This window comes from Ceratotherium simum, chromosome 14 (assembly GCF_057802395.1).
Source record: "Ceratotherium simum simum isolate JZ-2026a chromosome 14, ASM5780239v1, whole genome shotgun sequence".
NCBI lineage: Eukaryota > Metazoa > Chordata > Mammalia > Perissodactyla > Rhinocerotidae > Ceratotherium > Ceratotherium simum.
In genome coordinates, this window is record NC_141913.1 from 22976740 (window position 1) to 23048828 (window position 72089).

At 39.4% G+C, this 72089-nt stretch overlaps 1 protein-coding gene and 1 pseudogene across 1 annotated transcript; both read left to right on the top strand.

Annotated features, from left to right (window-relative positions):
* The first annotated feature begins 21529 nt into the window (after positions 1–21529).
* MEP1B (meprin A subunit beta) lies at positions 21530–47214 on the top strand. Its single transcript, XM_087439404.1, has 15 exons — positions 21530–21592; positions 23280–23298; positions 24157–24207; positions 24289–24332; positions 26721–26799; positions 32682–32799; positions 33535–33713; positions 35471–35689; positions 36355–36507; positions 38356–38571; positions 40640–41083; positions 42596–42775; positions 43985–44111; positions 44760–44964; positions 47200–47214. The coding sequence occupies exons 1-15, from the start codon at positions 21530–21532 to the stop codon at positions 47212–47214; spliced, it is 2112 nt and encodes a 703-aa protein (XP_087295530.1).
* Positions 47215–49502: 2288 nt separating this feature from the next.
* LOC101403378 (magnesium transporter NIPA2 pseudogene) lies at positions 49503–50732 on the top strand (annotated as a pseudogene).
* The last annotated feature ends 21357 nt before the right edge of the window (positions 50733–72089 follow it).

Consider the following 72089-nt stretch of genomic DNA (forward strand, 5'->3'; position numbering starts at 1 on the left):
TGCCTATATTTTTTTCCGGGAGTTTTATAGTTTCAAGTCTTACCTTCAAGTCTTTAATCCATTTTGAGTTAATTTTTGTGTATGGCAAAAGGTAATGGTCTACTTTCATTCTTTTGCATGTGGCTGTCCAGTTTTCCCAGCACCGTTTATTGAAGAGACTTTCCTCTCTCCATTGTATGTTCTTATCTTCTTTGTCGAAGATTAGCTGTCCGTAGATGTGTGGTTTTATTTCTGAGCTTTCAATTCTGTTCCATTGATCTGTGTGTCTGTTTTTGTACCAGTACCATGCTGTTTTAATTATTATAGCTTGTAAAATATTTTGAAGTAAGGGATTGTGATGCCTCCAGCTTTGTTCTTTTTTCTTAGGATTGCTTTAGCTATTTGGGGTCTTTTGTTGCCCCATATGAATTTTAGTATTCCTTGTTCTATTTCCGGGAAGAATGTCACTGGGATTCTGATTGGGATTGCATTAAATCTGTAAATTGCTTTAGGTAATATGGACATTTTAACTACGTTTAGTCTTCCAATCAGTGTGCATGGGATATCTTTCCATTTCTTTATGTCATTATCAATTTCTTTCAATAATGTCTTATAGTTCTCATTGTATAGGTCTTTCACCTCCTTGGTTAAATATATTCCTAGATATTTTATTCTTTTTGTTGCGATTGTAGATGGGATTGTCTTCTTGAGTTCTCTTTCTGTCAGTTTGTTATTAGAGTATAGAAATGCAACTGATTTTTGTAAGTTGATTTTGTACCCTGCTACTTTGCTGTAGTTGTTGATTATTTCTAACAGTTCTCCAATGGATTCTTTAGGGCTTTCTATATATAAAATCATCTGCAACTCATCTGCAAACAGTGAGAGTTTCACTTCTTCATTGCCTATTTGGATTCCTTTTTTTCCTTTTTCTTGCCTAATTGCTCTGGCCAAAATCTCCAGCACTGTGTTGAATAAGAGTGGCAAGAGTGGGCATCCTTGTCTTGTTCCTGTTCTCAGAGGAATGGCTTTCAGTTTTTCCCCATTGAGTATGATGTTGGCTGTGGGTTTGTCATATATGGCCTTTATTATGTTTTTTTTTTTAATTAATTAATTTATTTTTCCCCCCAAAGCCCCAGTAGATAGTTGTAGGTCATAGCTGCACATCCTTCTGGTTGCTGTATGTGGGATGTGGCCTCAGCATGGCCGGAGAAGCAGTGCGTCTGTGCACGCCCAGGATCCGAACCCGGGCTGACAGCAGCGGAGCTCGCGCACATAACCGCTAAGCCACAGGGCCGGCCCTGGCCCTTATTATGTTGAGGTACTTTCCTTCTATACCCATTCTGTTGAGAGTTTTTATCGTAAATTGATGTTTGATCTTGTCAAATGCCTTCTCTGCCTCTATTGAGATGATCATGTGTTTTTTATTCCTCATTTTGTTAATGTGGTGTATCACATTGATTGATTTGCGGATGTTGAACCATCCCTGTATCCCTGGTATACATCCCACTTGACCATGGTGTATGGTCTTTTTAATGTATTGCTGTATTCGGTTTGCCAATATTTTGTTGAGGTTTTTTGCATCTATGTTCATCAGCGATATTGGCCTGTAATTTTCCTTCTTTGTATTGTCCTTGTCTGGCTTAGGTATTAGGGTGTGTGTGGGATCATAGAATGTGTTGGGAACTGTTTCATCTTCCTCTATTTTTTGGACTAGTTTGAGAAGGATAGGTATTAAATCTTCTTTGAATGTTTGGTAAAATTCTCCAGAGAAGCCATCTGGTCCTGTTCTTTCATTTTGGGGGAGGTTTTTGATTACTGTTTCAATCTCTTTACTTGTGATTGGTCTATTCAGATTCTCTATTTCTTCTTGATTCAGTTTTGGGAGGTTGTATGAGTCTAAGAATTTATCCATTTCTTCTAGATTGTCCAATGTGTTGGCATATAGTTTTTCACAGTATTCTCTTATAATCCTTTGTATTTCTGTGGTATCCATTGTGATTTCTCCTCTTTCATTTCTAATTTTATTTATTTGAGCCTTCTCTCTTTTTTTCTTGCTGAGTCTGGCTAAGGGTTTGTAAATTTTGTTTATCTTCTCAAAGAACCAGCTTTTTGTTTCATTGATCCTTTCTACTGTTTTTTTTGGTTTCAATTTCATTTATTTCTGCTCTAATTTTTATTATTTCCCTCCTTCTGTTGACTTTGAGCTTTGTTTGTTCTTCTTTTTCTAATTCCGTTAGGTTCAGTTTAAGATTGCTTATTTGGGACTTTTCTTGTTTGCTAAGGTGGGCCTGTATTGCTATGAGCTTCCCTCTCAGGACCACTTTTGCTGCATCCCATATGAGTTGGTATGGTGTATTTTCATTTTCATTTGTCTCCAGATATTTTTGATTTCTCCTTTAATTTCTTCAATGATCCATTGGTTGTTCAGTAGCATGTTGTTTAGCCTCCACATCTTTGTCACTTTCCCAGTTTTTTTCTTGTAGTTTATTTCTATTTTCATAGCATTATGGTTAGAAAAGATGCTTGTTATGATTTCAATCTTCTTAAATTTATAGAGGTTTTCCTTGTTTCCCAACATATGGTCTATCCTTGAGAATGTTCCAGGTGTGCTTGAGAAGCATGTGTAATCTGCTGTGTTTGGATGGAGTGCTCTATATGTATATCTATCAAGTCCATCTTGTTTAGTTTTTCAAGTCCACTATTTCCTTATTGACTTTCTGTCTCGATGATCTATCCATCGATGTATGTTCGGTGTTAAGATCCCCTGCTATTATTGTGTTGTTGTTAATATCTCCTTTTAGGTTTATTAATAGTTGCTTTATGTACTTTGATGTTCCTGTGTTGGGTGCATATATACTTATAAATGATATGTCTTTTTGGTGGAGTGTCCCTTTTATCATTCTATATTGCTCCTCTTTGTCTCTCATTACCTGTTTTATCTTGAAGTCTACTTTGTCTGATATAAGGGTGGCAACACCTGCTTTCTTTTGTTTGCCATTTGCTTGGAGTATTGTCTTCCATCCTTTACTCTGAGCCTGTGCTTGTCTTTAGAGCTGAGATGTGTTTCCTGGAGGCAGCATATTGTTGGATCTTGTTTTTTAATCCACCCCACCACTCTGTGTCTTTTGATTGGAGAATTCAATCCATTTACATTTAGAGTGATTGTTGATATATGAGGGCTTAATGTTGCTATTTTATTGCTCATTTTCTGGTTCTTTTGCATTTCCTTTGTTTCTCGTCCTATGTGTTTCAGACTACCAATTCAGTTTGGTAGTTCTGTATGATGATTTCCTTAGTTTTCTCTTTATTTATTGTATGTGTCTCTGTTCTGATTATTTGTTTAGTGGTTGCCATGAGGTTTGTATAAAAAATCTCATATATGAAATAGTCCATTTTCTTTTCTTCTTCTTCTTTTTTTTTTTTTTGTGAGGAAGATCAGCCTGTGCTAACATCCATGCCAATCCTCCTCTTTTTTGCTGAGGAAGACTGGCCCTGAGCTAACATCTATTGCCAATCCTCCTCCATTTTTTCCCTTTTTCTCCCCAAGGCCCCAGTAGATAGTTGTGTGTCATAGTTGCACATCCTTCCAGTTGCCGTATGTGGGATGCCGCCCCAGCATGGCCGGACAAGTGGTGCGTCGGTGTGTGCCCAGGATCCGAACCCGGGCCGCCAGCAGTGGAGCGCGTGCACTCAACCACTAAGCCACGGGGCCGGCCCCAGTAGTCCATTTTCTGATGGCCTCTTATTTCCTTAGACTAAGTCGATTCCATCCGTTTCCTCTTCCTCTTCTAAGTTATTATCGTCACAACTTTTATTCCATATTGTCTTGCGAGTTTATGTTTAAAGTGATGAGGCTACATTTATTTTTGGTGTTTTCCTTCCCTTAATCTTTGATGTTATAATTAAGTGTTTGCTAACCTATTCTGATAGAGAGATGCAATTTTTCTGATTTTGTCTACCTATTTTTCTCCTTGCTCAAAGCTTTGTATCCCCTTTCTCCTTTTTTTTCAGGCATGAGGGCCTTCTTGAGCATTTCTTTTTGTGGGGTCTTGTGGTAATGAACTCCTTTAGCTTTTGTTTATCTGGGATAGTTATTATTTCTCCATCATATCTGAAACATATTTGTGCTGGATAGAGTGTTCTTGGCTGAAAATTTTTGTCTTTCAGAATTTTGAATATATCTTTACACTCTCTCCTCGCCTGTAAAGTTTCTGCCGAGAAATTGGCTGAAAGCCTGATAGAAATTCCTTGGTAAGTTATTTATTTATTTTTTTTGTCTCGCTGCCCTTAATACTTTTTCTTCGTCATTGATTTTTGCCAGCTTTACTACTATATGCCTTGGAGAGAGTCTTCTCATGTTGATATATTTAGGAGGTCTATTTACTTTATTCACTTGTATTTCGAGCTCCTTCCCTAGGTTTGGCAAGTTCTCAGCTATTATTTCTTTGAACAAGCTCTCTGTTCCTTTTTCCCGCTCTTCTCCCTCTGGAATGTCTATAATCTTTATGTTGCATTTCCTAATTGAGTTGGATGTTTCTCAGAGAATTTCTTCATTTCTTTTTAGTCTTACTTCTCTCTCCTCCTCCATCTGGAGCATTTCTGCATTCCTAACCTCAATATTGCTAATTCTTTCCTCCACATTGTCAGCTCTGTTATTTAAAGATTCCAGATTTTTCTTTATCTTCTCCATTGTGTTTTTCTTCTCCAACATTTCTTTTTTTTTTTTTTCTTTTTGTGAGGAAGATCAGCCCTGAGCTAACATCCATGCTAATCCTCCTCTTTTTGTGAGGAAGATCAGCCCTGAGCTAACATCCATGCTAATCCTCCTCTTTTTGCTGAGGAAGACCGTCTCTGAGCTAACATCTATTGCCAATCCTCCTCCTTTTATTTTTTCCCCAAAGCCCCAGTAGATAGTTGTATGTCATAGTTGCACAACCTTCTAGTTGCTGTATGTGGGATGAGGCCTCAGCATGGCCAGAGAAGCAGTGCATTGGTGCGTGCCTGGGATCCGAAGCCGGGCCGCCAGTAGCGGAGCACACACTTAATCGCTAGGCCACAGGGCCAGCCCTCTCCAACATTTCTGATCGGTTTTTCTTTAGAGTTTTAATCTCTTTTGTGAAGAAGTTCCTGATTTCATCGAATTGTCTATCTGTATTTTCTTGTAATTCTTTGAGCTTTTTTATGATAGCTATTTTGAATTCTCTGTCGCTTAGGTTATAAATTTCTGTGCCTTCAAGATTGACTTCTAGGTGCTTGTCATTTTCCTTCTGGTCTGGAGACTAAGATATTTTTGCATACTTCTTGAGGGTGTGGGCTTGTTTTTCCTCATGCTGAAAATATCTGGTTACAGCTTCCACCTGCCACCACTTGGTGGGGGTCAAGAGCTGTGTATTCTGAGCTCGCCATGGTCTGTGGGTGTGCTGGCTGACCAGCTGTGCTTGTGTGCCAGGCAGCGGGGAAGGGCTCTTTCTTTCACCCATCCCATCCTGGGGGCTTCTCACTCTTCCCTCACTATCTGCTCTTCTGGAGTGCTAGCTTGATGAAGACAACCCAGCAACAAACAATTCAGTCCCCTCCATATGGGAATTTCCCACCAGCTGTGAGAGAACTTGGAGAGTGACAGTTTTCCTGTGGAGGACCACCCCTCCCCCCTCTCTCTCTGAAAGCTGCATGGTCCCGGTCCCAGGATCACTGTTGTTGGGGAAGGAGAGGAGTTCTCCTCACCTCCTTCCACTTCCTGTGGGGGTTCCAGCACCTCCACCTTCACATGTAAGGCTGTGTGGGTTTCTAGACATCTTTTCTGTTGTGTGAATGTCCTCTGTTGGTATATGAATGTCCTTTTTGTTGTGTCTTAGAGGTGGAGAGTCTAGGGGGGAAAGCTCACTCCACCATGATGCTGACATCACTCTGCATCCTTCTTTTTGTCACTTGCTTTGGAGGCTACCAGCTCTCTTAGTTCTTCCCTTACCTCTCTGATCACTCCCTAGTTTCTTTTGCTTATTCCTCCTTGTATCCCTGAGGTTTTACTGGGTAAGGTCTCAAGGTGCAGTCCTTGAAGCTCTTCTCTTTTCTCTTTTACACCTTGGTGGTCTCATCCAATCTCATGGTGTTAACACTCTCTGTATACTGTTAATCCCAAATTTGTACCTTTAACCTACACCTGCCCCCTAAACTTCCTATTCATAGATCTGACTTCAAATCTTCAATTTGATGTTGAAAGGAAAACTTGATTTGTCCAAACTGAACTCCTCATCTTCCCCTCCCCATCCAAGCTTGGTTGTCCTTCAGTTTTTCCAATTTTAGTTAATAGCAACTCTATCGTTCTAGTCGCTCAGCTCACAAACCTGTATTCATCCTTGAATCCTCCTTTTCTCCCCAACCTCTTATCCAGTCCAAATTCTGTTGACTCTACCTTCAAAACATGTCCAGGATCCAAACTCTTTGTACCATTCCCATTGCTAGTCTCCTTGTCTAAGCTGTCATCAGCTTCTCTGTGGATTTTTGCAATAACTTTGTAATCTGCATTTGATGACCTTTCAGTCTATTCCCAATATAGCAGCCAGAATGAGCCTGCTAAGATGGTTTGACCTTGTTATTTCCCTGCTCAAAATCATCCAGTGGATGCTTTTCCCACACAGAGTAGAAGCCAAGGTCTTCTACTTGTTAAAGTCCTACAAGCTCCCCCCCCTACACACACCCACAATCTGGCCATTACCTCTTTGACCCCCTCTTGATACTCTCTCCTTCACTTACTCACTCCAGCCACAGTGTCATCCCTGCTGTTCTTTTAACATATCAGGTGTGCCTTCAACTCAGGGTCTTTCATTTGCTACCTCCTCAGCTTGGAACTCTCTTCCCATAAAAATAACCAAAGTTTTACTCCCGCATTTCCTTCAGATTATTATTCAAATGTCACCTTCTTAGTAAGTCCTTCTCTGAAAACCGTATTGAAAATCACTACCAACACTCCTTATTCCCTTTCCTAATCATGGTGGATTTGTATTGTCAGCTTAGCTGAGCTGGAACTGTGTTTCCCAGGTTCTCTTCCCCACAGAGTTCCCAGGTCATGTGGGCCAAAGAAACATTTTGCACGAGATTTGGAAGGCAGAAGTGAAGGAACAGCCATATTGTTTTTACACTTAGAGGACTGGTACAGCATGCAAGGTGCTGCTGCTGCAGCCAAGTATGGTGTTGCTTACTGCCTGGCTCACCTGTTGGCTCACCTGGTTGTCATGGGGCAGTGGCTGGACCCACAACTCCTCTAGCTCTAGCTGGATCATCCTTTCGTTTCTGAGACTCTTAGGTTAGGGATGTGTTTAGCTCCTTGAGGAAGAGTGCCAACTTCTCCTGTAGGACGTCCCCACCCCACCCTCCACATCACTGAAGTTGGAGGCTTAGAGATGATGAGATATCAATGAGAGTTCCAGTCCATCCTATTGGTTTCCAGCTCAGCTGCATAGGTTCTATCTTGCTTCCCTTATTTCACATCTGTCTTCCCTTCTGGCTACCTGCCCTGTTGACTTCAGTCACCAGCACCAGACACAGAAGCAATAGTGCCCTATAGACTGTTTAACCAGCTCCCCCAATTACATAAAGTCAAATCCTCATAATAAATCCCTATGTGTGGGTGTTATGCTGTGAAATGTTGAACAACTACCTTTCCAGAAAAAAAAAAAAAAGCCCTGATTTGTAGCATTTGCCAATTTCCGTGGTATAAATATTCCCACCATGGCCATTTTAAACTACTGATGTGACATCACTAAATGGGGAGTGGGGAAGAGATGCTAACAATTAGATCTCTCAGGCCAGTACTAACCAGCTCCCACACACCACTGGGAGTATCTCCTAGTGGTCTTACTTCTCTGACTGCACTTCAGATCTCTTTAATTTTTCCCATAGCTCCTAGCACCTTCTACCATACTGTGTATTTTAGCTATCTGTCTCCTACCTTAGAATGAAAATTCTATCAAGGCAGGGAGTTTTACTTGTTTTGTTCACTGCTATATCCCTGCCTCTCAGAACAGGTCCCAGCACTTAACAGCTCTCCATATACGTTTATTGAATGGATGAATGAATAAAGGAAGGAATGTAGTGTGGGAGGAGGAATGGGGTGAGAATAGAACCCTGGGTGTGGCAGGGGAAGAACCTGAGTAAGAACTTTGTCAAGGTGTCACCTAATTTGGTTCAGTCCAACAAGTATTTGTTGAGTACCTGTCACCTGCCAGATATTTTGCTAGCTGCTGGGGCAGATAAAAAGAATAACGTGGGGGGCCGGCGCCGTGGCTTAGTGGTTAAGTGAGCGCGTTCTGCTGCTGGCGGCCCGGGTTCGGATCCCGGGCGCGCACCGACGCACCGCTTCTCCGGCCATGCTGAGGCCGCGCCCCACATACAGCAACTAGAAGGATGTGCAGCTATGACATACAACTATCTACTGGGGCTTTGGGGGAAAAATAAATTAAAAAAAAATTTTTTTTTTAAATTAAAAAAAAAAAAAAAAGAATAACGTGGGGGCCAGCCCCATGGCCTAGTGGTTCAGTTCAGCCCACTCTGCCACAGCAGCCTAGGTTCAGTTCCCTGGTGCAGACCTACACCACTTGTTGGCAGCCATGCTGTGGCGGCAACCCACGTACAAAATAGAGGAAGATTGGCACAGATGTTAGCTCAGGGTGACTCTTCCTCAGCAAAAAAAAAAGAATAAGGCATAGTTGCTAATGTGCTGGAATTCAGAGAGGTTGTAAAAGAAGGGAAAGAAATGAGTACCAGGCTATCCAGGAACATAGAGAGTTTAGAAAATGAGGAAATATTCAGTAGTGCCAAAGGCAGCATAATGGACTAGTAAGAAAGTGATTGAAAAGTATCATCTGAATAGGGTAATTAGGAAAGTTATAGGGGATTTTCTCTGAGAAGACCCCTGGTATCTCCTTTCTTTGGATGTTATATTCCCAAAGCACTTTGGCCATGTTCTGTTGTAACCATGCCATGTAATTAATTTGTTTCCAGTCACCCATTCCTTTTGGCAGTGGAATTTTAGAAGACAAGGCTATTGTTCAAAATCTGGACCTTTAGTTCCCAGACCAGTGCTTAGCACTTGTAGGCGCACAGCCCATTTGATGAATAATTAAAATACAAGAAGATTTTAAAAATTATAGACATCCCATCTATTTTTCTCAGGCTTTTCTTAGTCATTTTCTCTTAGCATTTTCCATGGAAACTTAACAGAAATTGGATTATTATAGTACTAATTTTATCCTTCAGTTCTCCCAAACTCAGGCTTGTTTTTGGGATCAGAAATAAATATTAAGTGGTATTTTATAATGAGTCAAGTCACATTTGGAAGTAATAGAAAATTGATTTGCAGCCCAAATTTTTAGTTGGGAAACACACTGTCTGTATAACTGATAACTGATAACTAGATCAGGCTAATTTGTTCATTTTCCTAAAAGGTGTTATTTTACAGGATCACTAATCCTGACACCTTGCCTTCGTACCCACCATTCACTAAATTCTGTCCTTCTGGTCTCAAAAACGTCATCTGATGAGAGAGTCCTCCCTTGACTACCTCATGTAAATAGTGGCCCCTCCATCACTCCTGACCTCCTAGCCTTGAGTTATATATATTTCTTCAGGACACGTATCATTTCTCACATGGTGTTCTGTGGTAACGTATCTGACAACTGTCTCCTCTCCTATGAGAATGTAAGCTCTGTGAGGGCAGGACTTCATCTGCTTAGTTCAGTGCTTTATCCCCAGCACTGAGAACAATACCAGCATAAAATAAGGACAGGAAATCTGTTCATTGCATGGTTATGAGCCTTTTAGAGCGGTAAGTGGATTTGTCCTTTTTACCAGGCATATTTTCCTTTTAGAAAGAGTTTCCAGAAACTGATAAAGATGAGAACAGGAAAGCTGATGCTAGGGCTGTGTGGTACATAGCATCCACCTGTTCTATGAGGTACATGGCACCTCCTCCTTTTCTATATAGATGGATAGATGGCACTTCCACGGCTCCTCTGACCCTTTCCTTCCCACTCTTCCCAGGCGCCCGCTCCAACTCTCCTCTCCCCCACCTCCCCTGGCTCCAGCTTTGCTGCCAACATGCCCCAGTCTTTCTCTTTCTGTACAACCTTTGTTAGAACCTGCTGCTCCCTTAAGTTGCCATCCTACCTTTCTTTGCTTGTGTGTGTGTCTGTGTGTGTATGTGTGAGGAAAATTAACCCTGAGCTAACATCAGATGCCAATCCTCCTCTTTTTGCTGAGGAAGATTGGCCCTAGGCTAACATCCATGCCCATCTTCCTCTCCTTTATATGGGACACCACCACAGCTGGCTTGACAAGCGGTGCGTTGGTGCGCGCCTGGGATCCGAACCTGCGATTCCCAGGCTGCAGTGAAGCGTGCGCACTTATTGGCTACACCACCAGGCCGGTCCCACCATCCTACCTTTCTTTCTCTCAGCACCCAAATTCTCAAATGTGAGGACTGTGCTGACAATTTCCATCTCTTTTCCATCTATTCCTCCCTTAAACTTTTATAATCTGGCTCCCATTCCTAAATGTTTGTGGAACACTCTCCTTATGCAACTGTATCCGAAATGGTCTCTTTTAACCTTTCAAATCTATCCTCTGAATCTGTCGAAACAGACAGCAGAGTAATCTATCTAAAATGAAAATGTGATCATGACAATTTCCTGCTTAAAAACTTTCAAGCCTTCCTATTCTCTTTAGGATCAAGTTCAAGCCTGTTTGGCATGGCACCCTAGGCCTGATGTGGCTGGTTCCTGATCAGTCTTCTCTGCTCAGCTCACCATTCTCTCTTGGGCACTAGGCTTTCCATCTGGACCCACTGTTTTATCCTTGCTTGCACCATGTTCTTTCTTTACTGTAATTCCTTTGCCTTCTGTCTAAAATATCCGAACTCCATTCCTGACTCCCATCCAGCTAATTCCAGCTGATACCTTCTAAAAATTTTTAAACAACTAACTATGTATCTAGTTGTATCAGTATCATCTATTGATAACCCATCACTTGTCTACTGGTTTTAAACGTCACCTCTAGCATATAGTAGATTCTTATATTTGGATCTGGTTTGGGTCTTTATATTGTTTTATTAATCTATCTATTCCTGTTTTTATTATTATAAATTTCAAGTGACTTTTAATATCTAATACTAGGGAAGGCAAGTCTCTCCACTTTCTTTCTACAAAGCTACTGACACTCATCTCCTTCTCCTAATTCTTTTCAAAAAATTTCTTGACTATTTTTCAGATGTTTATTTTTCCAGGTGAGCTCTGGAATCACTTTTTCAAGTTTTCTCCTTTTTCAAAAAAATGAGATTTAGATTGAAAATGTGCTATAATTATAAATAATTTTAGAAAGTATTATTTTGGTGTTATTATTAAGTCAAAAAGAAGAAAGCAGTGAGCCAGCAAGTGTTCAACTATAATTTTCATAGTCCCCACTCACCACTAATTTGTTCTATTCTTTGGTTTTTGATATGGTACCGTTGTTGATAAAATGGTTTGTTGTCAGGAAAAATTGTCCAAGACTTGGAAATTGGCTGAAGAGATTATTGGGTTATCTTTCGATGGAGTGCTGAGCACGGTCAAAAGAACACTATCTCACTTTATAGGGATGTAAACCTTTGGTTGTCTCCAGTTGACTAGGGCGAAACTGAAGTTGCAGAAAACTGGTAGTCATGCAAATGATTTTTGTAAATAGAAATGCAAATGCTATTGTGCAGTAGAGACACAATTGACTTCTGCCCTATAGAAAGATAACCTCATTTTTCTAATATAATATTAATCAGTTTTGCAAGTATTAGCACATTTATTTTGGCACTCCTGATTGCCTATATATATGACTGTTCATCCAATTCTTTTTGAAACTGGTTTTTGCGTCTTACTGGTTCTTTATTAATTAATTGAATAAAATCTTTGACATGTGTACATTTTATATTTGCATGAGAGTCGTAATTTTACTTCTTTGAAAATTATACTTTAGCAGTACTGTGCCTTAACAGAATATGTGGGAAATGTGATTAAAGCAGAATTCCTTTGCCTACAGTCTTTCAAGGAATTAACCTTATAAGTAATATATGCTTAGAAAGTAATTCAACTGTTCAGAAGCCAGCAGGCTTAGAGGTCTTTTTTTCTTTTACATTTTTTTTTCTTTTGTTTTTTTAATTTATTTTTTGGTGAGGAAGGTCAGCACTGAGCTAACATCGGGTGCCAATCCTCCTTGTTTTGCTGAGGAAGATTGGCCCTGGGCTAACATCCATGCCCATTTTCCTCTGCTGTATATGGGACCCCGCCACAGCATGACTTGACAAGCGGTACGTCGGTGCGTGCCCAGGATCCAAACCTGGGAACCGCAGGCCACGGCAGCGGAGCACGCACACCTAACTGCTGTGCCACCGGGCCGGCCCGCCAGCAGGCTTAGATATCTTAAACCTGGCAAGATCATGATGGCCAACCCCTTACCTTCAAATAAAAACAATAGGAATGTTGAAGAAAACTTTTCAGACAATTTGGTCATGAGCAGATATCAAAGTTTTATGACATCCTCACATGCAAGGGAAAAGGCCTTACAGAGGCTAATTTAAAGATTTATTCTCAGTAGGAGTATTTTATAGAAAAAGAGAACATTTTTTATAATTGTAAGATCAAATACATACATTAAAAAAGTTTGGTAAAAAGGCGGCTGATATTCAAATAGGTGGGTAGAGAATTAGATTCTCCGAAAAAATCTTAGTCCCACTAAAGGTCATCAGAAAATGGCTTATGCATATTATCAGGAATGCTCATGTCTTCCCAGGAGGAGGTTCTTTCCAAGTCCAGGTTCAGGCCTTTTTTTTTTTGGCTGAGGAAGATTGGCCCTGAAATAACATCTGCTGCCAACCTTCCTCTTATTGATTGATGAAGATTTGCCCTGAGCTAACTTCTGTGCCCATCTTCCTCTATTTTGTATGTGGGTTGCTGCTATAGCATGGCCGCCAACGAGTGGTGTAGGTCCACACCAGGGAACCAAACCTGAGCCGCCAAAGTGGAGCCCACTGAACTTAACCACTAGGCCACAGGCCAGCCCCCTCGGGATGATTTTTTGTTTACACTAATCTTACAATTTAGTGTAAGTATAAGAAAGAACACTGAAGTTCTGAGTTTTACTTGACTTCTTTGGTGCCTTCAAATAAATATATCAAATTTCAATACTTTTCAAATGTTTTTTCTTCTCTTTTAGGTCTCCAAGCAAATACTTAGTCTAACTAACAAAAAGTCCACAATTAAACAAACAAAAAAGTCCTTTTCTTGCTCCTGTGCTTTGATTCCTTTCTTCAGAGTTGACTTTTTTTTTTTTTTGTGAGGAAGATCAGCCCTGCGCTAACATCCGTGCCAATCCTCCTCTTTTTGCTGAGGAAGACCAGCCCTGAGCCAACATCTATTGCCAATCCTCCTCCTTTTTTTCCCCAAAGCCCCAGTAGATAGTTGTATGTTATAGTTGCACATCCTGCTAGTTGCTGTATGTGGGACGCCGCCTCAGCATGGCCCGACAAGCGGTGGGTCGGTGCGCGCCCGGGATCTGAACCCAGGCCACCAGTAGCGGAGCGCGAGCACTTAACCGCTAAGCCACGGGGCTGGCCCCCAGAGCTGACTTTTAATGGCAGTTTCTTGTGTATTTCTTACATATGTGCTGGGCACAGACAAGCAGACCTGCCTGAAACCTTTATCTTTCTCCTTTTAGCTCTAGAGATTATCCCCTCCGACCATACCCAGGTGAATATTCAGTGAGATCCAGATGGAGGAAGAAAAGCTAGGACAGTTTTTTGCCTCGTATGAGAAGTGACAAAGGTGGGCTTGTCCAGAGGTTTTTCAGGAAACCAGACACACAGCACTTCTGGTGGAGAGAGGACAGGCCAAGAGAAATGGGATGGGAGAATCCTGACTCGTGGAGGATCAGACGCCCTCTGTTAGAGGTTCAGAGATCTGGAGAGAAGAAAGCCTGCTAACATCCAGTCAGCCTGAAATGGCTGAGTTTGCAAAACCCTGAAGGAACGTTAAGACTGGGACTCCTTTACCTTTCTAGAAGGTGAAGTGCCCGGAACAGAGGGGTGAGGGCTGAGGGAGAATGGAGGAGCACATGAGAGGGAGGGGGAGAGGGATGCCAAGGTTGGGAATCTTCCCAGAGCCTAAACTCTGAGGCTGTGCTCCTCATGGGAGCCAAGAGGACAAGCGACAACTTCAGGCCAGCAAGGTTTTGAGACCTTTGAAGGTCTGGGTCTGCCCTCTTGTTTGGAGCCCCGTCCCACACCCTTTCAAGCATACTAAAATGTACTGACATTCCACATTACATAAATAGAGTTTTCTTCCCCCATAAAATATTGGGTGTATTTTTAGGATTCTGCTTTTGAAAATATTTGGCTGTAACTTTAGATTCTTTTATTGCCTTTCTTCATAGTCATGTTTACTTGAGATTTCTTGCAAAACGAGAAAATCCAATCTGTAAATTTTTTTCAAATGCAAAAATATTTATTAATATTCAATGTAGTGACAGATGAGTTTGACAAATGAGATTTGGTACAACATTTAATTAGACATTTATTCATTTCACATCTGTAGCTTTATTTTTAATTTAGAGAAAATTTTTTTCCCCTAGGTCTGTCTCAAGCATTTTTGTAGACAGCATTGTTCAAGCTCATTGGCCCTAGGCCCTGTTTCTATGGTGCCTAATGGATAAAACAGCCTGCTTACCGTCCTTACAGGCTAGTAAAACACTCTTCCTTTTCTCAACTACATTTCTGTTTGAGGCTGAATTTTCTTCATATTCTTTAATCATGACAACATATTGCAATGGATTGAACGCAGGAGCAGATCTAAGAATCCAACTGTCTTCTCTTAAGCCAGACAAGATTTGTCACAATGTAAAATGCAACTCTTCTCACTAATATTTGTTTTTGAATATGTACTTATTTTTCTTTAAAACATATTATTCATGTTAACATATAATAGGTTTAAAATTGTTCTTTTCTATTGAATTAATAAATATTTTAAATTTTTCTCAGTTTTAATTTCTAATAAGGTCAATATTGAGAGAGAACTCAAAATAGTAAAATTTCTTTGGGGGAGCTCCTCAATCATTTTTCAGAATGAAAAGGGGTCTCAAGACAAAAAAGTTTGGGGGCTGCTGTGGAGGAATGTGCGCGTGACCGGAAGGACGAGGAGCCAAACCCATACAGCGGAATGCTCAGGCGATCTTTTCTATGCACAGTGGACTGCAGTAGAATGAATCATACATTCGATCTTTTCTTCCTCAATAACTTTTGTGGTTAAACTGGCCCAGGCTGAATGTTACTGTTAGAAGCTGGAGCACAGAAAAAAGAAGGAAGAAAGAAGACTATCTTTCCCTCAAGTTTTCTTTGCTTCTCTCCAGGAAATTTTCTTCCTGATCCTTAGATACAGCGAATACTTCAGCAATGCCATTGACCCTTGCCCACTTTAGCAACACAAGGTAACAGAGTCAAGTTCATCCCCCAAGGCCCCAGTCTAGTCATGTGCTATGTGTGTGACCCTATTTACCTTTTGCTCTTTCTGTTTTGCACTGCAGGTAGAGTCATTTACACATTCCTTAGAAAATATCTATCATTTTAGCACGTCTGGGTGTCTTTTCTCGTCTGGCACACACTGTAAAACAAATGAAACAAAACAAAAAGCCAATGCAGTGGAAAACAAGCTAGATGCTGCATGGTATCGGACACATAGAAGGTGCCACCTGCTAGTTGTTAAATCAGATTAATTGAACTTCTGTGACTGTATATGAGGGGACTATAACATTGTCACCTTAGCTGACCCAAATATCCACTGAGACTCTCAACTTACACGCTTTTGAGGAAAAGCACTTGTATGATTATTTGAGATGTGAGCTGAGCTAGCTGCTTTTTCCATGGAACACCATAGTTACTTAAAGAACAACTGACAGACAAAACTATGGTTATTAGGTAATTGGCAGAAATTTTGTCAAAAATGAGTGGAATGAGGCTACACTGAATACAATTCTATTGATGAGTAGTTTTTAAAACCATGTTAGTACTGGGCACACATAATTGCACCCTCTGGAAGTCCCCCTTTGTCACTTTGTACACAAGTCTAATTTGGCCCAACCAAATCACGGAGCAGTGATGTGTACACAGGAAACCCATAATAATACATCACAACAAAGACTTCCATTACTTCCCAGTGAGAAATATGAGTTCTTTCTGGACAAAAATATGCAGGATTTTCATTTTAAAAATCACATTAAAATATGTGATTTTACTGGTTTTTGGACTTATGAGCCTCATGGAGATGAGGTAGGCTATAAAAGCAATTCATAGACAGATACTGATTTTCAATAGTTCATTCTCATTTCTTTCAACAAATGTTTACCAGGCACCTTTCAAGGGCCAAGTATGGGGGCTATACGTTCCAATGAGACTGGTTTCTAGTTAGTTACTTGGGAGAGGCAGATTTGTACATAAATGACTATAATTCTGGATAACGAGTGTCATACATAAGTGCAACCAAAGCAGAGAAGAAGGAGTGATGAATCCCTTCTTCCAGGTGCTTGCAGGCGTGAGCTACAGCGGCAGGAAACTGGACTTGTGTTTTAGGGAGTTAACACTCTTGAACAGTCCCAAGAGGAAGACATACAACTATCAATTTAGGAGCAGGTGTCGCTATCTCCATTGCAGAGTCAATGGGTACCAACTCTAGACCTCCTCTAGCTTGGAATAAATTCTTTTTTTTTCTTCTTTTTTCTCCCCAGATTTATGAAGGTATAATTGACATCAAAAATTGTATATATTAAGATGTACAACCTGATGACCTGATATACATATACATTGTGCACTGTTCACCTCACCCAAGCCGACATATCCATCACCTCACACAGTTACCATTTTCCTATTTATTTATTTTTGTGTGTATGGTGACAACACTCAAGATCTACCCCTTTAGCAAATTTCAAGTACACAATACAATATTGTGGACTAAAGTCATATCGCTGTATAATTGGAACTTTGTACCCCTGGACCAACATCTCCTCATTTACAATAAATACCATATGGAGTAAATTCGCAGTGGCACCAAGCCAGCTGAGCCGGATTAGGGTTGCCAAACTTTACGAGCCACCTGGTGATCCTTTTGTAGTCGGGGAAGGAAGTTGTTTACCTCATTCTGCTGTAGCAATTTTTTCCCACTGTTCCTTTGTGGGCTGGCTCCCAGCATAAGAGCTCCCTATAGGAAATCAGTCCAGGGATTTGAAGTAGGATTATCCTGTGTAGTAACAGACTTTTTCCTCACTGCCTCAGCAAATTGGCTTCTTGAAATCTGAAGGGTGACTCCTGGTTCTCTGATATTTTCTTAGTATCAAAGATGTGGGGGCCGGCCCGGTGGCGCAAGCGGTTAGGTGCGCGCGCTCCACTGCGGCGGCCCAGGGTTCACTGGTTCGGATCCCGGGCGCGCACCGACGCACTGCTTGGCAAGCCATGCTGTGGCAGCGTCCCATATAAAGTGGAGGAAGATGGCCACCGATGTTAGCCCAGGGCTGTCTTCCTCAGCAAAAAAAAAAAAAAAAAAGAGGAGGATTGGCGGATGTTAGCTCAGGGCTGATCTCCTCACCAAAAAAAAAAAAAAAAAGATGTGACTGTATTGTCGTTCATGCTCATCATGAACTATAATAGATAGTAATAGATCTTTGCCTTCAGCCAGGAGTGTGGCTGACAGTCAAGCCAATTGTATTAGGTGACGACAATAGCCACCTTAGTGTGACCAGTAGCTATCCCATAAACAGGTGACCATGAAGAATCTGGCAGATAGAAGAGAAGCAAAAAGGTAACTGTGGTGGTTCATTTTATGTGTCAAGTTCACTAGGCCACAGTATCCAGATATTTGGTCAAACACATGTCTAAATGTCACTGTGAAGGTATTTTTTAGATGAGATTAATATTTAAATCTGCAGACTTTGAATACAGCAGATTACCCTCCCTAATGTAGGTGGGCCTCATCTAATCAGGTGAAGGAAAAAGACAGAGCTCCCCAGAAGAAGAGGGAATTCTGCCAGCAGACTGCTTTTGGACTTGAGCTGCAACATCAGCTTTTCTCTGGGTCTCCCTGAGAGATTTTGGACTTGCCAGCCTCCACAATTGCGTGAGCCAATTCCTTAAAATGAATTTCTCTATCTATATACACATCCTATGGGTTCTGCTTCTCTGGAGAATCCTGACTAATACAGTAACATACCACAGTTTTGAAAAATGGAGTAAGAGATGGTAACTCACGGGAGTGGCTTAGAAGATCTGCGTGAAGAATGTGATTTAGACCATTCAATCCCAGAGGATGCAGATATCTTATGAGCTTGTCAGCCTTTTAGTTGGCTGGGCCCCTATTGAATTTATGTTCTCATAGCTGCCCAGGGACTTCTTTAGTCACTCCACCTCCATTTTTTTCCTTTTTCCCAGATCCATTTAATTTAATTTAAATTCAAATACATGTACCTCCCCAATACATTATGGAAGTGTTATAAGATTTCATAAAAAACTAGTGTTGGGAAACTCATGAAATAACTTAAAAAAAATTTTTTTTTCTTAAGGAGAATAAGTAAAGAAAATGGGCAATACAAGAGGAAAGATATAAAGTCTTGTGGATCTTTTGTTGCAATGTCTGTACTATTTACTGTTAGAAAGTTTTTTTACACCCATGATCTGCTACCTTCAGGTCTAGAATGTACTCATATTCCATGGGGATTTTGAGAATCACATTCTTAAGAGAAATATGCTTTCCTGATGGTTCAGGGGCTCTCAGAGCAATCCATAAGTCCTAAAATCTCAAGCTCTGCGTTTCCTGTTCAGGATATTACCTGGGAGAAATGAAGAGCAGAGGAGAATCAGCAACCAGAGGCAGAGGATTTTCCTGGGATCTGACTCCAGAAGCCATGATGAGGCTTGAAAGGCTTCCCAGGGGCAGGATCAAGTGATGGGAGCTGGAGGGATGTTAGAACAGCCAAGAGGAGCTTCTGCATCAGAGCTTCACTGACAACCTCAGAAAGAACGAAATGTAAAAGACAGCCATTTATTGTAGTCAAAACACATTTTTGGAGTTGGCTTTCAGCCATGCCTTAATGACTGCCCGTGAGATCCTAAGTGAGGTTCTGTCCATGTGCTGTAATTAGGGTTCAAAACAGACTCCAACTGTCCTATCAGCTGCAGCTTCCTACCCTCCCTGCTTCCAGTTTCCTAACTTTGAACGTGAGCTGCCTGTCACAACACACAGAATGCAGTCAGGTGTCTCACACATCTCAGCTCACAAAAAAGACGTCATAATAAATACCTTTATTTTTCTGTAACTGTAATAATTTTGGGTCCCCATGCACAAAGGTGGGAGAAAATTAATTGCAGCCAATTCAGGATTTCCATCTTTTTCCTTAGGCTTGTGCCTGAGCTGAATAGCCCAAGCCCCATCTGATCCCTATGTCGTCTGTCCTCTCAGGCATCCTCTGAAACGTGGATCTCTCTGTCGGGTCCTTGGTGGTTGTTCTTGCAGCCTGCTCTGGAGATATTCTTATTCCTATCCACATGGCCCTTTAGGCCTGGTGGCTTTCTTTGATACTTCTCTGCTGCTTTTGGCCTCACAGGAGTTATTCTCCTCCTCTCAAGACATTCTTTTTTTCTGTAGAGTATTATTTCCTTGTAGCTCCAGCCAGGAAATGGGCCCATTTGGTTTTTGGATCCCACAAACTATCTGGGGGATCCCAGGGAGCAAGTAAGGAATTGATCATACCTACTGTTTTATTTTATTTTATTTTAGTTATTTTTTTTCCCCTTTTTCTCCCCAAAGCCCCAGTAGATATGTATGTCATAGTTGCACATCCGTCTAATTGCTGTATGTGGGATGCCACCTCAGCATGGCCGGACAAGCAGTGTGTTGGTGCACGCCCGGGATCCGAACCCCAGGGCCACCAGTAGCAGAGCACGTGCACTTAACTGCTAAGCCATGGGGCTGGCCCCAATTATTTATTTTTTGTTAGGTTATATTTTTTATTGTGAAATTTTTGTTGTACATTATTGTTTGTCAGTCACCATATAAGTGCATCCCTCCACCCCTTGTGCCCACCTCCCATCCCCTAGCCCCTGGTAACCACCAAACAGTTCTATCTGTCCATGTGTTGGTTTATCTTTCACATATGAGTGAAATCATGCACTGTTTGTCTTTCTCTTTCTGACTTATTTCACTTAACGTAATACCCTCCAGGTCCATCCATGTTGTTGCAAATGGGACGATTTTGTCTTTTTTTTTATGGCTGAGTAGTATTCTGTGGTATATATATACCACATCTTCTTTATCCAATCATCAGTCGAGGGACACTTGGGTTGCTTCCATGTCTTGGCTATAGTGAATAATGCTGCAATGATCATAGGGGTGCATAAGCCTCTTTGGATTGTTGATTTCAGGTTTGTTGGGTAGATACCCAGTAGTGGGATAGCCGGATCATAAGGTATTTCTATTTTTAATTTTTTGAGGAATCTCCGTACTGTTTTCCATAGAGGCTGCACCATCATACCTACTGTTTTTAACTTTCCCTTTTAACTCATTCTATCCTCAGAAGGTGAGAATGACTTGCTTGTATTCACAAAGCATCCTTCTGAGTCATTGTCTATGCTACACATCTTTTCATATCCTCTCTATTAGCATGGAATGGGGGCAAAGACCAATCTTGAGTAGGGAAGGAAATACTGTGGAAAAAAAATAGTATTTCAAAAATATTATTCTGCGTCACACTTAATTTGAGAGCAAAACTGTGGCAACTTAGTTACATAGTAGGTTGTCTGTAAAGAGAAGTTATCCCAAGAAAAGAAGGAAAAAGTGAGACAGAATTGAGAGATTGATGAGGAACATTAGCTTATTAGAAAACCAGTGACCATTCCTTGACTTTTTACTCTAACTCCCCTTGAGTTTGCTTGATGGGAATTTTCAGGAGTGAGATATGTTACTATTTTGTTACTTTCTATCTGAATATCAAGTATGCCAGATTTCTAGCACATCAAGGAACTTTGTAACTCAATAAATTTTTATTAAATGAATGAAAGATAAAAAGCTGGGGATATAACTGGATATATTAAAGCAGCAGAGGGCTAGATGAGCAGGAGGAGCTTCATAAATGTTTACTATTTGGAAGATTGAGATTAAAAATTAATTTGATATTTTCCTTTGCTCTAGTGGCATTTAATAATCTTAGGGACCAGTACGTATACATTAGAGAAATTATTTTATTAACAAGTCTCAGCAGGGATTTGGCTATTTAATGTTGACACAGGGGAAAAAAAAACCAACAACCAACCAACAATTCTGCAGAGCTGTGTTAAGGACACTGGACTTTAACTCTTTGATTGGAGGTATTGCTACCACAGTGAGCTGACCTGCAAGATGGATCATTGAGATCAAAGGCTATAAGTTATGATGTTTGCCTTTTAAAAAGTAAATGCTACTCTGAATTTCATAGTTTGCAACTTGCAACTGGAAGTGACAGCATGGATTCACGGTATCTGCCTTGGTTTCTGTTCTTTGCTGCTCTCCTTGTGGTTTCTGGCTTGGTAAGGAAACAATGTATGGGAAACAATTAGAAAAATGGGGGGCAGTTGATACCAATTGTTAAAAAACAACCTGTTTGTTCATTTTTTGTTTTTAGAAATTTCAAAGTGTTAGTGAAATTGTCGTTTCTTTTTGGTGAGCAGGGGCAGGGAGGGTGTAGAGAGTGAGAAGAAGCCGTGCCAGAGAAAGAGTCAGAGATATTGACATAAAGTTACATTTTTCTTTCAGTTTTGTTGTTGTGTAATAAGTTTTCTTTTGATAAGATGGAAAATGTGAAATTTGAAAATCATTCCATTTTTCCTGCTGAATGAAATGCATGTTGCTGTCATAGTGACATGAGACATGAATGGAGTGAGGGATGAATGTCACAGGTACAGCAAATACTTACCAGGTTTTGTAGCATGAGATTTCTCTTCTGTTCCTTCATCATCTTCCCACAGGGAAAGACAGTCTGTGCCACAAACCACCCCAAGATTTTAAATGAAGTTTCAAATACCTGGGGGAAAACCTTTAGTTGTGATTTGAAAATAACAGTTATTATATTAAACTGATAGTCTATGAACAAGAACTGTGGTATTGAGAACAAGAGATACCATTGAAAATACATTCAAACTGTAATTTTGAATGAATACTTGATAACTTTTTTCAGTAGGTGCATTGGCATTCCTTTATGAGTCTGTGGCTATGTGTGTGTAAAGTGTGAGATAACCAGAGCATTTATTCATATCAAAAAGGATGGTAACCATCCAACCAGTTCATTCCCACTGCTTGCAAATACTCCAAACAACTCTAGTATTTAGATATGTTAGCCATACTTAAATAAAATTGTACCTTACATCTGTGTGACACTTTTATTATAGCTTACAATGTGCTTTCACATTGTATCGTATAACTCTTACAATACCCACGCAAAGCAGGCACTGACCATATTTTATAGTCTGAGTATCAGGAAGGTGAACTGACTTGCTGTTATTTGGTGGAACCAGGAATATAACCAAGATCTATTGTCTACCAGTCCCTTGAGCTTTTTTACTAGACTTCAGTAAGAAATTTCTCAGATTTACTTAATTTTTTCCATCAGGCATGTAGTCTGGGTTTCATTCGGTCACTTGTAGAGAATCTATTTTTAGACTTTTTTTTAAGTTTTTTTTTTAATTGCAAAGTACACCCGTTGATTTTTTTCTTAAGCATTTGGTATTGTCTTTGAAGGCAAAGTTTTGAGAGAAATATAAATGTAAACTATGATTAATGAGGTCTGCAATAAAATTTCTTTTTAAAGGATGATTATAAATTATAGAAATATTTCAACATTGGGAATAAATTATTAGGTTTTTCAAATATTGCTCCATGAATCCTTTAGAAAATCATGTTTAAAGTAAACACTTATTTGAGGACTGGAGTCTTATGTTCTGCCTTCTTTTCTATCTGTAAAGTTGATTTCTCGTTTCTCTCACCTTCAAATTCATGTAACAGGCGGTTTCATTTTTTTATATGAAATGAGAAGATCCTTTGGTCAAAAAGTTATCTTAGATTCCAATTTAGCTGTCTCGGATATATGCCAGAAAATAATCCATAATATTAATGAAAAGAAAAAAAACACCCAAATGGCTAGATACAAATTGGAACCAAGAAGAACATTTATGTCATGGGCATAGTAATAATATCTTTTTTTATGTGTTTGTTTCCCAGCCAACTCCAGAAAACTTTGGTGAGTCTATTTTGAGTTTTGCTCTAAGTTATAGTAAAATAAAGTTATGTGGATAATAGAAAAATAGAACAGAAGAACTTAGGACACATTTAATGCTAAGCACAACGTGTAGTTGCATACTTGTAATTGCATAATTGTACTGAACTTTGATCAAACAGTGGCTCCTTTTGATTTATTGAGGAACATTTTATTGTTCCTGTTTCAGGGTTCCACATACTCAGCAGAAAAATAGATCGTGATATAGGAAAGTCCAAACACAGTGACTGACACATAAGTCCAAACACAGTGACTGACACATAGACATCCCATAAATGCTTGCTATTATTATTTTTGCTATTTGGTGTCAAATCAGATGGACCTGATGTCCATTCTATTCAGTTGTACACTTAGAGATTTGGCCATATTATCCACCTCTTTGCAACTTGAAAGAGTAATTCAAATTTAAATTATGAATTTTGCTTGAGAGTTCCAAGGTATGCTACCAGTAAGGGATATACATGTATGGGTAGATTGGGCTGGTTTGACCATATTTAAACATTTGCTTCTGATTTATTCTAGTCATCTAATCTAGTCTTCCAAATTAAGCTTAAAAGTACACGAAGTGGCCAATTTCTTATTCCTGAAGTCATTCATCATTCAAGGGACATGGATAGGACAAGAGTATATATGCAAAAGCCCCATAGCCCCATGCCTGGCTCATGAGAGGTTCTCAAACAATCAATCAACGTGCATTGAATCAGAACATAGCAGTCACTTATCTGAGGCAAAAGAACCTAGCTTACTTTTAATTTGGTAACTGATAAAGATTTTCTTCTTTCGTAAACATAATGTTCAATACGTTTTTCTTTGTTATTTTAGTTAAAGATGTAGATGGTGGAATTGACCAGGATATATTTGATATCAATGAAGGTTTGTGGATTTTTTTTTTTTTTACATTCTTTGTGTAAGTTTGAATTCAATTGCTAACATGAGTTTTTATCTTCCTCCTAGGTTTGGGACTGGATCTTTTTCAAGGAGACATCAGACATACTGGGGTGAGTTGAAATAATGCAAGGAAGAATCTTCTATTAATCACCGCAAGCTAAAATACAGAGTATCTGAGAATGATTGGACAGCGTGGGCTTTGCTAAGCCCAACTATCTCTAAGGGCACAGAAACGTGGTGACACATTTATTCAATGAATACATAATACTCTAAGGCGTCACTGTATATGCCTTGGTCTTATTGATCTGATTGACTTTCATTATTGGAACAATGTGACGTTTTCATTTCTAAATAGAACCTCATTGAGTCAATCTAGTTGAAGCAAAATTAAACTGAATTTGCAAACATCTTCAATGAATCAGACTTTTTACCGTAAGAGAGAGATTTTGTGACTTCTACCCTGACAGCTGGTCATAGTGTTGCCAAGTAGAGATCCTCCCAAACCTATTCGTAAAGAGCATTGATTCTGATCTAGCCATCATGGCACACAGATAAACATAGGCACCTTACGTGTAGTTTTAGGGAGCTTAAACATTTACTATCGTAAGCACTGTGGACACCCCTCAAACCCTCACTGTGAACTTTAACTCAAGAAACAGAGCTGCGGTGTCCAAGGCATAGTCCTGGCCTGCTCTTCTATCTGTATTCTCTCCTTCTTGGTCTCACCTTGTGTCAGGGGTTTAAATGCCATCTCCATGCTGATGACTCCAAATGTATAACTCTAGTCCATTCCTTCCCCTGAGCTCCAGACTGATCTATCCAGGTGTCAATTTGTCAGTTCCATTTGAATGTCTGTGAGATACCTCAAACATAAGGTGTCCTAAACTGAACTCTGATTTTCCATACAAACTGTTCCTGCCCAGTCTTCCCTCTTAGTAAAATCATCACCACTCCCTCACCCCACTCCATTGAATAAGAAAAAATCCAGAAGTCGCCTTTGCTTCTTCCCTTTTTCTCACCCCACCATCCAATACATCAGCAAGTTTTGTCATTTCTGTCTCAAACGTATACCTCAAATAATCCACTTTTCTCCTAATTTGTCTATTTCAAATATTGCTCTCCTATAATCTTTTCCACCTGCCCTAGTCTCCATCCCCCACAGCGAAGTGTTCTTTTAAATAGGCAATGACACCATTTCACTTCCTGGCTTAAAACTCTCCAACAGCTCCCTATTGCATTGTAATCATATCCAAATTTACCCACAGCCTGCAAGACCTTGCATAATTCAACTCCTGCCTATCTCTCCTCCTGTCTCCTTTCCTCTCCTCTTCTCTTATCTCATTGCTTTTCTCTCCTAACTCATTAGGCTACTGTCTTCAAAACTTACCAAGACTCAGAACATATCAAGCATATTCCCACCTCAGAACTAGAGCGACTAGTACTGTTTCCTCTGTCTGAAATGATCTTCCCAGGGTCGCTTTCAATCCCAGTTCTTTCTTATTTCCATTTCACCTTAAATGTCACCCTTTCAAGGAATCCTGTCCTGGCCACTTAATCTAATGTACTCCCCCATCCTTTTACTCTTGTCCACATCTTCCTTTTTTATTTCCTCTATTACTATTAAATTTATCCTTTTTAAATTTATTTGTTTTCTTAGATACTGTTTGTCTCCTCCACTAGATATTAGCTCCATGAAGGTAGAGATTTTCGTAGTTTTATTACCAATGGATCTCTATTCTCTTGAGCAGTGTTCATTTTGTTGACTGGACAAATACATCAATGAAATATCTTTAGTTTTCTATTATAAAATTTCAGGGGCTAGCCCGGTGTCACGGTTAAGTGCACATGTTCTGCTGCTGGCCCGTGATTTGCACGTTCGGATCCCGGATGTGCACCAACGCACCGCTTGTCAAGCCATGCTGTGGCGGTGTCCCATATAAAGTAGAGGAAGATGGGCACAGATGTTAGCCCAGGGCCAATCTTCCTCAGCAAAAAGAGGAGGATTGGCATTGGATGTTAGCTCAGGGCTGATCTTCGTCACAAAAAAAAAAAAAAATTCAAATCCCTTAAAAATTTTTGAAAACTTTGGCCTAGCTCATGTGTGACTTTTCCTGATATTGTGAGATCAAGATTACTGAAGTATTGCTATCACTTCCTTCTTGTAAACTTTTAATCTCTAGTATGGGAAAGTAGTCTATAAATCTACCAAAGTTTATAGTTCAGTTTTCCAACAATTATTCTTTACATGATTTTGCATGATTCCTTCTTTAACTTTATCAACAAAATTAATGATAGAAATTAGCAATTTCCTCCTAGAAAATATGATATAATATGATAAAAGTAGGGGTACACATACACACGTGCACACACACACCTGCAATTTGCTTAGGCTGGCTGAGAGGGCTTTAAACTTCATTTATTTCTAGATTAACTATTGATTATTTCATAAGTTTTTGCCTGATTCATTTAGTAAACTCTTTCATGTTTATTTTTGACAGGCACAAGAAAGAAATTCCATCATTGGAGAAATATATAGATGGCCTCATACCATTCCATATGTTCTAGAAGATAGCTTGGGTTAGTATACACCTTGGAGTGTCCATAACAAATGTATGTTCCTGACAGAATATGATTATAGTATTTCCAAGGGTACGCTTGCATGGTCTTGAAGGGTTTGTTTGTTTGTTGCTTTGTGTCGCTATGTGCATTTACTTAAAGAAATATGCAAAATGAACAATGAAAAGAATCTAAATGATTTTGTCTGAAGTATTTGCTGAGTTTGGACCAATAAAGAGATTAATTCAACCAACATTTATGGAAAGCCTACTCTGTATTGGATGCTTGGGACATAAAGATTAGGGAGCTGGTCTTTATTTTTACAGCTGTGGTTTCCCACGTGTTCAGATTTTACATGTGAGTAAAAAACATAAAACAACCAACCAAACAGAACTTCAGAGACTGGCATTGTTTTGCCAACATTTTATTTTGCCAAATCAGGAACTTAAACAACAACAAGAATCCACTATCTTTTGTCATCATCTTTTCATAAAATAGATATTTTAATACTAGAAAGTTAGGAGAAGCTAATCCAAAACTAAGAACAATTTTTCTATAGAAGAAATTTAATTGTAATGGAAAACTCTAAACATGGATCTCATTTTATTTATGGACTAATGAAAATGACATCAGTTACCAGCACCAGTTTAAGAACTGCTATTTGGGAAACTTTTTCTTAAAGATCATACATTTCAGTGGAGATTCAGATAAATCAAAAAGCTAATTATAGTAGAATGGAATAAACATTATGATTAGTAATATGTTCAAAGAGTTATGGGAGCACATTGGAGGGGCATTTAACTCAACCTAGATATAAAGGCATATGCATTAGGGAGCAGGTGACGCTATGCAGCAGGGCTGTCACAACAGTTGTGTAAGTTGTACAACATATATAGGTGCCTGGGAGGGGGGAAAAAAGGGACTGAAATCAAGTTTACATTTTGTTCATCAGGAGGCATTTGTTTCTTTGCATGAAGTGCTATCCATCCACTGGCCAAGCCAACACTTGCAGCGTGTGCCCAGATGAGGTGCTTCTTTCTAATTCCCAGAAAGGCAGCATGTGCGCTGGTGCAGCCTCCAATAGCAAGAGAAGGGCTCTCTGGGCAGATGGATCACTATGTGCAAAGGCATGCAGAAGGGAAAAAACCCTTAGCTGGAATTTGGATTGGAAGTGGGGAGACAATGAGGTTGAACATGTAGGCAGAATCCCGATTGGGAAGGAGTCTTTCCCACGTTAAAGAACTTGGTGTGTATACTGACGATAATGTGGAGACTCCAAAAGTTTTAATGTGGAAGTGAGATTGTTATCATACTGGTTGCAGTATAGAAGATGTACTAATGAAGGGGCAAAAAGAAAGTAAGATCAATTAGGAGACTATTGAAGAAATTCAGGGAAGAACTGAAGAGTTTCTGAACCGAGACTCTTTCACTGAGGATAGACAAGGATGGATAATGCTGAGAGACTTAGGAGGCAATTGTTCGATTTGGTGATTGACTGCAAGTGTTCAAGAATAAGATGCATCTAGGTAAAGAGATGCCAGTGCCCAGGATTCAGTCTTTATGTACCTGTTTTTAAACAAAGGCAACTGGGTGGATGGTAGTGCCTTTAACAAGAATAGAGAATATGTCTTGAAAAGGGTGGGATAGAGAAGTGTGGTGGAAATTAGTTTTTGGCATGCAGAATTTGAAATGCATCAGGCTCGCTGAGGTGGAGATTCATATAAAGTGTTGGTGTATGACCTGGTCATTCAAGATAAAGAAATATTTGGGAGTCATTAGGGTGTAGGAGATGGTTGAAGCCATGGGTAGGAATGAGCATCTTGCACAAGTACTCTTTAGATAATTGGATCTTATTGAATGACCAAAGGAGATTGTATTGAGTGAGAAGATGGCCAAGAATGGATTTCAGCCTGGGGGAACTACTTTTTGGAATTGGTATCGATGGAGGATCTTATACAAGTTATTGAGAAGGGAGGATTGGCCAGAAACATAGATGAAAGACCAAGAGGAGGCAGAAAATGCCAAGGCAAGAGATTAGAAGCTATAATATGAAGAGAGAAAGACTTTTGGAATCAAGGGGAATCTGAAAGATTTTAAATAATTTTGTTTTAATCTTTTGATTAAAAAATTTAAAAATACTTTTTTTTTTTGAGGAAGATTGGCCCTGCGCTAACAACTGTTGCCAATCTTTCTCTTTTTCTTTTTTTCCCCCAAAGCCCCAGTACATAGTTGTGTATCGTAGTTGTAGAGTTGTAGCTCTTCTATGTGGGACTCCGCCTCAGCGTGGTTTGATGAGCGGTGAGTATGTCTGCACCCAGCATCTGAACTGGCGAACCCCAGGCCACCAAAGCAGAACCCATGAACCTAACTGTTTCACCATCAGGCCGGCCCCTAAAAAATACTTTTGTTTTTAAACTATATATATATATATATAAAACTTTATATATATATATATATATATATATATATATATATATATAAAATTTAAAAAAATTTATTCTCCTAAGTGTGTTCCATGTAAGCTTTAATGTGACTATATCTCTTAGGCTATTTTTGCCATGTATTTTAATTAAAGTTATTGTAACCTTATGAGCTTTATGTACCTGTTCTTAAATAACATTATAAAACAACACAGTGAATGCCCTGAGGACAGGAGCTATTTTTCATCTTGCAAATCTGAGACTTAGCATAGTCTCTGGCATATTATAGGCAGTTAATAAATATTTTTAAAAATAAATTGATAAACATATATGAATGAAACATGTTAGGCAAAAAATTCAGCCCAGATCCTACCATCCAAACTGTGCACATTTTTACATAGTTATAACCATAGTGTTTTAAATTTTTTGTTCTGTGTTTTTTTACTTGCTATTATTGCATTGTTTCATGTTATATAGTTTTTATAATATAATTAAACTTCAAATTTTTATAGGCCATTTTTTCAATTCTATGATTTTGATTCCTCCTTATTTAGAAAATTCTTTACCTCTGTTCAATATCGTAGCATTGAACTTATTCTCTATGTTTAAAGGGAGAATAGGGGCGGCCCCGTGGCTTAGTGGTTAAGTGCCTGCGCTCCGCTACTGGTGGCCCCGATTCGGATCCCGGGCGTGCACTGACGCACCACTTGTCCGGCCATGCTGAGGCGGCGTCCCACATACAGCAACTAGAAGGATGTGCAACTATGACATACAACTATCTACTGGGGCTTTGGGGAGAAAAAGGGAAAAAAGAGGAGGGGGATTGGCAATAGATGTTAGCTCAAGGCCGGTCTTCCTCAGCAAAAAGAGGAGGATCGGCATGGATGTCAGCTCAGGGCTGATCTTCCTTACAAAAAAATAAATAAATAAAAATTTTTTTAAAAAAAGCACTCTTTCATTAAAAAAAAAAAATAAAGCGAGAAGAGTATTTCCTCATGTTTCAGAAATTTATGCCATCTTCAAATGACTCCGACTAAGAAAATCACTAAGCAAGGCCACACTTACACTTAGCAAAAAGTAAATACCTATGAAGGGTTTTCCGGAGGTGATTTCTGGAGGGCCAGAAATCATTATTACTCAAATTCTGGTGGACCAACGTATGAAATTCTGCCAGTAGGGCTTAAGTCTTTTAGCTTAAACTTCAGGTACGATCTGGCTGTTAGATGCAACTCCCCTGAAAGGGGTAACACTTGAAGCAGCCATGTCTAGCTTCCACTGAATAAATTATAATGCCTTGCCTGAGTGCCAGATTTGAGGTGGAGGTTTGGAGGTGGGTAGGGAGTGGAGGATAGTGATAAAAGACATGGGGATGGAAATGAAGGTCAAGGTGCTAGGCATCTGCAGAGGCTAACAAGGGGAAAATAATCCTGAACAGCTGCTTGCTTAACTCCTAAGCTTGTCTAGGACCTGCCTTATCCTTCAGAGCCTGGGGATTTAGATAACAGGATCCCAGGTGGAGCACTTCTGCGTCTATGAAACCAAGTGGATTAAGGCCCTTGGTAAATAGAGGCACATGGTACGTGAAGATCTTATCTTGGGAGAGGGCCATACTTTTGACAAAACTTTTACATTTGTTCCCTTATTTGAGTTTCAAAACAATTCAGTGTAGGGTAGAAACTATACTAAGAAAGCTTTGATAGAAGGCCAGGACCAGCATACTCCTCCTTTTACATCCAGTACAAAAAAGGAAGTATTAGATTTGAAATAGTGATCCAAATGTGATAAATATAGTACAGAAAATTTGGAAACAACTTAAATATTTGACAACAGGAAATTACTTATGTATGTTACAGCCGTATAATGTAGCCATTAAGATAAAAACAATACTTGATGAAGATTTTAATGATATATTATTTAGTGAGAAAAAGTTTATAGAATTTTAGACTGTGACTTTATTTTTTATCAAAATATATGTATGTTATGTATGTATGTATTCATAAGCAAAAAGCATGATAAGGGTGATTGTTTATTCCTGGGGGATAGGATTTTAAATTGCCTTTTTTTGTTCATGTGCATTTTCTAACTTATTTATAACCAAGTGTATTATTTGTGTGGTATCGTAAAAGGCTGAATTCTGAGTGCGTCTTACAGATTCATGGATTTTAGGGCCTTACTTCTGTGAATCCTGTTCTTGACCTTCTCCTACCTGGACAGAGGCGTTTCGAGTAATCGTCTTTAAATTTTTATTTATTTATTTTTTTTCCCCCAAAGCCCCAGTAGATAGTTGTATGTCATAGTTGCACAGCCTTCTAGTTGCTGTATGTGGGACGCGGCCTCATCATGGCTGGAGAAGCGGTGCGTCGGTGCACGCCCGGGATCCGAACCCGGGCCGCCAGCAGCGGAGCGCGCGCACTTAACCGCTAAGCCACGGGGCTGGCCCCCTGAGTAATCGTCTTTAAATGTCTGTGCAATGGTCACATAAGAAGAGAGGAAGGAAATGAATATTTGATAAACGCTCCTTTCACTTAGAACTTCACCTGTACTGTCTCTCTTTATCCTCACAATCTTCCTGCAAAGTTGACTTTATGTCCCCACTTAACTGATGATACCAAAGCTCCAAAGGGAATTCAATTAGCAAAGCTTACACATCAAAGGTAAGTGGTGAGATTAAGGGAGAACTTAGGTGTGTCTGGTTCCAGAGTCAAAGCACTTTCCACTCTGCCATACTATCTCCCACCTCCTTCTCTTTACCAGTACCCAACCCCATTTGTGATGATCTCTCCCTGTGCATCTGATATAGCCCCTTCCTCCAGGTTGCCGTCTGTTTGTTTTCCTGTATGTCTTGGTTACTTTCACACCTCTATTTCCTTTGAGCTCCACGTGTATCCAACCTGTTAGCATCACTCAACTTCAAAGCAATGGTTCTTAACCGTATTTTGGGCCCTGAACTCACTTGCGTATCTTATGAAAGCTCTCCCCAGAAAATGCACTTTGCAGAGAGATAAATGTAGATAGACATAGATGTAGATATAGACATAGGTACTTTACATACTATTTCAGAATATTCAAGGACCCTCACATCTCAAGGTCCTCGGATTAAAAGCTCTACTGTGAGGCTGTAAATACATATTTCAGCTTCTCGGATGAAGCATGTGACAGTGATTGTTCATTTTGGTTGCCTGTGATCCAATGTATATGTTCTCTGAGGAAGGAAATGCCCCTTTTGCTGTTCAGTAATGCACCTCCAACGGCTCCAGAGAAGTAAATACGGGGTGAAATAAAGGATCTGAACAACAATCAAATACTTGCATAGGAGACTTCCTTCATTGGTACCGAATACTAAGCTTGGTAAAAATAAAACACTAAATATTCATAGAGGAACTAACTCACAATAAACAATATACTGCATGGCCTGTTTCTATGGTGAATTTTTCAATGGTGATGATTTTAATAAGTGTATTTTTGCTTGTTTTCTTCCTTCAGAAATAAATGCTAAGGGAGTCATCCTCAACGCATTTGAACGCTATCGCCTAAAAACATGCATTGACTTCAAGCCTTGGACTGGAGAAGCTAACTATATATCGGTGATCAAGGATAGCGGGTGGGTTGAGGAGCTCGTCTTCTAAGGGCTGGGGTGAGGAACGTTGCAGCTGTGGCGTATCACGGCAATTGCCCTAGGCCCTGACCTTGGGGGTGGGCGGGGGGCTTCCTTTGCTGTTTGCTGGAGAGTATAAGACAAACTGTATCTAGTTTCTCTAGCCATAAAAATGATATTTTCATACATGCAACCAGACTACCAATGCTAAGACAAGGAGGATGGATTGCATGACATCCACCCCGCAAATTTGGGAACTTCAGCTGTTTGTTGTTAACCTACTCCTTATTTCCCCCTTTAAGTAAAACACGTGTGTATGTGTGCATGCATGTGTACTTAAATGTATTTTAACATAACGACACTTACTACTTGAGTTAAGAAGGTGACAGTGTTATCTGCATGGAGCTCAGCAATTCCGAATGCTTACTGTCCCTATGAAACCTTTATTAGTGTCATGGACACACCAAGGACGATCTGAAAGACTGAAATTTCGAGGAAAAATCAGGACTAGGCTGACTTCTTTGTAATGTTTGGTGCCAGGGCAAGTTTTCCAGGGATCCTCTGGTCTGTAAGGTTTTTCATCCCTCACCAGAGTTACAAGAGAAATGTATAGTGTACAGATACCAGAGGACAGAGCTGGGAGGGTGACTGAGTGGACTAGCCATTGGAGATTTTGCACTGAGACCTCAACCTGCATTGTTGTAACACCCTCTCCCCTTTCTCCTGTGACTCTCCTGTAAGCTGCTGGTCTTACGTGGGAAATAGGAATGTTGGGAGGCAAGAGCTCTCCATCGGGGAAAACTGTGACAGAATAGCAACGGTTCAACACGAGTTCCTCCATGCGCTGGGCTTCTGGCATGAGCAGTCGCGTTCTGATCGAGATGACTATGTCACGATAATGTGGGACAGAATTCTGTCAGGTACATTTCTCTTGTTTTCTTATATTTCCTAGTTAAAGACTGAATTTCTAAGCATATGCCCTCTCCTGCCATCTGTGCCAACTGTTAATAATGGAAAAACTCTGATGTTTTGATGTCTTACTTCCTTTAGCTCTAACTCAACATGAGTTGAAGTGCCTGAAAGTTGTTGGGGCACAGTATCCCAGAACCCTAGTTTGAGCTGGGTATGATCTTAGAAACTACTGTTTCCCAAAGCACGTTTTATGGAGCGCTGTCCCACAATTTGTTCACAGCTGTTGTGTGGAAAGGGATCTGTGGTCAAATTAGTTTGGGAAATCCTAGGTTAAAAGAAATTAAACTTACAGTTATTTACACTGCTTACTGTTCAGAGTCTTGGTTAGACTAACATGAATGTTAAATCTCCAAGAAGAGGAGCATTTCCCAAAGTGACTTAATCTGGTCTTTTTTTTTCTTTTTGTGGAGTATTTGGGTTTATTGTTCCATGGAGCCCATACTGAGAAACACCGCGGTAATTGAACAGCTCAAACTTTTTGTGACTTTGTGCTCAAAGTCAGAAAGGTTTTAATAACCATGTCCGACTAGAACTCATGTTTTTCACAGTGACAGTTTCCCTGTCTGTCCTGCCTCTGTAGGGTATGGCCAATGAAATAGCATTGCCATCGTGTGAGGCTCTGTGAGGACTGCCCTGTGCTGAGGGCCCTGACATCACAATCTTAACATCACAGCTCTTGCTCCTTTCCACCCCCCCATCTGGTGATCTTGGCTGGGGTAAGCCATACAGCAGACTGAAAGAGCAAGAGAAGTGTTTAGTTTTTTTGTGTGTGTGTGTGAGGAAGATTAGCCCTGAGCTAACATCCATGCCAATCCTCCTCTTTTTGCTGAGGAAGACTGGCCCTGGGCTAACATCTGTGCCAATCTTCCTCTACTTTATATGGGACGCCGCCACAGCATGGCTTGACAAGCGGTGCGTTGGTTCTCGCCCGGGATCAGAACCCGGGCCGCTAGCAGTGCAGCACACACTTAACCACTCCGCCGCTGGGCCGGCCCCCAGAAGTGTTTAGTTTTAATCCATGGCCACACTCTTTAGGATTCCCAAAGTCTTATTTTTGGTCGAAACTTCTGCCTAGATTTGATAACACATCTATACGCTTTGGAGATCAGGTCCACCTCACCGTGACCAAAAAATTGTCCAATTTCAAGTTGCAATCAGTTGTCCATTAGTATGATGTTAAGCAGCCAGGCATCTTCTCTAAATGTATTCATTTTAAGTACTTCTACACATATTTCACTAACCATGAAATCCCTGACTATGTCAATCCTATCTAATGACTCTATGCTATCATTCCCAGGTCCTCTCCCACCACATCTCCCCAAGTCCTCTTACTTTCATCTCCATCTGCTGTGGATGCCCCCACCCTCCCATCATCGCCTGCCAATGACTGTTTCAACAACGCCTTTTAGAATCCTCCTTTCCATTAACAGTTCTTAGCACCTTAGGCCAAATGCTAATGTCCAATTTGGGGCTGTAATGAGACTTTAGATATGTTTAGCATGACCGCTGGTATCACAATTCTAAGCTTGAATATTACATTCTAGAATAGGACTATATGAAACACTCTTGCAGTACCATAGATCAGTTGTAGCAAAGGTTGCACTATGTTTATTACAGTCTCCATTTCAAAATTGACAGTATTTGGGGTAAGATAAGCTGAATTTTGTGAACATCAAGTAATTAAAGATTTCTTACTTATTATTAGGCAGAGAGCACAATTTTAACATCTATGATGACGAAGTATCAGATTCTCTGAATGTTCCCTATGACTACAATTCAGTAATGCACTACAGTAAAACTGCATTCCAAAATGGAACAGAACCAACAATTGTAACAAGAATCTCAGACTTCCTGGATGTGATCGGCCAACGCATGGATTTCAGTGACTATGATCTCTTAAAGTTGAATCAACTGTATAACTGCAGTATGTGACAGGGTCTTTGAAATGACTTCTGTTTCTCTCTGCTATGTAGGAAAAAATTATGCTTTGTGCCATTTTGCTGAGCATTGCTGGGTTTTCTGAAATTATAGTTTGATAATTGGTAATTATAGTTTGATAGTTGAAGTTTCATATTCAGAAAAAAAGCAGAATAGCAGCCAGATCCCAATCTACAACTTGGAAGCAGCATTTTTCTTCTCACAAGTTCTGGCTTTCAGATATAAAAACATATGTGTCCTGTATGGAACATGCCCCCCGCAGGTTTTCGAAGCTGTTACTCATTCAAATCTGGGCCAACTTGATATTCAAAACTCTTTTCAGCCCAAATGAGGTGTATAGTTGTAATATAAATGAGATCAAATAATCTGGGTTGTGGCTTGATAATCTGAATAGAGGGATGTAGACTTAGGTTTCTATAATTAGATAATTTAACAAAAAGACTTGGGGCAGGCAGCTTATTCAGATCTACGGAGCTGATGGATGTTGGTTCTGCAGACGTCCAGAGGCCTTCAAGATACCATCACCCAGAATCAGCAAGGAGTTCCCTTGAACACCATCCTGGCATTCCTAGTACTTCTGTGATAAGCTCAGTTTTTATCACTTAGATTATCATGTTGTATGAGTGCCAATAATTGTTTTTTATTTTGTAGCCTCTTCCTTGAGCTTTATGGACTCGTGCGATTTTGAACTGGAAAATGTGTGTGGTATGGTTCAAAGTTCAGGTGATAATGCTGACTGGCAGCGGGTTTCAGAGGTTCCCATGGGGCCAGAGAGCGACCACTCTACCATGGGCCAGTGCCAAGGTAACAGGAGGGAGATATTTCTAGATTTTACTCTCGGTGGTTCCAGCCTTTTCCTTTGCTGCGAAAGACTGGGATTTTATTTCTAATTTCTATAAGAATTACTAGTGATAACCCATTAGGTTCCTACTAAGGACTCGGTTCTCTGTGTTATCAGGACATGGTTAATTTCTTTGCTTTTACTCTCTGAATTTGCTTTTCTTCCTACAAGTCAGAGCTGGGCTCCGTGAAGCCTCCACCCATAGTATGTGCCCACAGCAGAGAGAACTGTCCCTCTTCAAGAACTCTTATCTCCTGGGTAGTGGGGTTTTTTCCTCAAAGCTTGCAGAATATGAAACTTTCCAGTGAAAGTCACTAGGCTGTGCGTTAATTAGTTTCAGAATTTCAGCTGGTTGTGATTACATACTCCTATTACAAAAATACTTAAAGTGAAGGTAGAAAGTACAATTTATTTAATTTTATTCTCATGAGTATTCTTTTCCATTGTAATTTTGTTTTGAATTAAATAGATATTTATTTGGCTACAAACACCAAATTTTTATTTATTTGCTCATTTCTGGCAGCAAATATGTAAAACTAGACTTCAGAACTCAGGGCCATTGCTTGTGGAGGGGAGTAGGTTTTGCCACCCTAAAATATGTCTCTTTGGCATAAGGATTATTTTGAACTAAAGGCAATCAAAACCCAGCAGATTCAGGAAAGCTCTTTACTTCCCCCTTAACTACCTAAATTTACATTGGAAAGGAGGCCTGTACCAAGAAGAGAGCTATTACCAGAGATACCTTTTTACCTAAGAAACTTATCTGTCCAACAGGGCAACCTTTGTTTCCCAAACATCTCCTCTACCTTCCCTCCCCTTTGTATCTCCAGACCCCAATCCCCTTCCTTAGGTCAGGATGTTATATAAGCCTCAATTACCTGGCTGCCCTTTGAGTCTTCATATCTTTATGAGTCTCCCATATGTATGTAATTAAATTTGTTTTTTTCCTGTTAATCTCTCTTATATCAATTTAATTATTAGACCAGCCAAAGAACCTAGAAGAGAAGAAGGGAAAATTTTTCCTCCTCTACACTTGACAGCTCAGATGGTCTGGGCAGGAGTTGAGGTCTCTAATAGTGAAGAAGTGCTTTTCCTTTTCTTTTCCTTCTTTTGGTGGTGGTGGGGGGGTGGGATAGGACAGATATTGTTCAAGGGTACAAACTTGCAATGAGTAGTAAATAAGCCCTAGAGAGCTAATGCACAACAGAGTAAATATAGACAACAATATTGTATTATAATCACCAAACTTGCTAAGACCCTAGAACTTAATTATTCCAACCACTAAAGAGAAACAATTACTATGTTACATGATAGAGGTGCTAACTATTGCTACAATGGCAATCATATTACAATGTATAAATGTATCAAATTAACATGTTGTGCAACTTAAATTTACACGATATGTGTCAAATATATTTCAATGAATAATATTTTTCTTTTTTAAATGCAAATTTGTGTAGTGGATAGTGGTTCTACACAGGCCAGAAGGAGGGAGGGAGGAAAGGAAGGAAGGAGGGAGGGAGGGAGGAAGGGAGACGAGAGAGAGAGAGAGAGAGAGAGAGAGAGAGAGAGATACACTAGACCAGTCAGGTGACACTTTTTTCTGTTTTTGAAAACTAATGCTTGCAGTAAGAAGGAGGAAGCCTAATGTCATCTCTTTCATAAAATGCCTGCTCCTAGAAACATATTTAAATGCCAAACACAGTGCCCTGCATACAGTGGGATCTAAGTGGAACTGTAGTGTCCACAACACACACATTTCTATATCCAATATCAGTTTTCTCTCAATTCTGCTTTTGTCCTCTTAACAGGTTCTGGTTTCTTCATGCATTTCGACAGTAGCTCTGTAAATGTGGGGGCCACAGCAGTGCTGGAAAGTAGAACATTTTACCCTAACAGAGGATTTCAGTGCTTGCAATTTTTTTTATATAGCAGTGGAAGTGAAAATGACCAACTGAACATCTACATCAGGGAGTATTCTGCAGACGATGTGGATGGTAGTTTAACCCTTGTGGAAGAAATAAAAGGTACAGTATCAGCAATCTTATTGTTTGGGTTCAGAGTGAGGCAGTCTTAACTCTTAATGCAACAATTTACTACAAGGCAGGGGCTATGGACTCATTGCTTTTCACCGTAGAACTGGATCCTCCTTGTTTTATGCCATGGTAAGGAAGCAAAAATGAGGCTCCTCTCTGTGCTCTATTCTGTGACACTCACTTAAGAAAGTGTAGATCAGTCTCTGGCACTGTAGAGGTCAGTTCTTGGCAAGTAATAAAAATACAATGGAAACTAGCTTAGGAAAAAATGGGAAGAGTTATAGGCTCAATGTAACTACATCGTGGAATGGATGAGGGAGGAACTAGCTTTAGGCGAGACTGGACCTGTCCCTGAACGTGGTTGGAGAGGTCTCATGTTACCTCAGATGGGCTTTGTCCATAAAACTGGTGCTTTGGCACTTCCCAGCTTCCATCTTGCCAAATGTGCCATCAGACTGGAAAAGGGACCCTTCCTCTCATTTCTGGCTTAGAAAATAAATCCAAATGAAGGACTCTGATTGTTATGATTTGGGTTAAATGCAACTTCCCAGAGCAGTTCCTGAGTGGAGAGAGTACCCACTCTTCATTCCAATCATGTGTCAGAGAGATGGGTCATGTTGACCACCTATTAAAGCAGATGGTTAAGAGGGTCCCTGAGGAAGGAAGGAGCTGAGGGCTGGCAAATATAGTACTGTCTGCTCCACATACTGACCTCTTCGTTTGAGTGAATTAAGTAAAGTTTATTATAAAGTCGATCTACATTATGCTATATGTCATGCCATTTCCCCCCCGTTTAACAATGAGAAACAATCTGAAACACAGATGGTATTTTTCTTCATGAACACCTACAAACAGTGAGGTTCTTAATCTCATTATATCTATGTATATAGAGATATAGCTATATACATATCCACACTCCCACCCACATACTATACATATACATTATATATGTAATTATGTATAATATAATATATAAAATTACATATATAATATACATTTTATATATGTGTGTGTGTGTGTATATACTCCTTTCCATTAGTAATCTATGAGTGTTATTACTGATAGACAATAGCACAAAAGGCACTTAAGAAACTTGCTTAGGAGTCCAGAATTTAAACTGATAGGACTGATAATAACGAAGTGGAAGCTCTCATGAAAGGTTTCTGTTCAATCTAGAATCTATTCATGAACAATAGCATTTCCTGTAATTTGGATATCTCTAACTTATTTTCAAGCAATTGTGTTTCAATATTAAGTGCCAACATATTTTAAGTTTTAAGGCATTGTGTTAACTACTAGGTTGATATGAATTCCTCAGCTATTCTCTGTCTGGGGTCTTCTGAAATTTTTTCAATGTACTTCTTATTTGGGTATGTGATATAAGAAAATAAGAGAAGATGGCATACCACGTACTGCTAGCTAGGGGTAGGGGATAATAGTGGACGGAGAAGTGCAGGTTGGGGAGAAAGGAGGTGATACCAAATATCAGATAAATACCTATAATGTTGAATCACTGGTAAGTGACCTAAGGAGTAAATTGTAGGACATGGCCTTTCTAGGGTTTGGTAGTGTCCTGTTTAATATTGCCAAAAAGTTGATTGAAAATTTTGCATGTGAAGGAAGTATTCCAATCAAACTATAAAATATATTGAAATATATTGAAGGCTTAGGTTGAGTATCCAGGAATCTTGGGAACGAGGGTAGAATATTGGGCTTGCTTGACTGTTTAACTAACATAGAACAGGCGGTAACTCATAAATAGGGCATGAAGCACTCATGGGTTAGATGTTGTTGTTTGCTCACTTGTCTCTGGGAAAGGGTGACTTATCTGAGAAACAACGAGATAAACATCCAAATATTCCAGAGAGCAGTCTGACCCCACAGAAATACTTTGAAGTAAATGAGTCTGGGCTGGAGGAGTAAGAAAACTGTACCTCAAACCTGTAGGAATCAGTAGCTCTAGGATGATCATTGGTCCAGGAAAGTTAGAACTTTAATGTTGATTTGCACATGATTCATAGTCTTTGTGTTCTTTGAAATAATAATATCTCTTTTGCAGATATACCCATTGGGAGCTGGCAACTTTACCATGTAACATTGGCAGCAACCAACAAATTTAGAGTGGTGTTTGGAGGGGTCAGAGGCACTGGTGCATCACTGGGTGGCCTGTCTATTGATGACATCAATCTTTCAGAAACACAATGCCCTCATCATACCTGGCATATAAGGAATTTCACACAGTTCATTGGCAGCCCATATGGAACTCTATATAGCCCTCCATTTTATTCTTCTAAAGGTTATGCCTTTCAGATTTTCTTGAATCTAAACCATTCAACTAGTGCAGGAATATATTTCCACTTGATCTCTGGAGCCAATGATGATCAATTACAGTGGCCGTGTCCTTGGCAACAAGCCACGGTGACACTCTTGGATCAAAATCCTGACATTCGAGAGCGTATGTCCAACCAGCGGAGTATAACTACAGACCCATTTATGACCACCGGTTTGTGACTCATTTTCTTTATTGCTAATACGTGATCATTGCTCTAGGAGGGATGGACGATTTGGGAATGAGAGACTGTACAGTCAGGTACCTAGGGAATTTTGGGCCCCAAATCTTAGGAACAGAAGATATTTAGGGGGAAGGGCTTCAGCAGCTGTGGACAGAGTCTCTCAGGCAGGAGACTGTCAGGAATGTCAGCAGGGATGCCGACAAATAGAGAAGATATTGTCTGTATTCCTGGGAATTGATGACCATGACTGAATTCCCAGTGTTGTGCAAAGAATGTTGGTTTTAGAGTCTGATATGCGTGGGTTCAAATCCAAGGTTTGCTTCTCATTAGTTATGTGACATTAAGCAAATAATCTCTTGGAGCCCCAGTGTCCTCAGCAGTAAAACTGGAGCAGTAATAATAACCCCATAGATTTGTTGTGAGAATCACTATAGGTCAAGCATGGAAGCTTGTAGAAGGGCCTGTTATGGTGAGACCCTCAGGTGTTGAATTCTCCCAACTCATGCTGCCTTGATCTTGCCACTGGGATTGTCAAAAAAAAAAAAAAATCTCAGCTCTTTTGATGGGGGGTGATTTTTGATGAGAAGGAAGATGTTGAGCAGGTTCTCTGGACTGTTGGGAAAGAGTGTGAGAACGGATTATAACTTCTTATTAAAGAATTCTGGAGGACTTGCCAATGATGACATCATTCCCCATCTTTCCAGTCTCAAAAAGGAGCAGCACCCAGAAAGCAATGATCACATTTCTAATTTTAAGAATCCTTTGCCCTCTGGGAACCCAATAAAGGGAAAAATGGAATTATGGCAAGGTGAATATTATTGCCAAATCTGAATTCTATATATAAAAAGAATGGACCTGAGAGACATAGGAAAAAAACCCAATTTGATAGGGGAAAAAATAATATTCACAAAGAGGATTCTAAGGACTAGATGTTCAGGATTTCTTCCCTTTTTTTCAAAGCATTTCTCTCTGAATGACACTGAAAATGGCTCAGGGTTGGGTGGGTCATCACCTTTTCCGAGAAGCAGTGTTTCTCACTGTCTTCTACTCCTGAAGGACTTTGTTAGGTGAATAATTCAGTTAATGAAATAAATTGTTCTATGCTAGTATTAACATACTAGCATATGTCAGCAACATATTGATTTAACTCAATTAAAAGGACTGTCTGTAACTCAGAAGGCAACTAAGGAATGATTCTAATGGGCAGGGCAGTTTCTATACTGGTCAGTCAGCATAGGCATGATACCCCACCTAGGAAACTTTTGGAACTTTTCCGCTCATATTCCAGAATATGGTCCTCCCTGCCAGGCAATCTCATTTCTTTTAGGACTGTATAAATGAGCAAGCTCCAGTGACTTGCCAGGGAATGCATCACAGGTCAATACCATCATTTAATTATTCTGAGCTCCATCCTAATTGTGTATCACATTGCCTGTTCTTTCCTACCACCAAAAGCTATGATGATGCTAAACACAATCCATTAATATAAATTGCTTTTTCAGATGATGGAAACTATTTTTGGGACAGGCCTTCCAAAGTGGGAGAAGTGGCTTTTTTCTCTAATGGAACTCAATTTAGAAGAGGTGGGGGCTATGGAACCAGTGCCTTTATAACCTACGAGAGGCTGAAAAGCAGAGATTTTATAAAAGGAAATGATGTTTATATCCTACTGACAGTGGAAGGTATGTTGATAAAAATAGTTTTATATAAGCTATTATTTTTGTTGTGGCCAGTGATTATTTACTGTGTTCTTCTGGGTTCCACTTTTAGGTATATTAAATAGCAATGTGGGAGGAAATGGGCATGAGTGGGATTTTTTTATATGAATCATTAACGATATGAAAATAATTTAAATGGAAACAGTGATGTTTCCTGGATAAAGAATTTAATTACCACTATGTGGAGCAATAGTGGAAAACTTTACGCCAAAAAACTTCTTGAGAAATAAGTTAAAGTATAGCTGTTATACCCTAGGATTATACTCAAGGATTCCAGAAATAAAAATATCACACAAGCACATGAAATTAAACTGGAAATGGACTATCTTTATTGTCTCTTTCAAATGTGTATACATACATACATATATACACAGGCACACACATATGTATCTTGGCAGTAAGAACAATCTATTGTCTTTTAAAATTTCTTAGCCATGGCGCCAATAAACACATTTTCCAGAAATACCGGTGGTTTCCATGTTTTATATGGTAGGATTTTTAACTCATTTACTATTAAAGACCCACTTACATCTCAGTAAATCAGAATCTTATTTGTGATGAAAGGTACTACAATGAAAACCCATGAAATTTTGATGTCAGTGGCAAATTAGAGTAAATCTAGATGATATTTCTCAGAAAAAATTATTCAGGAATAACTTTCGTCAAGGGAGAAAATATTTTATGTAGCAGAGAAAAAGTCACATATTCATCAATTCTGTTTGACCCTCTTTGGCCTAGAAGCAAAGAACAGAACCCTGGTTGTCAGGGGACCTGGTGTCTTGTGCCATATATCCACTAACTTGCTCCACCAAGGGAGAGACCTGTGACCTTGGGCAAGCCCCTCAGCGGTCTTGCATTTCTGTGCTTTGGTTTCCTTGTCTGTCCCTTCAGGGTTGGTAACAAGGGCTTGGGCTCTTTCAAGCTCAGGCAAGCCCAGTCCCAGGCAAGCATGAGGTTCAACTGCAGCCCCATAGACCAGCCAGCTTCCCTTTACAACTAGATTTCACCTGCCTATTTATTATTTCACTGCCTATGAGTATTACTGGACTATGCCTCAAGATTACCTGAATTTCTCACAAATCTGAAACCTAGGCATCTATTTTAAACTTAAAGACCAAATGATTGTTAAAGCAAAGCTCATTTCCATCCGTGCTCTCCCCCTGCCCTCTTTAGACATATCCCACCTTAATTCTACACAAACTCAGCCAAACCCAACCTCTAGCATCAATGACCTTTGCATAAACCTCCAGTGTGAGAACGATGGCATCTGCACTGTCCAAGATGGCAAAGCTGAGTGCAGGTAAGTGGTCACTCAGACGAGATCTCTCTATTTTCCTGTTAGAAATTGTACCATTCCCACAATGTAGGATTAAATATTGATACTTCATATGAATGAAATCAATTTATTCTCCTCTCAAAACCACTCATAGGATATTTATTTTTTGCTGTCCATTTGGGACTTTGGATAGCCACAGAACAATGGAATTACTTATGAAAAAATAACTCATTATATTCTAACTGCCGGAAAAAGTCCTTATGAGTTTACATATCTTATTAAGTCCTCACAACTGTCTGGTGTGGTTAAGTGTGACTGTCCCCATTTTCTAGTTGGAGATATTTAAGTTCTGAGAAGAGCTTGACCAAGGTGTCTAGCTGGGAGGTGGAGGGAGTGGCACACTGAGAACTAAGTTTTCTCCGTTATCTACGCTACTTTCCTTTCCCACCTTGGAGCTGCTGTTTGAAGTGCCAGAGTTGGAGTACCTCCATTTCTCCTTTCCATTGGCCCTGCCTGGCCTCTGGTGCTAGCCTAACCATCCCCTTCTAGTCCAGAGTGGACAAAATAGTTCCATATGTCAATGACTTGAATGTTGACCCATATCTTTAATGGTGAAGATTTTCAGATTTAAATACCAACTCATGACTCTGAGGCATGCTCTGAATGTTTTAGGTGTCGATCAGGGGAAGACTGGTGGTACATGGGAGAAAGGTGTGAGAAGAGAGGCTCCCGTCGCGACACCATTGTCATTGCCACTTCTTCCACTGTTGCTGTGTTTGCCCTGATGCTGATAGTCACCCTCATCAGTGTCTACTGTACCAGGAAGAGATACCATAAAAAGACAAGTTCAAATACAGCAGATATGACTCTGGAAAATGTAAGTTGAGTCTGATATTTGGCTATTCAAAACCTATTGATGAAATCATACGAAGAAGAATTAGCGCATTTTTTTATATACAAATTTCTTTTCTTTTTTTTTACCTTCTTCTCTTCATTCTCTATGCTGGGGACAACTACTATGAGACTATGAGTTCCTGTTACCTTTACTATAGTGAATGGTGCTTAAATCGGAGTCCACAGAAGCTTTTTGGGGAGAGTTTAATATCCCCCTGGAATTGTATCTAAAATTGTGTGTGGTTGTGCATTTTTTCCTGGGTCTGTGACGCTCCTCAAAGGCACAACTAATTTTGCCTACAAATGCCAATCTTCCTGGCCAAGGGGACAGGTGACTTGTCTGTTTTGTTCCAAAGGTCTCTTGGTGGTGGTTGAGCTCAGACTTGTAGGAAGGAGTGCAGGCATGTTTATGGCTTTTCCATTAAAGAAGGTTCCAACTAATTCTGGCTTCGTGAGCAGTAACTAACTCTAAGGCAAGGTTTTCAAGTAGAGGGTTCAAAGTCTTGCTTCAGAAAGTCTCTAAAATGGCAATAGACTTTTGAACTACCCTGTCTCAGATCATCCCTTGGAAGCAGACTCTGAGATGGATATTTGCATGCAGGACGTTTATTGGGGAGTGCTCTTGGGAACTTCTGCAATGGAGTAAGGGATGCGAGACTGGGCAGAGGGTGAGGTTGGACAGTGAGGCAGTTGCAACTGAGGCCTCAGCACCCCCTACAGGGAACTCTGGAGCTGGGATGGCCCCTTAGACATGTCCTGAGTTGAAGCAAGGGGGCCAGGTCATTGTACTCCCCAGATCAGCAGCCTTGGATTGGGGCTGCCCCCCTACCCAGAGGGAGTGAAAAATTGGGCAAGGAAGTGCCCTTCAAAGGGAGAGCATGTCCTGCATGAAAGCCTTCATTTTGAAGGGCAGGTCTCAGCAGCGTGCCCCAGCATCCACTATATCCCCAACAGTAGACAGCACAGAGGTCCACATGCAGATTCTTATTCTCATTCACAAAAGAGCACGGAGAAAATGTCATAAAATCTGAAATTACTTAAAAGCAAAGCTTTAAATTTCTTCCAGGTCTATTTCAATCAAAATAGAGTCTCTGAAAATTAGTAGTGAAACTAAAGAAAAAACGCGATCCATTAGAATATCTCTGAAACTAAAAACACTGCAATTAATTAAAGCAAGAGTATATTTTCTTAAGAAAAATGATTATTCAAGACATACTATATTTTAAGGGTATGATTTTTTTAAGTAGTATGAAGACACTAAATCTATTTGCAAAGTTAGTCAAAAGATGGACAATGGTAATGGACAGAAAACAGTTTTATTCTTATATTTCCTCAACATCAGGAAGATGTTTAAAGCTACTCATAAGGCAATGGATCAATTACTTCACAAGCTTATTGGAAAAGCACTTAAAATGTATACAGGTTGTTTTTTTAAAAACGTATTCCAGCTTATTTTATGTCTCAAAATAAAAGGAACAGATCAGCCAATGGCTCAGTAGGCCAATCTGATGGAAGCTGTGCCTGCAGGCGTGGTCCCCTGGGCTGGTAGAGATGCACTTGGGGGCTGGAGTAGGGAAGGTGAGGAGTGGTTAGGGAGGAAAGGACCCCTTAGCTGGTGGATGGGACTGCCAGGATATTCCTCTGGAAACTGGAAAATGTAAGTGCTATTATAAGGGCTGACTTATCAAGCAAAAATTGGAAGGAATTAATGACGATAAAACAAAGAGAAGAGAGAGAAAGAAGAAGTCAATAAAGGGGAGAACTATCAGAGTATCAGGGACACGGTAGGACCATTAAGTGGACACACACACACACCCAACCACCATAATATTACAACAGAACTGTTTTGCCTCTACGTCCTTTAAACACATTCCCAAGAGCAAGGAATCAATTACATTTTCCTTAGTCCAGGCGTTTCTATAGTTAATTCACTGATAACAGAACCTTCAGATCTAGTTTAGATTTTAAATCAGAATGACCTTCTTTCTGAGGCTGCAGTGTGTGCCCACCCTAATGTTTTAGTATCTGAATAACGTGAGCCTGATGGGCCAGTGCATCTTCCTGGAGACCGGGGCTGGGGCTGCCTGCCAGCTGGGAGGGATGCCAGGAGACTGCTGATGGCAATTCATTTAAAAATTAGACTGTTTCATTGTGATTCATTTAAATGACAGTTTTTAAATTTAGAAATTAAGTCATCAATTGTTCTTTCTCCTTTTAGCAGCAGGCATTTTGAAGATTACCTCAATGATATGGCCAGCAAATGAAATTAAAAAGGATTCTTTGTCATGGATTTCACCTAAAATATATTACAACCACTTCATTCTTCTATATGTGGATCTTCTCTGTAAATAGCTGGATATACTATAAATCATTATTTTGCTAAAAGTCTAATTGGTGAAATGTTGTTTGTGTTTTTGTTTTTAAAGGAAGAGAAGCAAAAAAATAAAAATAAAGGAGGGGAAGCAATTCAGGCTCATCTGGAAGTATAATATTGTCTATAAAAAGGAAAGCAACAACTAGAGACAGCTTTCCAAATTACTGATCCTTTATTTGGGGGCCAAGTATAGTGGCATCACAAATGATTCCCTAGAAACCCACTGGAACCACCCAATGGCAATGAGCCTCCATGTGGAATCTCAGCATTTCATGCTGTCCTGTCTCAATGTATGGAGGGGCAGTAGGACAGCTCCCTTTCTCTCTGGGAACACGTGCCTGTCCCTCCCGAATGGGCCACTCTCTGTTTTTCTTACCTAAGCCCTTTGGTAGATGAGCTTTGTTTAGAATTAGTTTGAATCTCCACCTACGATTAACAAGAAAACTTAAAACTCCTAGAACAGTGGGTCTCAAAGTTTTAGATCTCAGGACCCAAATGTTTACACTCTTAAAAATTATTGATCCTCAACAAAATACTAGCAAATTGATTACAACAATACATTAAAAAGATCATACACCATGATCCCACCATAAATCCCACCATAAATCAAGTGGGATTTATTCCAGGGATGCAGGGATGGTTCAACATCCGCAAATCAATCAATGTGATACACTACATTAACAAAATTAAGAATAAAAATCACATGATCATCTCAATAGATGCAGAGAGAGCATTTGACAAGATATGGCATCCATTTATGACAAAAACTCTGAAAAAAACGGGTATAGAAGGAAAGTACCTCAACATAATAAAGTCCATATATGACAAACCCACAGCTAATACCATCCTCAATGGTGAAAAACTGAAAGCTATCCCTCTGAGACAAGGAGGCCCACTTTCACCACTCCTATTTAACATAGTACTGGAAGTCCTGGCCAGAGCAATCAGGCAAGAAAAAGAAATAAAACAAATCCAAATTGGAAAGGAAGAAGTGAAACTGTCACTATTTGCAAATGACATGATTTTATATATAGAAAACCCTAAAGAATCCACCAAAAAACTTTTAGAAATAATAAATTAATATGATAAAGTTGCAAGATACAAAATCAACATACAAAAATTAGTTGTGTTTCTATACACTAACAACAAAGCAGCAGAAAGAGAAATTAAGAATACAATCCCATTTACAGTTGCAACAAAAAGAATAAAATACCTAGGAACAAACTTAACTAAAGAGGTGAAAGACCTGTACACTGAAAACTATAAAACATTGTTGAAAGAAATTGAAGAAGACACAAAGAAATGGAAAGATACTCCATGCTCTTGGATTGGAAGAATTAACATAGTTAAAATGTCCACACTTCCTAAAGCCATCTATAGATTCAATGCAATCCCTATCAAAGTTTCAACAACATTTTTCACAGAAATAGAACAAAGAATCCTAAAATTTATATGCAACAGCAAAAGACCCTGAATAGCCAAAGGAATCCTGAGAAGAAAGAACAAAGCTGGAGGTATCACACGCTCTGATTTCAAAATATACTACAAAGCTGTAGTAACCAAAACAGCATGGTACTGGCACAAAAACAGACACACAGATCAATGGAATAGAATTGAGAGCCCAGAAATAAACCCACACATCTATGGACTGCTAATTTTTGACAAGGGAGCCAAGAACATACAATGGAGAAAGGAAAGTGTTTTCAACAAATGGTTTTGGGAAAACTGGACAGCCATACGCAAAAAAATGAAAGTAGACCATTATCTTACACCATACACAAGAATTCACTCAAAATGGATTAAAGACTTGAATGTAAGACCCGAAATCGTGAAATTTCTAGAAGAAAACATAGGCAGTATGCTCTTTGACGTCAGTCGTAGCAAAATATTTTCAAGTACCATGTCTGATTGGGCAAGGGAAACAATAGAAAAAATAAACAAATGGGACTACATCAAACTAAAAAGCTTCTGCACAGCAAAGGAAACCATCAACAAAATGAAAAGGCAGCTTGGTCCCGGCAGTGGCGGCCGCGGCGGCGAGGCCCGCGGTCGTTGGGGGCGGGTTCCCCTCGGCGCTCCCCCCATGGAGGAGGCGAAGCGCAGGGCTGCAGCCCCGAATGCCCAAACTTCCCACTGGACGGCGAAGAAGCCGGTGGCCTCGCGAGCGCAAGCGAGGGCGGCCCATGCGGCCTGTGTGGGAGTGTGAGCGGAGGTGACCGGAGCGGAGAGCAGAGGGGAAGCGGCGCCGCCGGCCCGCCGGCTGGGATTTGAAGACTGCATCATCCTGCCTCCAGTACCAGCAGTTTCTCTGTTCTGTGATCAATGTGATTCACAAGAACTTCTTAAGTAACAAACGAAATGAGCCAGGGGCATGGAAAATATGACGTTTATATTGGTCTGGGATTGGCTATGAGCTCCAGCATTTTCATTGGAGGGAGTTTCATTGTGAAAAAAAAAGACCTTCTGCGACTTGCCAGAAAAGGCTCCATGAGAGTAGGTCAAGGAGGCCATGCGTATCTTAAAGAATGGTTGTGGTGGGCTGGACTGCTATCAATGGGAGCAGGCGAGGTGGCCAACTTTGCTGCGTATGCCTTTGCACCAGCCACCCTAGTGACTCCGTTAGGAGCTCTCAGCATACTAGTAAGTGCCATTCTTTCTTCATACTTTCTAAATGAAAGACTTAATCTTCATGGGAAAATTGGATGTTTGCTAAGTATTCTGGGATCTACAGTTATGGTCATTCATGCTCCAAAAGAAGAGGAGATTGAGACTTTAAATGAAATGTCTCACAAGCTAAGGGACCCAGGTTTTGTGGTCTTTGCAACACTTGTGGTCATTGTGTCCTTGATATTAATCTTCGTGGTGGGACCTCGCCATGGACAGACAAACATTCTTGTGTACATAACAATCTGCTCGGTCATTGGTGCATTTTCAGTCTCCTGTGTTAAGGGCCTGGGCATTGCTATCAAAGAGCTGTTTGCTGGAAAGCCTGTGCTGCGACATCCCCTGGCCTGGATTCTGCTGCTGAGCCTCATAGTCTGTGTGAGCACACAGATTAATTACCTGAACAGGGCCCTGGACATATTCAACACTTCCATCGTGACTCCAATATATTATGTGTTCTTTACAACATCCGTTTTAACTTGTTCAGCTATTCTTTTTAAGGAGTGGCAAGATATGCCTGTTGATGATGTCATTGGTACTTTGAGTGGCTTCTTTACAATCATTGTGGGAATATTCTTGTTGCATGCCTTTAAAGACGTCAGCTTTAGTCTAGCAAGTCTGCCCGTGTCTTTTTGAAAAGATGAAAAAGCAATGAATGGCAATCTCTCTAATATGTATGAAGTTCTTAATAATAATGAAGAAAGCTTAACCTGTGGAATGGAACAACACACTGGTGAAAATATTTCCCGAAGAAATGGAAATTTGACAGCTTCTTAAGAAAGATGTAATTAAAAGGTTCATCTATAATTGTGTTATAAAGCGAATCTGAATATCAGAATGTGTCTGAAAAAAGCATTGTTCTCAAATTTTTTTTTTTTTTTTAAAGATTTTTTTTTTATTTATTTTATTTTTTCCCCCCAAAGCCCCAGCAGATAGTTGTATGTCATAGCTGCACATCCTTCTAGTTGCGGCATGTGGGACTCGGCCTCAGGATGGACGGAGAAGTGGCGCCTCGATGCGCACCCGGGATCCGAACCCGGGCCGCCAGCATTGCAGCGCGCGCACTTAACCACCAAGCCACAGGGCCGGCCCATTGTTCTCAAATTAATATTCTCTAGAGACAATCTTTTTTAAGATTTCACTAATTTGGACCAAGAAATTACTTTTCTTTTATTTAAATGATGGTAGCTCACTAAAATGACCTCCGTATGTGGCCAATTTCTATTAACATTGTATTATTGTAGAGGTATTTTAAATTTTCCTTCACCAAAATCTAAAAGCACTACTAATGACAGTTTTAAGTCTATAAAAATGCTTTATTTTTTCGTTGGTGATGAAAGTCTGGAATGTACGTCTGTGATCCCTACTCTATCAAACTGTGACCATTTTAAGGCTTTTTGATTTAAAAAAGAACAAAATTATCCCAATATATTATCCTGTAATTTACCTTGCCTATAAAAATGACTCCTGTTTGATGAATTATTTTAATTTTGAAATGTTAGCTTGAGAGAATCTGAAGTTATCAAATGAAGGAAACTCATTTACAAAACAAGGGTAAGAAATCACCCCACAGAAATATTTCTCAGGCTGTGACTTGTCACCACACACATTCAGTGGCCTTCCTAGACAACACCTTGTTAAACCAGTGCTGCAGCCCAGCTGGTTTTATTCTTAGTTACTGTAATCCCCTGGTACCTGGAAACTTGATTACCCATGTTACATCAGCTCTTGTACTTTTCAATATATTTTCATAATGAGTTATGTCATTTAGATCTTCTAACAACTCTGGGAAGTAAAGTCAGAAGACTAGGGTAATTTCTTAAATTTAGCTCATGTTATAATAAAAAGACAAATTGAAACAAAAAAAAAAAAAAAAGAAAAGGCAACCTAACATTTGGGAGAAGATATTTGCAAACCATATATCTGATAAGGGGTTAATCTCCAAAATATATAAAGAACTCATACATCTCAACAACAAAAAAATTAACAACCCAATTAAAAAATGGGCAAAAATCTTGAACAGACATTTCTCCAAAAAAGATATACAGATGGCCAACAGACACATGAAAAGATGTTCATTAACTATCAAGAAAATGCAAATCAAAACTACAATGAGATATCACCTCACACCCGTCAGAATGGTTATAATTAACAACACAGGAAACAACATGTGTTGGAGACGATGTAGAGAGAGAAGGGAACTCTCATACACTGCTGGTGGGAGTGCAAACTGGTGCAGCCACTATGGAAAACAGTATGGAGATTCCTCAAAAAATTAAGAATAGAACTACCATACGATTCAGCTATTCCACTGCTGGGTATTTATCCAAAGAACATGAAAACAACAATGCATAAAGATACACACACCCCTGTGTTCATTGCAGCATTGTTCACAATAGCCAAGACTTGGAAGCAACCTAAGTGCCCATCAAGGGATGCATGGATAAAGAGGATATGGTATATATACACAATGGAATACTACTCAGCCATAAGAAGTGATGAAATCCAGCCATTTGTGACAACATGGATGGATATTGAGGGTATTATGCCAAGTGAAATAAGCCAGAGGGAGAAGGTCAAATACCATATGATCTCACCCATAAGTAGAAGATAAAAACAACAACAAACAAACATATAGAGACAGAGATTGGATTGGTGGTTACCAGAGGGGACGGGGGGAGGGAGGAGGGCGAAAGGCACAATTAGGCACATGTGTGTGGTGATGGATGGTAATTAGTGTTTGGGTGGTGAACATCATGTAATCTATGCAGAAATAGAAGTATAATGATGCACACCTGAAATTTATACAATGTTATAAACCAATGTTACCGCAATGAAAAAAAAGAATGACAAAAAATTGATTCAAAGCAAAAAAAAAAAAAAAAAATTATTGAGGGCCCCAAAGAGATTTTGCTTATGAGCATTACATTTATCAATACTTACCTCATTAGAAATTCAAGGCAGGAAGATTTAAAAGTGGGTCTTTATTAATCATTAAAAAATAAGAAGCCCATTCATGTTAACATAAATAATATTTCTATAAAAAAAACTATATTTTCCAGAACAAAAGAAAATTTAGCAAAAAGAGACATGTTTTACATTTTTTTTGCAAATCTCTAATTCTGACTTGTAAACATTTGTCTGCATTCACTCTGCTGTGATGTATTATTCTAGATGAAGGATAAGAAGAAAATCTGACCTCACACAGATACTTAGATGGAAAAGGGAGGCATATTTGAATAGCTTTTCAAGTAATTGTGGATATTGTTTTTGAACACTGTGTTACAAGTTGACAAATGGTAATTTCTTAAAGGTTAGTTGGAATCTGAAACCGTATCAGTGAACTTTTTTACTCTGTTGAGTAAATTCATTCATCTATCTCATATTTTGAATGGATCTTTCAGCTACGCATGATTTTGTAATATTGCACATTGATTATCTACAGAATATTGGTTCACTGTGTCACGCAGCTCTTGCAACGTTTGGCACATTGCATTATACAGTAGCAAAGCGTAACATTAGTCACTATCACCACTGATCTCATTAAAAAAGTCTTTAACTCTTGGGAAGTTGACGTTCATGGCGCCAGAAAAAACTTTTCCAAAATTCTGCTTTTTGTTTGAAAGCTTAAATCTTATCTTTGGCAACAAGTACTGTCTTCCTTGTAATGAAAGGATCACTTCCTTCAATTTTTTTTAATTCAGATTTTATTTTGAGATCAGTGTACATTCACATGCAGTTGTAAGAAATAATACAGAGAGATCCTGTGTACCTTTTACTTAGCTTCCCTTAACTGTAACAGCTTGCAAAACTATAGTACAATGTCACCATCAGGATATTGACACTGATGCAGTCAAAATACAGAACACTTTCATTACCACAAAAATCCATCAAGTTGCCTTTATATGGCCATGTCCATTTCCCTATTTTTTCCACCTCCTGTTTAACCCTTGGCAACCATTAATCTGTTCTCTAGTTCTATAATTTTGTCATTTAAAAAATGTTATATTAATGGAACCATACAGTATAGAACCTTTGGGGATTTCTTTTGCTTTTAACTCAGCATAATTCTCTGTAGATTCATCCCGGTTGTTGTGTGTACAGCAGTTTTTTCCTTTTGATTGCTGAGTAATAATCCATGGTATGGACGCACCAAAGTTTGTTTAATCATTCACTTGTTGCAGGACATTTGGGTTGTTTCCAGTTTAGGACTATTACAAATAAAGCTGCTGTAAACACTCACATACAGGTTTTTGTATAGACATCAGTCTTCATTTTTCTAGGATACATGCCCAGGACAGCATTGTTGGGTCATACGGCAGTTGCATGTTTAGTTTTTCAAGAGTCTGCGAAACTGATTCACAGATTGGCTATATCATTTTACATTCCCACCAGCAGTGATGATCCAGTTTCTCTGCATCCTTGCCAGTTTTGATGTTGTCACTATTTTTTTCTCTTTTTTAATTCTTTTTGCAGGGAAAGATTAGCCTGCAAAGCTGACATCTGTTGCCAATCTTCATCTTTTTTTTTCCTCCCCAAAGCCCCATTGCATAGTTGTATATCCTAGTTGTAAGCCCTTCTAGTTCTTCTATGTGAGCCACAGCCACAGCATGGCAACTGACAGACAGGTGGTGTGGTTCCACAACCAGGAAACAAACGCGGGCCACTGAAGTGGTGACAGCACTGAACTTTAACTATTAGGCCATCAGGGCTGCTCCAATATTTTTTTCTTAATAGAGTCTATTTTTTAGAGTAGTTTTTGATTCACAGCAAAACGGAGCAGAACGCAGAGCAATTTCACCTAAACCCCCAGCCCCCACATACTCACAGCTTCTCCCACTATAAACACCCCCCCAGAGTGGTAAATTTGTTACAATCTATGAACCTACATTGACACATTTTATCACTCAAAGTCCATAGTTTACATTAGGATTCACTCTTGGTGTTGTACATTCTATGGGTTTTGACAAATGTATAATGACATGTATTCACCATAATAGTGTCCTACAGAATAGTTTCACTGCCCTAAAAATCCTCTATGCTCCACCTCTTCATCCCTCCCTCCTCCCAACCCCTGGAAACCACTAATCCTTTTACTGTCTCCATGGTTTTGCCTTTTCCAGAATGTTATTTAGTTGGAATCATACAGCATGTAGCCTTTTCAGATTGGCTTCTTTTCACTTGTCACTATTTTTTATTTTAACCATTCTGATAAGTGTGTAGTGATATCTCATTGTGGTTTTCATTTGCAGTCCCTAATGACTAATGATATTGAACATCTCTTCATGTGCTTATTTGCCATCTGTATATCCTCTTCAGTGGACTATCTCTTTACATTTTCTGCTCATGCTCTAAATGGATTTTTTGCTCCTATACCATTGAGTTTTGAGAGTTCCTTATGTATTCCAAATGTATCCCTTTGTCGAACATGTGATTTAGAAACATATTTTCCCACTCTGTAGCTTGTCTTTTCACCCTCTTAAATGGGTATTTTGCAGAGCAAAAGTTTTTAATTTTGATAAAGTCCAATTTGTCATATTTTCTTTTTAATGGACTGTGCTTTTGGTGTCAAGTCTGAGAACTCTTTGCCTAGTCCTAGATCCTGAAGATTTTCTCCTATTTTTGAAAATGTTTTATAATTTTTTGTTTTGTATTTAAGTTAGTGATGCATTTTGAGTTAATTTTTGTAAAAGGTGTGAGGTTTAGGTTGAAGCTCATTTTTTGGCTTATGGATGTCCAGTCGCTCCAGCACTATTTGTTGAAAAGACTATCTTTCCTCCATTGAATTTTATTACATTTTATATATATATATATATACACATACACATAAATAAGTTTATATATATTATTATATATAAAAGTTATATATAATTATATATAAAATTATAATTTATATATAATGTAACAATTTATAATTTATAATGTAATACTTAGAGCAACGGGTATACAAGCCATAGAGAGAGACATTAAAAAACATATATAATATATTAAACTTTATATATAATATATATTACACTATATATGTATATAAAATCATAGTCTTCATTCAATTTTGAAAAAATAATTGCCAAATAAGTCTGAATAACTATAATTTATCCTTCAATTGTTTTTAAAGATTTTATTTATTTATTTTTTCCCCCAAAGCCCCAGTAGATAGTCGTATGTCATAGCTGCACATCCTTCTAGTTGCTGTATGTGGGACTCAGCCTCAGGATGGACGGAGAAGTGGTGCCTCGGTGCGCGCCCGGGATCCGAACCCGGGCCGCCAGCATTGGAGCACACGCACTTAACCACCAAGCCACGGGGCCGGCCCCTTCAATTGTTTTTAAAGGAAAAATGGTGTTCCATGAAAAAAAAGCAGCCAATTCATCTCACAACTCAAAATCTTACAGGTGCTTTTCCTTGAGACACCATTGTACTTCACCAGGCAGCAGAAGTGCTTTATTAGGGCTTCCCATTGTATCACATAGACTATAAAAATGATATGTACTCAAGGGTTGAGATTTCATAAAGTTAATAATGTTTACTGCTTCATTAAGGACATTTTTAAGTAAAATTGGCTTATACAATCATTGTGTTATACAATCACCACCACTATCTAGTTCCAAAACATTTTTCTCACTCCAAAAGAAAATTCTGTACCCATTAAAAAATTATTCTGGGGCTGGCCCCATGGCCTAGTGGTTAAGTTCAGCATGCTCCACTTTGGCAGCATGGATTTAGTTCCTGTGTGCAGACCTACACCACTTGTTGGCGGCCATGCTGTGGTGGCGACCCACATACAAAGCAGAGGAAGAATGGCACGGATTTTAGCTCAGGGCCAATCTTCCTCAAGCAAAAAGAAGAAGATTGGCAACAGATGTTAGCTCAAGGTGAATCTTCCTCAGCAAAAAAACAAAACAAAAAAAAATTTATTCTCCTTCCTCCTCCCCCCAACCCTGGCAACTACTAATCTGCTTTCCATCTTTACAGATTTGCCTAGTCTGGACATTTTGTATAAAGAAATCACACAATGTGTGATCTTTTGTGTCTGGCTTCTTTCACTTAACATAAGATTTTCAAGTTTCATTCATCTTGTAGCATACATCAGTACATCATTCCTTTTTACAGCTGAGTAATATTCCATTGCATGAATATACCACATTTTGTTTATCCATTTAAAAGTCGATGGATATTTGGGTTGTTTTCACCTTTTGGCTATTGTGAATAGTGCTGCTATGAACATTCATGTACAAGTTTCTGTTTGAACACCTATTTCCAATTCTACTGGGAATAGACGTAGGAGTAGAATTGCTGGGTCTTATGGCAATTCTGTGTTTAACTTTTTGAGGAAGTGTCAAAGTGTTTTCCATTGCAGCTGCACCATTTTACATTCCCGTTAGCAGTGTATGAAGGTTACAATTTCTCTACATCCTCAATAAGACTTGTTATTTTCCATTTTTAAAAATTATAATCATCCTACCAGGTGTGAAGTAATATCTCATCATAGGCTCACCAATACTTTTGCACCATAAGTTCAAATGTCAACATAGAGGCAAATAATATTTAAGTATTAATATAAAAATATTTTTATCTCAATGACCCCCATGAAAGGATCTTGGGGGTTGCTGTGGTCTGTGGACCACCCTTTGAGAACAGCTGCCCTAGTTGAACTCTCTGCAGGCAGTAATGGTAGACTTTTCTCTAGCCAGTTAGTGACATTTCAGATGATTTTTCTTGGCTGCTTGCCTTTCATAAGGGGCAAAGTTGGAGTAGTGGTTAAGGCCGTGAGCTTTTGCATCAGATAGACCTGAATTTGAATCTTGGCTCAGTAAATACAGCTCTGAGACACATTTTCCTTAGCCATAGAATGAGACAGTCACTACATCATGGAATTCCTATGGGGTTTAATAAGATAATAAGTAAGTTTTTCTGTGCATAGTGGGCACTCAATGAATGGAAGCTATAAAAAGTAGGTAGTATTAAAAGTGTGATACATTTTATTATCTAAACAGGGACAATTTTCAAAAATGATTACAAACAGGCTTTACCTGTCCCAATCAAACCTGGAAGCATGGTCATCCTAATAAAAGGAAGTTGTAGGAAGTGACTTTAGCAATGAAAGAGAAATTGTTGCCCACATGCTGGTGGCTAGGTGTGCAGACCCTGGAGCCAGACTGCCTAGGTTCAAATCCCATCACACACTAGTTGTGTGACCTCGGACAAGTTTCTTAATCTCTCTATGCCTTAATTTCCTCATCTCTATACTGAATAATAATAGTAATAGTGATAATGTTGTTGCAAGAATTAAACTATATAATATATGTAAAGTGCTTAGAACAGCACCTGGCATGTCACAAGCACTGTGTAAATAAGCGCTGCTATTGTTAGAGGGGGAAATACAAAGAGAGGACAGAAAGGGAGGGAGAGAGCAAGAGGAAGAATCTTGCATGATAACGGATTATTCTCAGTGAACTGGTAGGGGTAGGGTGGGGGTATCAGTCAAAAGTAGATTTTTATAATGATCTAATTAGCAAAAACAATTGCATATGTGCCTTTTCTCAAAACACATGTTCATGGTAGTTTACAGTAAAAATCCTGGTTAAAAAAATTCAGCCCTTTAAAGGTTGAGATCATGGTTGTTGTTTTCCATGCAGGATCGTGACCATTTGTGTTGCAAGTGTTATTGGTCTCCCACAGTGAGTTTCTTGGATGATTAACACTACTGAGTTACGGGCAAGCTGTTACTACTCCACTATCAGGAATTCCCAGATTGAGATTGAGATAAATTTTTGAGAATTTTATTGAATTCTAGGACCAATAGAGGAAAACCTCTCCAATTTCTTACATGTGAATATAATTATATTACTCATAATGAATAGATCATAAGGACAAGGGAAGGAGCAGGTGTGTACACACTTTAGTAAAATGCCATTCATTGATATTATGTAGCCATATTGGGTCCAAATTTTAGTCGCCTGTTAGTTTCAGACTTTAAGCTTTTTAATAGTGTATGGATTTTTGATTTATAGTTGTTTCCAAAGGTTAAAACTGGAGCATATAATAGTTCACAGAAAGGTTCCCTTTTTTCCAATTATATAAGAACTCCCATTCCACACCCTGTTATCTTTAAAGTGAGAGGGGAAATGGAACCACCTCAGTCTGTCATGATCCAGTATCTGCCGTGATGCTCACACCAGGATACTTTCCTTTGGTTACTTTTTCCACAGGTCCCTGTTCCCTGTGATTATTTAATAAGATATGTGTCCTGAGGTAATAATTAACTAACTGTCCTACTCGAGTTCAAGAGTTTTCAGCATTGTTTCAAGGCAAAGGAGAGCTCCCTTCAATGGAATATTTCAGCCCTGTAAAATGAGGGGATTGGACTTGATAATCTAAAGACCTTTTCCCTCGGAACCAACCTTCTGTGGTTCCATGCCCACCATGGTAGCACGGTTGTCAAGTTATTCTTGTGAGGCCTATGATTGTAAGTTTGTGGTGCCATTTGTTTCTACCAGTTTTGACTGGCAAGGGACAATGGGTATTTCTGGAAACCAGCTAAAGTGGCACTGCCCTGTAGTTATGGTATAATCACAGCTTTCAATTAATGTGGGCCACTAGCTTTAAAATTATAAGAGTCTTGAAGAATTTTAAATTTGAGATGTTTCACATTATTTTAAATTTTTTACATAGAGAGACTTTATTAAGACATTTAATATTGTGCTATTTCAAATTTCAAATTTTACATTTTGCATAGAATTTAATCACACTTTATTTCATAGGCAAAAATCACTTCCTACTGTTACCAAACCAGGTTTGTTTTGCCCACTGCACAATTATGCCAATCACTGAGTTTGCAAAGAGAAAGGATTTAATCACAAGGCAGCCAAACAAGGAGGAGGGAGAATCAATCTCAGATCTGCCTCCCTGAAAATGGAGACTCAGGGATATTTATGAGGTAGGGGGCAAGGTAGTCTGAAGTGTGGGAATAGATGGTTGGAGGGAGGAGAATTGATGATCTGCACAAGTGTAGTCAAGCTTCATGCCTCTTCATAGGACACATGTTCACAAAATGGCAGTGTTACCATGATCTGAGGGTGGAGTTTTTAGCTCCTTGACATCAAAAAGGTCACTTATCAGAGCATTTGCACAGACCCAGTTGATGGGTTGGTGGTCTCAATTGGCCTGAACTGGACAAGGGGTCTCAGTTCCTGAAAAACCAGTCTTAATCACTCTGTTGATAAGATGGGGTCAGTTGAACTGGTCCTGGAGGACCTGTGGTTACACTAGTAGTTAAATACTCATGGAAGCACATTCACTCTTTTGGGCTTATTGGTACATCAATACTGATGAGTTAATCTGCTTCTTTAAATACCAAGGAGAGGTTGAACATTAATCTTAGGGCTCAAAATGACCTTAAAATTCTTGTATTTCTATGGAAACCACTGCTTAGGGCCTGGAAAGAATAAGGTTCCATTCAGATTATCTTCAATATCACTAACCATATTTATATAAGAACATGGACTGCAGGAAGGACAAACAGTTATCCTTTGGCATCTAGAATTTTAACACAAAACCAAATTTCACCACTGAAGTCAAGTCTGACTGCTAAGGCCATTGGACTAGAAGCCGTCCGTAACGTTAACTCTAGTGCCCGATGTATTTTACATTAGGAACAAAGTGCTTGCTGCCCTTAGAGTTGCTGATTATAGGAGATTTTCTTCAGAGCTCTCAGATGGCTGGGAAAAGCTGTTATAGAAACATGTAATTGATCCTTGGCCACTTAAACCCCCATTTCAAACCCCTAGGAGGTAGAAACAGGCCACTGGAGATGGATAGTGCATCAACTTTTGGGACCTTGGAAAACAGCAAGATCAGAAGAAGAAAACTAATCTTCTTGATCAGAAGAAAGGAACTGACATTTTTTGGGGGGTGTATACTCAATTCTAGACTCTGTGTGAGGTGTTTTATATATTTAATTCTCAAAACAGTCCTCTGTGATAGGTTATATTATCCTTATTTGGCAGAGGAGAAATACTACATTTAGAATTAGGTCAATCTGGCCTTCAACAGAGGCTTATTCCCCTCTGCTATGTACATGTGGTGCTTCAGGCCGGATGTGCTACCCCACCGAGGGGCTGGCCATACCTCAAGAGTGGGAGATGGTACATCTGGTCTGCCCTTTAAGTTCAACCTTACAGAACCTACATTAAATCTTGAAGGGGGTAAATTATCAAGCAGAGCCAAACCAAATCAAACCTCTACCCTCAGAACAAACAAGAAATTATACTGGTAAGTATGTGTGATATTGTGATTTATAATAAGAAATACATATTTGGTCTTCCTGTTCCTGCCACAGAGCTCCTAAAACCTTGGTAATTTTCTAAGTGATGAGAGTAGTACAGGTGTCTTTTGTTATGTTAATGAAGTGATTTTTGGAAAGAACCTAAGGATTGGGGCTGGTTGCCAGGGGAACCAACCTAGATTAGAGGGCTGAAATTTTCAGTCCCATCCCCTGATTGCCAAGGAAGGGGGTGGGATCTGGAGGTCGAATCAGTAATCAATGGCCAATGATTTAATCAATCATGCCTATGTAATGAAGCCTCCGTAAAAACCCAAAAGGACAGGATTCAGAAAGCTGCCAAGTTGGTGAACACGTGGAGGTAGGAAGAGAGCAGCAGGTTCAGAAGAGTGTGGAAGCTCCACGCCCTTTCCCCATACCTTGCCCTATGCATCTCCTCCGTCTGGCTGTTCCTGAGTTATATCCTTTTATAATAAACCAGTAATCTAGTAAGTAAAATGTTTCTCCGAGATCTGTGAGTTGCCCTAACAAATTAATCAAACCCACGAAGGGGGTCTTTGGAGCCTGTGATCTAGAGCCAGTTGGTGACAACTTGGACTTGAGATTGGTGTCAGAAGTGAGGGGTGGGCAATGTTGTAGGACTGAGTCCCTATATTACAGAACCAAAAGTGGGTTCGCCTCCTGGTGAGTTACAATCAGACTCTCGACCAGAAGTAGTTGTCACACAAAGTAGAACTTATTTGCAGCAAATAGGAGGCCACGTGGAATCATTTCCAAAGCTGTGGCTGTTCCTGAACAAAGCAGGGACCTTTTATTTCAGATGGGTAATGAATATTCAAAAGAGAGAGGCGGGCATCTGCTTGTGCAGGCTCAGTTGGAAAACATGCTTCCACATACACTGCAGGTTATGGTAATAAGGCCTAAGCTCTAGGAGAGCTTAGCATTAAAACTGAGGGAAGGGTCATAGGCCTCACTTTTGTGGTGGGGCTTGGTCTGGTTCAGGGTGGTTGGGGATTGCATCTCTTAACCAGAACTTAACCATTTAACCAGAACTTAAATGCTTCTGAACTCACCTTTGAGTTCCTCAGGGCAATTAGTTGGTGACACTTAACCTGCAGAATCTGATGCTATCTCCACATAGATAGTGTCAGAACTGAGTTGAATTGTAGAACACTCAGCTGGTGTAGGAGAATTGCTTGGTGGTGTGGGGAGCCACCCTTGCTTCTGTCCCCCACTTGGGAATTGGGAGCAGAATCATTAGTATGGGAATATAAGGTAAACATCTGACTTGCAATTTGATTGAGACTACAAAAGAGTTCCTCAAACTGAGCAGTGTGCTTTACCAAGGAACTTACTCGACCTGCCAATCCAAGGACCAGGCCTCAGACTAAGGCCTTTCCTCATCTCTGCTTTTAACTGTTCTTGACTTCCCTAAGACTGAAGGCTCGGGTTCCAGATTCTGAAAGTCGGTAAACCCTTCTGCCCCAGAGCCGATGGCCATAGCAACTTCCAAAAGAATGTCTTGAGAGCTTCTCCCTGTCCAGCCATACATGTGTACACAACATAACCAGGTCTCCCAGAGGCTTAGGAAAGGCCTAAGGCCACATGGGCAGCAGCAGGAGAAAGAGGAAGAAGATACAATGTTTTGCTTTTTCATTTTTTATATGATTAGATTTTTTTACATGATCTCCAATTACTACGTTAGGACATCTAAACTGCGAGGAGAATTTTTTTAAAGGAATCTTATTTGTACACCTTTCATATAACTACCTCAAGTGTGTATAGTTTAGATAAAGTGTTGAGTTAGCTGTTTTTTTTAATTTTCCTTTTCTGAGTATTTTAAATATTACATGCTCTTTTTGGGTTTACTTGTGATGAATAGTTTTAGGTCAAAGGTGTCCCCTTTCTGAATAATGACTCAGCCATCATAAACCTTAACAACAGCGATTTGGTACACCACAAATCTGCTAGGATTACGAAACATTTCCTTTTAGATGGAGCCTTGGAAAACTATCACATGCAATGAACACGTGAAATTGTCAGATGGCACTGATAATGTGTTAACTGATAAGCCCATACAGTCAGCCTATACTGTCAGCAATGTACAACAAACACTTGCTTATCTGTAAACCTTAATCATAGAACATGCTACTTATGAGAGAGTTCTCGGCCTCCATAGTTTGGCAGTATTGCGTGAATTAATTTTCATAGTCTCCTCTGAAAGGTCCTAAGCCAATATTAAGGTAACTAGAAAAAAGGTAGTTAGTATTAGAAAAGAACTGAATATACTTCTCTCCTGGGAAGCTCTAACAGACCAAAACACTTACCTATTTTCTATTAGTCTCTCTCCAATTTGTGTTTTCTTTTGGCTGTCACTGCCTCTGTGTCAGTCTTTCTCTGGTTATAGCTCCTTTTGGATCATTTATAATGACAATATAAGAACGAAAAGGGAAGTAAGGAAAGGCTAATGAGTGATGGCCCTGAGTGACAGAATGGGAATGTTTTTTGAAGATAATGCTATGAGAGCCCACTGACTAATGACATTCAAAAGCTATGTGATATGCCAACCTACAGGTAGCCCACAAAAAGAAGGACTCCCCATTAAATAGAATACATTTAAGCAGGCCACTTTCTCCAAGTGTCACCACTGGGCTTTGATCTCCCAGCTAATAAATGCTCAAGCTGAGATTTGACTAGGACCTTGTGACTCAAGAGCCCGTGCATTTAACCACTGCTCCCTGGCAGAGTCTATGAGACATGAGAAAGAAATTATAGCTGTCTTTAAAGACAGTACTGTGAGGGAGGAAGAAATTTTCCTCTGCTCTTCTAGCTTCTTCTGGCTGGTCTAAGAATTAAGTTGACACGAGACAGACTAACAGGAGAAAATCAAATTTAATTTCATATGTACGGGATCCCCACATACATGAGAGGTTCAAAGACAGAATGGTAAAATGAGGTATATATTGCCGCTTTGAGGCAAGGAATGGGATCAGGGCTTGTGGCTTCAGAGGGGAGGAGGGTAATTCACAGCACAATAAGAAGAGCCGACATTTAGTAATTAGATGTTTGCCCTGTCATACAGATAGGTCATAAAAACTTATTTCTAGTAATAACTTTTAATATGGGCAAGGACCCCAATTTAAACTCTTTAAGGGAGAGGTAAAAGTTTCTCTTGAGCCTGCAGGGTTTCGATTGCCTTGGGCTCCAAATATTCCACATGCAAAGTGGTACATCTTGGGGAGGCCTGTTCTGAACCCCTTCAGTCCCATCACTGCTGGTTAGTTATAGACATCCCAATGGAAGTTCACAGATGTGAGAAAGATAAACTCCAGAAACAGCTGAGTTGAAACTTGACCTTTGGCTGTATAATTCAGGACTCCTTGGGTTATAAATGAAGTTACGAGTTTGCTTAAGCAAAAGGGGACTTTATTGGCTTGCAATTCTGACCTTGGGAAGGCTAGGGCTCAAGCAGGGTCCAGGAATGACAGGAATCAGAAACATGCATGCCATCAGGATGTCCTCTGGTCCTCAGCTCTCTCATTCCCCTCTCTCTGTGTGTCGGCTTTGTTCTATCAAACCAGCTCCCTTTCTGTGGCAGGAGATGTGGTACTGGTGGTGCCAGACTCAGGTCCTAACAGCTCTGCTGCAGACAAAATGTGGTGCTTCCTGCCTCCAGCTCCATTGTGAAGCATTGTGGGGAAGGATTTTGATTGCCATGGCTTAGGTTATGTGCTGATGTCTTGTGGCCAGGGGTAAGGTGTTGTGATTGGCCCAGTTTGCCTCAAGTGCACACGCCCTGTGGCCAAGGAGGGGTGGAAATATGGCTGCTGGGAAATCACTGTGGTTTGGGTGCCCATTCTATTTTGTGCCTGCTACAAGTAACTAATGTTGGAATAACAAACGAATAAACAAAAGATAAGATCGTGTTTTTCAAGCAGTTATGCTAGAAGCTAGATTCTGTTCCTTAACCAGTTGACCATGGAAGTAGACTCATTGATTATCCTCTTTTCTATTTGAAAAAAGCCAGAGGCACTGGGGAGGGAGTTGGGAGGGTGACTTCCTGCCATATACTCTTCTGCTGGACACAATCAACCCTCACTATCAGAATCCCCCTCCTCCCCACTCTACTCCCACCACCCATTCATAGGCTGTATTATTACTGAAAACTTCAGGAAAAGAGAAAGTAGTTAATGGCCCCTGAAAGTTGTTGATTCCTAAGGTTTGTCCCAAATAGTTATTCTTTGAGATATTTTTCTAACTCATTAAAAGGAATGAAAGACTGCTACTCTATTTAGCATTTGAATTTCTTATACTTAGTCATGTGTTGTTTTTTCCACTTGATCTTAAAAACTACATGTGTTAGGGGGGCCTGCCCCATGGCCTAGTGGTTAAGTTCGGCATGCTCTGTTTCGGTGGCCTGGTTCAGTTCCGGGCGCAGACCTATACTGCTTGTGGTGGCCATGCTAAGGTGGCGACCACATACAAAATAAAGGAAGACTGGCACAGATGTTAGCTCAGGGCGAATCTTCCTAGCAAAAAAACCCACAAACCCAAAAAAACACTACATGTGTTAAGATCTGTAGAAATGAAAAAAAATTGCTTAATTTAGCACTAGAGATAGACTTCTTAGATAGAAAAAAAGCCTCACTTAGCATTCAAAAATTCTGATGATAGTTGAGAAGGAAAAATAATTATAAATAAAGGTCAAATAAACATATTGAAATAAACATTTTAATTTTGTAGGTTTTATGTCTATCATTGGAAAATTTAAAGGAATCTATAAAAAATTATCAGAAGTAATGTTTTCCTACTTGTGTATATAAAATAAACATGCAAGATTTATTATTTGTACATGTGAATGCCATAATGCTAAAATATACAATGACCATGGAAGATTCCTTTTTTGTTTGTGCAAATATTGAACTACCGAGAATTAACTCAGGACACACAACATTTAAGAAAATCATAAAATCCTAAAATGAAAAATAAAAGAAGACAAGAATAAATGAACAGATAGATAATATTCCCAGTTAACAATTTCAAATAAAGAAGATAATAATTCCTAACTAAATATAATACATAGGTTTATGCATCATTGATGCATTATCAGTGGAAGTTATAACAAATAGGACTTGACGATTTGATAGTTACCTGGAGTATTAAAGGCTCGATATGAATTTATAAAAATGTACATATTTATATAAAATTGTTCTATCATATTTGAAACGTCTTAGAAAGTAATGGAAACCAAAACATTATAGTATTGGGTTAAAAGAAGATAACTTTCCCAGGGGATTCTATTCCATTATTCATATATTATAAAATTAATGTATGACAAAACAGAAGCAATATGACAACACAGGGGTAATTCTGCCCTCAGCTTGCCTCCCTGCCTCCAGGTCTGAGCTTCTTCCATGCACTTGGCTAAGTGGACTCAGGGCCCACAGGTCTCTCTCTTTACACGCCATCTAAAGGTGCAGATCCCGTGCTGCTGCCCTTGCATCTGGCTAGAGAGTGGTATTATCTCAGGTTTTGGGTGAAGGCTTTAGTTGGGAGGAACAAATTGCATGCTTCAGCCAAGCTTCATCACAGGAATACACTGGGACAGTGGACACTGACTCAGTTCTATCACAGTGGTATTTTTTTACTTGCTATTTCTTGTAGCAAATTTCTTGGAATTGAAGTAGAAGGAAAGATTGAATGAATATGGTTGACAGAGATTTAAGAAATCTTGCTTCCCTGACTATAATACAATATAAACTCACTGTAAATTCTTTCCAAATCATTGCAGAATAAAGATTACTGGGGCAACTGGATATCCAGATATGGAAAAATTAATTTAGGTTTATACTTATTTTATATACTGCAATGAATTTGAAACTGTTCAGAGGCCTAAACATTAAACAATATTTGAAAAACTGGAAGGAAACAAATAGCATATAAAACATATGTTTTCATAGCCTAGGCAGTAAAATTGAGGTCTCATCAAGAGTAACCTCAACGTAATAGAGGCCACATATGACAAGCCCTAAGCTACATCATATTCAACAGTGAAAGGTTGAAAGCTTTCCCTCTAAGTTCAGGAACAAGACGAGGATGCCCACTCTCACCACTCCTATTCAGCATAGTATTAGGAACAAGACAAGGATGCCCACTCTCACCACTCCTATTCAGCATAGTATTAGAAGTTCTAACTGGAGCAATCAGGCAAGATAAACAAATAAAAGGAATCCAAATCAGAAAGGAAGAAGTAAAATTGTCTTTTTTTGCAGATGATATAATCTTATTTATAGAAAATCCTAAAGACTCCACCAAAAAACTGTTTGAACTCATAAATTAATTCAGTAAAGTTGCAGGAGACAAAATTAAGATACAGAAATCAGTTGAGTTTGTATATACTAACAGTGAGATATTGGAAAAAGAAACAAACAAAACAATCCCATTTACAGTAGCATCAAAAACAATAAAATACTTGGGAATAAATTTAACCAAGGAAGTGAAAGATTTGCACACTGAAAACTGTAAGACTTGGATGAAAGAAATTGAAGATGACAGAAATAAATGGAAAGTTATCCGTGTTCATGGATCAGAATAATTAATATTGTTAAAATTACCATATTGCCCAAAGCCATTTATAGATCCAATGCAATCCCTATCAAAATTCCAATGGCATTTTTTACGGAAATGGAAAAAACAATCCTAAAATTCATATGGAACAACAAAAGGCCCCAAATAGCGAAAGTAATCCTGAGAAAGAAGAACAAAGCTGGAAGCGTCACACTTCCTGATTTCAAACTATGCTACAAATCTCTAGTAATCAAAACAGTATGGTATTGGCATAAAACAGACCCATAGACCGATGGACCAGAATCAAGAGATTAGAAATTAAACTCTCCTATATACAGTCAACTAACTAATATTTGACAATGGAGCCAGGAATACTTAATGGGGAAAAGGATAGTTTCTCCAATAAATGGTGTTGGGAAGACTGGACAATCACATGTCCACATCTTATACTACTCACAAAAATTAACTTGAAATAGATTAAAGAATTAAACATAAAGATTAAAGACCTGAAATCATAAAACTCCTAGGAGAAAGGTAGGGAACGGTCTGCTTGACATTGGTCTTGGCAATGATTTTTTTGGATGACACCAAAAGCACAACCAACAAATGCAGAAATAAACAAGTTGGATTACATCAAACTAAAAAGCTTCTGCATAGCAAAAGAAACAATCAACAAAATGAAAAGGCAGCCCTAAAATAAAGAAAATATTTGCAAACCATCTATCTGATAAGGGGTTGATTTCCAAAATACATAAGGAACTCATACGACTCAATAGCAAAAAAAATCCAATTAAAAAATGAACGGAAAATCTAAATAGACATTTTTCCAAAGAAGACATACAAATGGCCAACAGGTACATGAAAAGGTGTTCAACATCACTAATCATTAGGAAATGAAAATCAATACCACAATGAGGCATTACCTCACACTTGTTAGAGTGGCTGTTATCTAAAAGACAAGAGATAAAAAGTGTTGACAAAGATGTGGAGAAAAGGGAACACTTATATTATACACTGTTGGTGGGAATGTAAATTGGTGCAGCTACCATGGAAAACAGTATGGAGGTTCCTCAAAAAATTAAAAATAGAACTACTATATGATCAAGCAATTCCACTTTTGGGTGTATATCCAAAGAAAATGAAAACAGGAACTTGAAGAAACATCTACACACCCATGTTCATTGCAGCGTTATTCACAATAGCCAAGATATGGAAACAATCTAAGTGTCCACCAATGGATGCATGGATTAAGAAGATGTGGTATAAATATACAATGGATTATTCAGCATGAGAAAGAAGGAAATACTGCCATTTGCAACAACATAAATGGAACTTGAAGGCATTATGCTAAGTGAAATAAGTCAGACAGAGAAAGACAAGTAAGTACGATCTCACTTATATGTGGTATCTAAAAAAGCCAAACGCACAGAAACAGAGAGTAGAATGGTGGTTGCCAAGGGTGAAGGGTGGGGGAAATGGAGAGACGTTGGTTAAAGGTTACAAACTTGCAATTATAAGATGAATAAGATCTAAGGTACAGCATGGCGACTATAGTATTATATACTATAGACAATAGTGTATTATATACTTGAAAGTTGCTAAGAGAGTAGATCTTAAATGTTCTCACCATATACAAAAAGTGGTAATTATGTGAGATGATGAAGGTGTTAATTAACTCTCTTGTGATAACCATTTCCCAACATATACATGTATCAAATCATCATGTTGTAAACCTTAAACTTATACGATGTGATGTGTCAATTATTTATATCTCGATAAAACTGGAAAGAAAAGTAATATATAATATTTCTTCTGTCTTTTGCCTCCATCTACTTCTGTGAGACCTCCCACCATTTACAAGGCCTCCACAATAGTTTTTGAAAATCTCCAGGGCTTTCTCAAATGAGCTCAGCTACATATGGCATCCACCATCTCCTCTTTCCTACTCCAGCTCCCACCAGAGTTTCTCCTGCTGTTATGGGTTGGATTGTGTCTGCCAAAATTTGTATGTTGAAGTCCTAACCACTAGTATCTCAGAATGTGACTTTATTTGGAAATAGAGTCCTTGTAGATGTAATTAGTTGAAATGAAGTCATACCGGAGTAGGATGAGCCCCTAATCCAATTTCATGATATCCTTATAAAAAGGGAAATTTGAATACAGACACGCACACAGGAGAACATCATGTGAGGATGAAGGCAGAGATCTGGGTGACGCTTCTACAAGCCACGGAAACCGAAGATTGCAGTAAACCACCTAGGGGAGAAGCATGGAACATTCTCTCTCACAGCTCTCAGAAGGAACTGACCCTGCTGACACCTTGATCTTGGATTTCTAGCCTCCAGAACTCTGAGACAATATATTTCTGTTGTATAAGCCACCCAGTTTGGGGTACTTTATTATGGCAGCCCTAGGAAACTAATACACCTGCCAAGTCCTTTCTGGAATGTAAGTACCAGGAAGGCAGAGATCAAGTGTCATTGTGTCACCAGGGTTTATCCCAGAATCTTAACACTGTGCTCAGTCAGCCTTTATTGAGTGATAGCCTAAATCCCTCCTAGTGCTGCCAGTGCCAATAGACTCTGGCAGTGCAGCTGTGTCATGATGGCTAAGCCATGATGTTGTGCCACACCAAGACATGGCTGTCATGAGGGTGTCCTTTAATGGAGGGTCGCTAGAGCTGCCGCCGTCAGTGGCAAGGGTCTTCTTCCTCCCGCATTCATCAGCTCGGTGCTGCTCATAACGCTGGAGCTGCCCTGTGTTCTCTGAAACCATGCTAGATTGTGTGACAGTGTTACCAGTGTTGTATAGGGATCTATAGTGTTGTATAAGGACAATTATTTTGGTATTTCCTTTGCATTTCACTGTTTCCGTAAGACTTTGATATGAGTCCATGAGAGCTTCCCAGAGGAAAATATAGGACTTGCTAATGATATGTAGAACTCAAAATTCCCCCCCCCCCCCCCCGCCTCCAAGAAACCTGTTTTTTTAACCAATCATAGGGTCTGATCACTTACCCCTTAGGGTGCTCTCCCAGCAGGAGCCTCAGTGGCCGTCAATGACAATCTTTTAGTTGGCCCATCCCACTTGCCCTCTGGACTTGCTCCATTATGTCTGATTCCACAGGTGAGGACTGCCTAAGTGAAGCTGTGGTCCCAACTCACGTTTCAGCTCTTAAGGTGTCCTTGTATGATGGTAACTGATGTTTACAATTTCACCAAGAAATTATTTTCAATGTCTATCACTGAATGCAACTGCACAATCCATTTCCTCCATCCATCCATTCATTCATTCATACATTTATTCAACAAATAGTTTCACATTGAAAAGTTTTGGTTCTTAAAAAGGCAAGGTTCATCACCTAGATGATTCATTTCCAAATGGCAGTGAATGAATAGTTCTTTTGTATCTCGACATACTAGAAATAGGCTATGTTAATTGATTGACTAATTTCATTGGCCTGTATTTGGGTTTAGAGTCTTATAAAATGCCTGTGTACGTAACTCAACATATGAAGTGACATAATGCTTTCTGAGGTTTATGGAAAACATCCAGTATTGTTATCCATGGACTTCTGTTCTGGTATCATTTTACCAGCAGCCCCTATCCCTTCCTTTATGACAGCAAACTGAAAGAGAAGGACTTAGAAATCTTTCAGAAAGAAAAGGAATACATCTGTAGAAATATGGGTTATTGCTACTTTTTTTTAAAAAAACCTAAAAATTCCATTTTTCTCCTTCTTTTCAAATCCAATTGTCCATCTGCTCTGCATTCCTTGATCCCCTGGGGCTTCCTTTGCATCTTTTCCTGGGTTTATTAACACTTGTCATTCAGTCATCTGTCCTCTCAAATCAGCAGCAGCCACAGTCTAATTTAACAGCTAAACAACGGGCTGTTCCTCTGGCTTTAATGTAGGCTAATTTGAACAATCTGCAGTCTTGTTTGTTTTGTTGTAATTTTCAGCCTTCTGTGGATGTTATCTCCGAGAGCAGCAGAGGACGTTGTTGTTTTGGAGCTCAGTGCAACAGATGCTCTGCTAATTCTCCCAGAGAAGACAGCCAGGAAACCCAGAACCACGGCATTCTGGGGGTGGGCGACCCTGCACCAGTAGAGTGCTCTGTGACAGCAGGGTGGCTTTCGCCGACCTCATTTCCATTTTGAACAGTGAAAACACGAAGTGAAGAGAGGCACACTCTTTTAAAATATGGGATGTTTTGTGAAG

Coding starts and splice junctions, on each gene's coding strand:
- MEP1B (XM_087439404.1), top strand. CDS start 21,530: ATGGATTCACGGTATCTGCCTTGGTTTCTGTTCTTTGCTGCTCTCCTT. Junction 35,690..36,354: donor GAATCAACTGTATAACTGCA/GTATGTGACAGG, acceptor TTTATTTTGTAG/CCTCTTCCTTGAGCTTTATG. Junction 38,572..40,639: donor CCTTGTGGAAGAAATAAAAG/GTACAGTATCAG, acceptor TCTCTTTTGCAG/ATATACCCATTGGGAGCTGG.